Genomic DNA, 72,089 nt, shown 5'->3' with positions numbered 1-72,089 from the left:
TCGGACACTTTCCTATAGAAAGACTGATGTAATTTCATGAGTCATAAAGAGCAAGATGACCTCAGATGATAGACATACACATTTTACAGCGAATTCAGGAGCACATATATTAGTTGTTTGCATGCTTGTGTATGCCTACGTGTGGCACATATGTACATGCATACGGTTTATTGAAAATCTGTGGCAACATATATAATTAATCAAATGTATTTAAAAATAATACTGTTAGATTACAAAGGGAGAAATCAGATTATTATAGACTTATATCCAGGATAAATATTTGCTATAAAGTATTAAGACAAAAGAGATAAGACTGGGAAAAGTAAAAGAAGGGGAAAATGTTACAAATGAAATTTCCTACTTGCACTGAGCAGAAATATGTCGTGAGAATGGTTATAGAACAGGGATATTAGAAAATAAAGGAAAAAAAGTACATATCAATTGAATGGTAAGGCCTCTATTGCAAATTTGAGTGTGAAATTTATCCGTCAAGCTAATAATTCTTGTCTGTGATGTATGTAACACATTACAATGTAAGGAAGGGCTTTGTTACTAATTAATTTCTAAAGCAAACATATAATTTATATTTATATTTTGAAAAATATAAATTAGATAGAATAAGTTTTAATTTAGCTTGTTGGTAAGTCTTCACTTGCGTAATGATATGTAGTAGTAAAAAAATCAGTTGATCATACATGTCCTGCATGAATTATATGTAGCACTCATATAATTTTAACTATAGGATCATAGGCATATTTTATTTATATAAACTATTTGTCATAATTATTTCCAGATAAAAATTAAAACAATGTTGAACTGTTTTAGGCAAAGGAGAGTCATCAGAGGTATTTGTACAGGGTGTGGAAACTATAAATTAATATTTTTATGAGTGTCAATCTTGCAACAGTATGCAGAATGTAAGGAGGAGAGTAAAAAAAAGAGAAAATATGATTCGATATTTAATATTTCAGGTTGTCCTGATTACTTTATTTCAACTCTTATCAAAAATAAAGTGTGGCCAGGTGCGGTGGCTCATGCCTGTAATCCTAGCACTCTGGGAGGCCAAGATGGGCGAATCGCTCGAGGTCAGGAGTTCGAGACCAACCTGAGCAAGAACAAGACCTCGTCTCTACTAAAAATAGAAAGAAATTATCTGGCCAACTAAAAATATACACAGAAAAAATTAGCCGGGCATGGTGGCGCATGCCTGTAGTCCCAGCTACTGGGGAGGCTGAGGCAGGAGGATCGCTTGAGCCCAGGAGTTTGAAGTTGCTGTGAGCTAGGCTGACTGCCATGGCACTCACTCTAGCCTGGGTAACAGAGCGAGACTCTGTCTCAAAAAACAAAAAAAAAAAATAAAGGGCTATGATGAATTCTGTCTTATAATTCTCTCTTAATATAATACAAATATAGGTATTATGTATTACACACATATGTATACATATATTTTTGTGTGCTTATATGCATGAACACATATATTCATATATTCACATTTGTGTTCTGAGTGATTGTGTGAACAAGCACTTTCTTTTAAATTAGGAATTTGCATTGTTCAAAGTTCAAAACATAATTTTAGGAATGCAAACAAGTAGGATGATATTTTTAAAAATTCAGAGTACATGAAAAACATATTGAGAAATTATATAGCACTCTTCATCGTATAGACTCATTAGCATGAGTGAAAGATATATCAAATGCCATGCACAACCCCACTCCAAGTTATATCTAAGCACTGTTTCCTATGGTCTGGCCTCAATTTACCCCTCCAGATTAGTTTGTGTGTTTGTTAGAAGAAAAGATGAAAATTGCTATGGTGAAAAATACAGAAGGCAAACTTCAAACAGTGTTTAATACTTCGGGATTCAAGCCAAAGAAGAAGTTATGTTGAATTGTCTGGGAAGAGAATAGTATGAAGGATTTAAACTTTAAAGTTTAAAAGACTGGGGAAGATAAGCAGAAGCCCTTAGCTGAGTGGTGACGGATTCCAGGAGACTGAGATGTCAGAAGCTGCGAGCTTATCAGCGTATGCAGAAGGTGGACATGTCCAGTGGGTGTTCTCATCAGTGGCTTTGGGGATGCTGGTGAGGGCAGCCCACTAGGAGCCACAGCAGTTGGGAGCCCAGTGAACATCTCCCACACGGGAAGAAGAAGAAGTGAAGGTACAACCTACCGGAGTCTTTCAATGGTCCATTCAGGTTTGGGAAATTTTCCAACATGTTGTTTCTATTACAAAGAAGGAAAGATAGACTTGAAAAATCACAGAATCAAGATCAACCACAAGTGTTATTATAGAGGAGACCAAGTTAAATTTAAAATAAGAAAATATGATATCACTTGTGCTCTAAGTATATTTAGCAATTAATAATTTTGTGCAGTCAAAAAGCTTACAGAATTAACAGATTCATGATTTTGAAATAAAAGAGCAAGTGTGAAATTGAAAGACTTAGAAAGAACATTTTATTTAACATAATTATTTTCTAAATTGGAAAATAAAAGAGGAAAAAAGTTAAAATTATGCAGTCTTAGATTTCATGAATTATATTTCACATGTTTTAACTACAATTACATAATGAACAGTGCTTTTATATCAATAAAAATACCTTAAATTCTATATATTTTTTATGTCTACTCTGAAGTCAAAAACAGAGAGCAGTTGGCAAATTGAAGAGGCAAGACTATTTTTCTCCAAAACTAAAACATAATAAAAAAGGAATATCAATAGCACAGTCCATTTGCTACTTACTAAAAAATGATTTTACTTGTATTTCAAAATAATTTATCAAAATGAAAAATAGCAATAAAAAGTGGCTTTCAAAAAACTATGGAAAAATTATTTTAAGGATATTATAAAATAAACATAGAGAGGAGCTATTTTATCCCTCCCTGTCAGCTTTTATTACTAGCTCACCCTTTGATCTCTAAAGTGACCCCTTGTGATTATGAATATAGCCACAAGACAGTCAAAAGAAGATGATATTTTGATGAATTCTGCATTCCCAATTTAAACAAAATGCATAAAAATAATTCAGTCTGATGAAATTAGTGAGATTAGTGCTACTGTGGTTTGTAAATATTGTAATTGTGTTCTGCATGTGGGACAGAGCCTGCTGAAGTCAGTTCAGGGACAGATGCTGAAAATAGAATTCCTCCCTCTCTTGACAATGTTTACAGAGAAAATAAATGGCAAGGGAGGCATAATTTCAATTTAATTTGCTCCCTTAAATTAAAACTTTTAAACCTAAATTATGCTGATAAGTAAAACTACACCTGTATGAAGGATGCACACTAATTATTTTAAGATAGTTCTTTAAAAAAAAGCAAATTTAGAGATGTGACGGAAGGTAGTAAATAAAAAGCTAAAAAGTAGTTTGAGATGGTTTGGTTAGCAGGAACTATGCAATGACATATTTTAGGAAAAGAGAATTTTAATCTTCATTGTTATTAATATTTAGCACACATAAGGCTAACTCTATATACTTTGGTGAAAAACATACCCAAGGAAAAAATCATGGGAATGGGCAGAATTTCTGTCTTAGTTGAGGATTACACTATAGTTACAGACATATAGTGACAAAAAAACTATTTATTTTGCCAAATGAGCCAGTTAAAGTAGGGTTTTTTTTATATTCTTTTTTTTATCATATACCTTCTATACATTGAAATATAAACCCATTTTTCTGAAAGATAGTATGGTAATTTGATTAAGATTCATAGAAAAGAGAAAAGTTTTGTTTTCTTTTGTTCTATGTGAAACATTCTTTTTATGTTTTTTTTTATGGATATGTAATAGTTGTACATATTTATGAAGTACATGTGGTATTTTGATACAAGCATACAATGTGGTGATTGGGATATAAATCACCTTAAATATTTATTATTTCTTTGGGTTAGGAACATTCCAACTCTACTCTTTTAGATTTTATACAATAAATTATTGTTAAGTATAGTCACTCTATTGTGCTACTTAACACTAGATCTTGTGCCTTCTGTCTAACTGTATTTGAATTAATCATATCAAGTCTATTTTAACTAATATGCCCTCTTGAGTGTTTTCTGATGTTTCTTTCACACATAAGACCTTTTTATTGTTTGAAAAGATAATGCCCCATAATTTCATACTGAGATAATTTACTTAAAAATTCAGAATATGATAAGTGGAATCATTTACAAAATGCCTAGAGAAGATCAAATGAAGGGTCACTACACAGCCTATTACACAATACAGTCATAACCTTAAAAATAAAAACAAAGAAAGACAATATAACAATTAAATATTATAGGCAAATTTCACTTATAATCATGTAGTGACCTAAATAAAAGATTTACAAAAGGTGTCCAGTAATGCATACAATTGTATGTATTATTAGTAGGACTCATCTTGGAAATGTGTGAACGTTATAATAATCTATCTATTAATAAAACCCAACACATCACAGATTTAAAGAGAAAAATTATATAGTTGTCTTAAAAGCATCAATAGAAAACCGTTAAAGAGACCATGTCTCTATGGTGATTAGCAGAATATCCTCTAAGAATTGATTTCATTTACCCTTAGATATGCCAGTCATGAAAAAGAAGGATTATTCATTCTTTATAAAATATAGGACTTTTTTGATCTCTCTTTATAGCAAGTGCCATAAAGCCTTTCATTTAAAAAAGTAATAAGATAAACTTTAAGTGTCATATTATAATCTTTTCTCCTGATTCCTTCATTAATAACGAGTAGCCAGAAATTATGCAAAGAAAGTACACAGTCACTATTTTCTTAGTATTCACCTGACCTAATAGTTCCTTTTTAATTTACATTTTTAAATTGACAAATAAAAATTTTATATATTTATCTACATGACGTGGTGTTTTGAAATATGTATATATTCTGGAAAGGATAAATTGACCAAATTAACATATACATTACTTCACATACCATTTTTGGTGGTGAGATCACTTAAAATCTATTCTCTTGGCAATTTTCATGAATATAGTGCATTGCTATTAATACAGTTATCTCATTATACAATGTATCATTAAAATGTATTCCTATCATCTAATGGAAATTTTATATTCTTTAATAAACATCTCCCCAACACTCCCTTCGCCCCACATGTGCGAGTCACTGGTTAACTACAATTCTACTTTCTGCTTCTATGAGTTCAGCTTTTTTAGATATTACATGGGAATGAGATCATGCAGTATTTATCTGTACCTGGCTTATTTCACATAACATACTGTTATCCAGGTTCATCCATGTTGATGCAAATGACAGGATTTTTTAAGGTTAAATGGCATTCCCTTGTGTATGTATACCACATTTTTTAAATCATTCATTTGCTGATGGTGACACTTAGGTTTATTCTATGTGTTAGCTATTGTGAATAATGCTGCAGTGAAGATGGGAGTGCAGATATCTCTTTGATGGAATTAATTTCGCTTCCTTTTTAGATTGTTTTTATTTCAAAAATCCTAAAGGGGTACAGATGTTTTTGTTACATGGATACCTTGTATAAAGCTTAAGTCAGGGCTTTTAGTGTGCCCATCACCTGAATAGTGTTCATTGTACCTGGTAAATAAGTTTTTAGCTCTCACCCCCTCTCAACCTTCCCCTTCTTGGATCCCAATGACCTTTACATCTCTTGGTGTGAGTGTATGTGCCCAGCGATTAGCTCCCAATTATTAGAGAGCACATGTGGTGTTTGTTTTTTCATTCCTGAGATATTTCCCTTAGGATAATGGTCTCCTTTTCCATCCAAGTTGCTCAAAAGACATTATTTCATTCTGTTTAACTGCTGAGTAGGACTCTATGGTACATATACGTATACCACATTTTCTTAACCCACTCATGAATTGATGGACACTTAGGTTGATTCCACATCTTTGCCATTGTAAATTGTGCTGCAATAAACATTCAAGTACAGATGTCTTTTTGACAAAATGACTTCTTTTCCTTTGGGTAGATAACCACTAGTGGGATAACTGGATCAATGATAAGTTTACATTTATTTCTCTGAGGACTCTCCATACTGTTTTTCATAGAGATTGTACTAATTTGCAGTTCCACCAACAGTGTATAAGCATCCCTTTCTCTTTGCATCTACTCCAGCATCTATTGTTTGTTGACTTTTTAATAATGACCATTCTGACAGGGATAGGTGGTATGTCATTGTGGTTTTAATTTGCATTTCCCTGATGATTAGTAATGTTGAGCATTTTTTCATATGTTTGTTGGCCACTTGTCTATCTTCTTTTGAAACATTTCTGTTCATGTCTTTTGCCTACTTTTTAATGGGGTTGTTCCTTTGAGTATACATCCAGAGGTGGAATTGCTGGATCATATGGCAGCTCTATTTTTAATTTTTTGGGAAACCACCATACTGTTCTTTTTCTTCACATCTTCATCAACATTTGTTATTATATTTTTATGAGTCGTTCTAAGAAGCACACAGGAAAAAAAAATAAAATAAAAAAGCCACTTTGGTTTTATTCCTAAAGGTGTTAAACAGTACAATTGATGCCAAGAACTCTAAAGCAAAAAATCTTTAAAATGCATCCAGGGCGTGCTAAGAGATGGTGAAACTGTTTTTACCAGTGTTAGTGAGCTTTCATTTTCAAAGCTAAAGTTGGTGAGACTGCACGGGCCCGTAAGGGGCATTTCTTTTCATAGAATTATTGGAATTCAGTGGCCATCATTCTTCTCTATCTTATTGAAAAATATCATTATTCCCCAGAATATTGCATTATCTACTTATTTCTCTCTCTTCATATTTGTTTTTTGGAAATAAGAAACACCTTCTATTAACCCATTTTCCCATTGTGGTTCTTTCAACTTAGTAGGCAATTATCTTGAACATATTGTAGGTGCAAAAAAAAGTGTTACTTACCAAATGAAAGGATTGAGAGCAGACATTAAAAAATGCTAGACTTATGTTTGAAATAGAGATGAACATCTGGTAAATAAAATCACAGAGTCCAAATAGGCTAGTGTATCATTGGCTTAACTTTCATTTCATAGATATGAAAAAGCACAAAATAAATGATTTACTCAAACTTATTTAATTAAAAAAGAATAGATGAGACTTACAGTTACTTCATAGTGAAGAGTAGACTAGTCAGTTTATTAACAGTGAATAGTAAGTAAATGATTAGCTAATTAGCAGTTTATGAATAATAAAGTATAGATATCTTCTATAGCAATAATGTTTCTCCAACATAATGCTATATGCTATCTAGCCATTATAGCCTAAGAAGCAATCTGATGTTTATCTTAATTGAAATATATGTTCAATCTCTATTTTCTGCCACCAGAAATGCATTCAGCAATGACATGAGCTCAGAAATATAACAAGTAAACCTTGTGGGCCAGTACCTTTGAAGATCTTAATCTGGTAAGTACAAAAAATGCTTTTAGTTTGTATACTACTATTGAGATTTAATTCTTTATCATTGGGGTTTAATATTTCAGTGATTGATTATCCAGAACATATAATCATTTAGCAGTGCATATAATGGCAAGGTTACTTATGTTTAAAATGTATATGTTCTCGTGTGTGACTAAATTAGAAGCAGTATATAATGCTGAACTATACATGTCTGCAAAACCTGTTGGTGGGTCCTTGCTCTGTTCTAACTGTCTAGACAAATAATCAAGAACAAATTGAGATTCTGGTATTTACCTTCTTACACAGGTTTAACATTATATATTCTGTGGCTAGAAATATGGGAACAGTAAAATGTTAATAATTGATTTAATATATTTTTAAAATGTACTATGTGGTAGAACACAAAATGTGAGAAGATCAAGTGAGTTTATTGTACAAAAAACCAATTAATGTGGAAGTAGAAGGTGGGAAATGTGAAAAGGTCAGTTAGAATTATTTTATAATAATCTATACGATAAGAAAAGGGAAGACTGTCATGTACTTCCTCCTTTTGGGGATTTTTTTGTTTTTGTTTTTGGTAACATGCTTCTCATGTGCTTCTACTATTTCTTGAATCGAGTGTACTCAAACTTTTATCACAATTAACTCTTTTAAAAAAGAAACTTTATCATGCCAATCTGCATTAGGAAACAAATGTTGCATGTCAAACATGAAGCCAGTTTATCTCTACGGTTTTTTTCTTCTACACTTACCCTTATTCATCTTCTTTATTTATTATTTCTCTATAATTCCTGTACATACTCAGACTTTAACAACTCTACAACCTGGTAGATGCTTTCCTTCTGTCTATTGCGATTGTCTGCTTTTCTGCTTAGGAAAATAATTTACACTTCCACATGCAGCTCAAATGCCACCTTTGTGAACCATTTCTAATATCTCTTAATCCCCCTTGCCTTCACTTCAGCCCTTTATTTATTCTCTGTTTATTCTTTCATCAGATTCACTAGACACTCAATTCTTTGAAGATAAGAGCCATTGCTTAAAAATCTTTATATCTTTAGCATCAAATACTGTGCTGGAGTCATTGATAAACATTCTCTCCTTGATCAAACTTTAATCAGGTTCCTCTGAACTCTCTTCTTAAATAAACCTTAACTTTTGGGCTTCCATGTCCATCTCTGCTTTGTCCAATTTTGGCAAGAATCTTGCTAAGTCGGTTTAGCCAGTATCTATCACACTAGATCTCTGATCACCCTCCATATCTATCTGCTCAGGTTCCTCATCCTCCACCAACCCCTAGAGGGTGTCCAATTACCCTGGCCTGGCTTTAGGAAGAATCCTGTTAGCTTGGTTTGGCCAGAATCCCCCTTCCCTTGTTGTGTTCAAAATTGTGCTCAGTTCTATTGGGGGGATCTCTTTTCCCCTATTACAATAGTTCCTGAATAAAATATATTTTTATTAGTACTACTTTAACTACTGTTCAGCTCTACTTCTTTGACAAGATATATTATTCAATTGATTTTGAACTGAATTAAGTTGAAAAAGATTTTGTAGAATTAATTGTTACATCAATTGATTATGTACGGGAACAGGAAAAATGTAAAGTGAATTAAAAAAAAAAAAACTAAGAGAGTAAGCAGTCCTAAGATGCCCAGTATCTAGCAAATGATTTGGAGATGGAAAGGAATATAATTCAAGTGAGAAAATTGTGGGTTATTAAGTGAGAGAAAGCATGCATTTGTATCATATCCTGACTACTTACTTTAGCTCATTTAAAGTCAGTGCAAGTGAAATGTGCAATAAATAATCAAAGGAAAGCATTGAGACATATAACTTTGATTTAGATTAAATATCCTTTTTAATCATAGCATTTTAGAAATATAAAGCTGTTAAATAATTATCTGGTCCTTCCAAAAAACAAGCATTTGAATAATCTTAAAGAGAAGTAGAACATTTCCCCCATTATCTTTCCAATAATTAATGAAAGCATTCATTTCCATACGTTTATTGAGCTAAAGGAACGAACTGCTCCTATTTTTCTCCTCCTCAGCGTCTGCTCAACAGTAAGCTCATAGTAATCATGACAATATTATTCTCCATCATTTTACTAACATCTCTGCACTATATTCATGTTGACTTATATAAAATTAAATCACAAATGACGTGCATGACCAATCATGTACAGGTGATAATTGTTCATATTAATTAACATTAATATATTATTTTACTTTTATCAGGTGAGTATCCCGTACCAACTGAGTTCCAAATGATGTGGTATATGATACTAGTGAATTTACTATAAAAAGTGACAAAGCTCAAAATTAGTAATTACTATATCTAAGAAATTATACCTTTGCTTTCTGTGTATTTGAAATGTTTTGTTCTTTTTAGAGGAAAATGTAATAAAAATTTTAATTACAAATTATTTTTAAGATTATTGCAGTTAAACTGCACAGATGATTTTCAAGTTAATGAATACATGATTAATGTCTAACTTTCATTATACTTCAGTGACATCACCCTTTATAGAAGAAACCATAAGAAATAATTTTCTTGCCTGAGACCTTCCAAGCTGAGCCCTCAAGTAACACAGTCTCATACTCAGTCTAGCGGTGAAGGTACAAAATGAAGTGGGGATAAGAAAAGGTGCACATTGACCTTTCTGCAGAAAAATTGGACTTTGAAGTTAATGAGTGCTTAACGAAGAAATGGCAGAGTTAATTATAATGTGTATAAGAGCAAAGCTTTCTATTCGAAATGTATTCACCTGAAGTGATTTTCTTATACCTGCCATCAGAAGCCAAATGATCAAGCACAATTTCTTCTTTTATTCTTTGTTAATTCTGTTATTTTGAAAAAATTATTCACCTATTATAAATTTGAGATTCTTTATCTGCAAGTTAAATACAATGATTATATGTTCATAATGAGTTATATATAACAAAAACACTATAAATTAGGAACAATTATGTTTAAGGTATTGTGGTAAGAATGTGAAAAAAATAAAATTACTCATGTGTGAGAACACATGAATGGCCTAGGCATCATTAGCTAATTTTGTGGAAAGGTGTCAATATATTTTCTTCTTTGATATTTTGCGAATATAGGAAACTATTATAAGTTAGATTGTATTGTTTTTAATCCTCCATTATTCTTTTTTTTAACACTTTAACTCCATTTATTTATTTATTTTTATTTTTTATTTCAGTATATTACAGGGGTACAAATGTTTAGGTTACATATATGGCCCTTGCCCCACCCAAGTCAGAGCTTCAAGCACGTCCATCCCTCAGATGGTGTGCGTTGCACCCATTATGTGTGTATATACCCACCTCCTCCTTCCCCCTCGCGTCTGCCGGACATGCAATGAATGTTACTACTATATGTGCACTTACGTGTTGATCAGTTAATACCAATTTGATGGTGAGTACTTGTGGTGCTTGTTTTCCATTCTTGGGATACTTCACTTAGTAGAATGGGCTCCAGCTCTATCCAGGATAATACAAGAGGTGCTAAGATCACCACTGTTTTTTGTGGCTGAGTAGAACTCCATGGCATACATGTACCACATTTTATTAATCCACTCATGTACAACCCAAGTGTCCATTACTCTTTTCTGTGTAAACTTGACAGGTGACTGTACTTTGTGCCAGGCAATCAGGTAATTATTAAATGTCTAGTGATTCTTGCTCTCGTCAGGTGTACAATTAATAGTGAAGGGCACACCTATAAGTCTGACTCAAACTGTACAAAAGCAAATTATGTAACTAAAATGTGTGTACCCCAATAATATTCTGAAATTAAAAAAAGAAAAGAGACATTAGATGATTAAAATATTAAATATATAATTTCTAGCAACTATTACAAAGAAAAAAGCACAACTTTGTAAGAGATAATATGAAGTAGGTATATTTGAAATAGTTATGGAAGGTCACTCCAAGAGGGTGACAAGATGTCATCTGAATTAACAAAAGGTGATCTTGAAGGAAGAGTTAAAGGAAAAACTTATTTAGGTGATATATGAGTGTGCGTGCTGCTTGCTTTCATGACAGAAATAGTAGTGTGTGCAAAGGCCCTGAGGCAGGAAAGAACTAAGTACCTTTAAAAGACTAAAAGAAAGCTTCAAGTCTGTAAAAATAAAGGCACTAGATGAAGTGAGAGAGATAGACAGGGGCTAAGCCCTAGGGCTTCTGAAAACATGTGAAGAAAATTAGACATATGAAGACAATTGAAGTCTTTGATGTATTTTGAGTAGGGGGTATTTTCAAAATACCATCTGGTTGTTCTGTAGGGAATTGATTGAAGAGGTACAAGTAGGGAGAGTAGCTGGCAGGAGAAAGGGAGAAATGGCTGTACTACAGATTATTTTTCCTCAGTAAAAACAAATTAAGTTACAGATGAGTAGATGGTGGGAGTGAGTGAGCAATAAGTATCAATGATAATTCTTAATATCTTGACTTTGATAGAATTGACAATTACTGGTATGATGGAGCTGAAATAGAAGCAAGTTTTGAGAGAAAAATGTTAAATTTTAGAAGTGATAAATGAAAATGCAGGTGAGAAAGTACCAAATAAGAGGTTGATATTAATTATTGAATTCAGTATATAGTTCTGTGCAATCTGTAGAAATTTGGGAATAATCAGCCTATAGCTAGCAGAAAACCAAGAAATGATATGATCATCTAAAGAAAGGATCTGAAGGAGAGAGAAGAAAACCTGTACTCAAGTTTTAGAGTTCCAGCATTTAAATGCAAGATGAAAGAGGTGTGATCAACAAAGTTTCCTGTGAAGAAACAGCCACAAATGTTCTAGAAAGTCAAGAGATAGCACTGTTGCAAAAAGCAAGAGAAAAACATTTTATGAGGGAACAAAAGCATAATGGTCATGTCTCTAGAATTTTTACGTATGAGAGCCTTAATAAAGACATCATGAACTTGGAGGCCAAGAGGGTGGAGGTAGGGGACTTGCTTTACTTATTTTATGTTGATTTGCCGTGGCTTTACAGGGATGTCATGGAGAAAATGGCAGGGGTAAAATTGCCGCAAGCTCTCCCTCGGTAAAGGCAGCTTTCCTGAAGTTCTGCTTAGGGTTTCTGATAAATGAGGACATGTTTATTTTTAGCAACAGGAAAGTTTGAGTGCATTGTCTTGACTAGTGTCAGTGTAATGTTAGGAGTACTAGCCAGATTGCAGTGGGCTGAAAAGTGACACAGTGAGAAGTGAAGAAAAAACTGTCCATTGACCTCATTTAAGACAACAGAGATAAAATTTTATTAAAAATTGATACTGATGTGAAAAAAACAAGTATAAGTAATTGCTAATAAAAGTTTATCTCTGTGGCCTCATATGGGGCCAATGGAGAGTTTTTTGTTTCTTTGTTTCTGTCTTTATTAGGTGCCTTGCCTCTTTCTCTACTTATTCGTATCCAAGCCCTCATTTCTTTCTGTTTTTTTATATTGCAGAATATTACGGGGGTACAAATGTTTAGGTTACCTGAGTCAGAGGTACAAGCATATCCATCCCCCAAACAGTGTGAACTGCACCCATTAGGTGAGTATATATCCTTCCCCTCCTCTCCCCTCCCACCTGCCCGACACCCGATGAATGTTACCTCCATATGCACATAAGTGTTGATCAGTTAATACCAATTGGATGGTGAGTACATGTGGTGCTTGTTTTTCCATTCTTGTGATACTTCACTTAGTAGAATGGGCTCCAGCTCTATCCAGGATAATACAAGAGGCGTTAGATCATCATTATTTTTTATGGCTGAGTAGTATTCCATGGTATACAAATACCAGATTTTATTAATCCACTGATGTACTGATGGGCACTTGGGCCTGGCCTAGACTCATAAAAAAGTCTCTTACCTTTGAATGTTCATGGTGCTTATTTCACTATTGCTTGTCACAATGACTCCACAACTTACTCCCTCACTCTGCCATATGCAAATAATCCTTTAATATACAGTTATTCATATTATACACACTCTCAAAAAGCATGGGGAAATAAATAATAACAGCACATTATTGGGAGCATTTGTCATTCCCAAACTGTCCAATATGTAAATCCCATTAGTATATTTCCAACACTTCCAAGTAAGTACATCTTTTTGCAAGAAGAGCTCACATCCCACTGTAGTAGAGAAGAGTTTTTCTAGCCATTCTGACTCCCAAGGTGTAGACTTGATGTCTAGAGTTGTCCTTGAATCAATAATTTGAATATGAAGCTAAGAAATCTAAGCAGCCGCAGCAATGACAATCCAGTTTCAAAAGGCAGCAGTGTGAGCTTCCAAAGTTGAGCGTCAGTGTGGTGCTGGTGGAGGCAGGTGGCAGCATTCCATAGAGCTGCAGCTGTGTCCCCCACTTAGCTGTGATGTGGCCTGATTTTAGCTCTGGTCTGGTTTTCTAGAGTTTCTTATGTCTTCTTCTATCTCTGAGCATGCTTTTTGGAAACTTTCTGGCAATTTCTTGAGCTACCCATTATCCTTTTAATGAATTTTCTCTCTGCCAATATTATCCGGAGTTATTTTTCAATCTTGCAAATAAGAATCCAACAAATACACTTTCCTATTGTAAGATAAACAGTTTTGAATATCAAGGTTATGTATTGAATTGTGTTTCCCTCCCTCTCCAATTCATGTTGGAGACCTAACCCCTGGCATCTCAGAATGTGACCTTTTTTAGAAGAATATGTAATTTCATCACAGATATAATTAGTTAAGATGAGGTCACACTGGAGTAGGGTAAGTCTTAAATTCAACATGATCAGTGTCATAAGAAGGAGAGATCTGGAGGCAGACACACACAAGGAGAATGCCAAATAAAGATGAAGGCAGAGATCAGGGAGATGATTCTACATGTTAAAGAATACCAAAGATTGCCAGAAAACTGCCAGAAGCTGGAAGACAGGCATGGGACAGACACTTCCTCACAGCCCTCAGAAGGAATCGGTCCTACTGCCATTTTGATCTCACAGTTCTAGCTTCAGGAACTGCAAGAGAATACATTTCTGTAAGCTACTGAATTTGTGGTACTTAACTGTGGCACTCCTAGCAAACTAATGCAATAGTAAATCAGACATTGTCTTCCCTAAATGAAGAAAATTCTCTAGTCTATCTGGCATGTGTTACCACACCCATTAACATCATAGAATAGGATAATGCTTTTAAATAGTGTATTTACTGGCCATTAAACAAGCAACACTTCCACTCGGTAAGGGGTGAACATTTTGTCACAAGGGGATTATCTGATACTCCAGATGATAAAGTCTAATAGAAACTCAGAAAGGGTAATTGTAGAGGGAGACAAGAAGCTGCCCCGGAGGAAAGTTCTTTTGAATGGTGAAGGCCCAAACACTCTCTGAGCTCCTGAGAAGTATGTCGTACCTATGTATTGCTCTGCTCTCAGCCCCACAGTTAGCGTTGATCTGGGTAGTGGGAGAAAAGAGAAATGGAAGAAAAAAGTGCAAGTGATAGGATTTGTTTTCAGATTGGGGGCATAGATCAATCAAGAAGAAAAACAATTCTAAATATAAGAGATGGGGCAAGTCTGAAGGGGAATTTTGCTGAGGCATGACTAGATGAAAAGCAAAAGCCAGAAAAGTATGGTAAATGCAAATTACCTGGGCAAGTCGGTGGTTCGTTTCAAGGAATGACGGTGTGCTCCCTGCAGTGCGATGATTTGAGCCATGAAACTGTCTTTGGTTCCAGCACATTAGCATCTTGCCATACTCAGTGATTACATGACTTTAAGCAAATCTATTGTTTTCGGTTGGTTTACCTAAATGAAAAGCTGTTGTATGTTTAGCCAAATAAGCAGCAAACAAGGGTAATTTTGACGCCGTGAAATTTTTTTTACCTTATTTTGTAACCATTTATTTGACGCTAGTGTTAATGTTTAGTGTTTTGGAAAGACACTCACGTGGCTCTAAGGTGGGTCTTCAGGTTAGAGCAAGAGGGCTGTGATTTCTTTGGCTACCTGAGGAGGGAAGCTCCCAAGGGAACTTGGGGGATGATTTTCCATCTAAAAATATTTAAAAGTTTCCAGCATTACCAAAGTCACTCTCAAACAGTCTGTTATAAAATATATTTAATAAAACTTTCTAATATTTCTTACCTCTATAGTTTTGTGTGAGAACAAATAAAAACAGAAGTAATAGGAAAATGTAAATATGATTACTGAACAGTGAGTTTTGAAACAGAAAACTTACATATTTCCCTTCTCAACTTTTAAAAACAAAAATTACAAGAACCCGGAGTTTTTATGTGTTCCCATGGATGGGAAGGCAGGTAATCATGTGTATAAGGTATCTCAGAAGAGACAGCTCAGGAAGTGACATTTCAGTTTGGATAAAACTCTTATATTTTATTGTTCACATGGTACTTTGATACGTAGTGGTTGCTTTGATCCTGAGAGTAATCTCATAACTCACACAAAGCAAAGATCATTGTCTGTGTTCTACAAACACGGAGAGAAGGACTCAGAAAAGCAACCTGGCTTACTGAGGTGTAAAGCACAGTCAGTGTCAAAGGAAAGCAGAGCTGAGGATTTGAGCTCTCCTGCAGTTCACTACGTGACAGGAAATGCGCAGTTTGAAAGGTCTGCCACTCAGGCATGACCTTGACTAAAATATCTGTCATTTGGAAGGAGCATATTTATCTTATAATGTAAAACTAAACAAAACCAAAATGTAGTTGCAATAAGTTCCATATGGTGCTCATCACAGCTATACAAGTAATTAAACACATTTTACTGCTTTTGGGGGACAATGATATATTACAAAACTCTGCGTGTCACTTCTACTAACGTTGGAAAAATTCAGGAAAATATATCAGAATATGTGAACGCTAGGGTGTAAATGTTTGTGTCTCTTGAAAATTCACAGGTGGAAATCCTAACCCTCAAAAAGATGGTATTAGGAGGTGGGGCCTTTGGGATGTGATTAGATCATGGAGGTAGAGCCTTCATGACTGAAATTCGTGCTCTTGTAAAAGAGGCCTCTGAGAGCTGCCTTACCTCTTATGCTACACGAGAACACAGGGAGAAGGTGCCATCTGCGAATCAGAAAGCAACCCTCACTAGACACTGAATCTGCCAGCACCTTGATCTTGGACTTTTCAACCTCTGGGACTGTGAGAAGAAATAAATGTTATTGTTTATAAGCTACTCAATATTTGGCATTTTGTTATAGCAGCTGGAACAGACTAAGACAGACATATGTGTGATGGCAGAGGGATGAGGTAAGGACAGAAGAAGGGAATAGAAAAAGTTGAAAGTTGTGTTTATTTCTTTGGAAAACCCAATACAATGTAATATAAAGTGTGCTATACAGGTAATAGTTTTTGTTTACTGTTTTGTTCATTCATGATATATATTCAATAAATTATGGGCAGGCCATATTCAAGAAACTATATTTTTTTTGGTAGAAAAATGATGCAGTAGAGAAGGGCACCTAATTTCTAACACTTTAAATGAATTTAACTAGATATTATGACACTAGCTTTTAAGAAATCTTATCAGAATACCTTATTTCCGTATTTTATTTTACATACAAGGAAACTGAATCACAGAGATGTCTAGGTTAAAAAAATTACAGAACCAAGATTAAGGTCCAAAGTTTCTGGATTTTTGCAATTTCAACTACATCTTACTCTCATGTTTAGTAGTTTCCCAGCATTGAAAAAAATACTTAAAACATAGTAATGTTGCAACTTTGTTGTTTAAAAACATTTTCTCATTTGTATTTATTCTGCAAAGTGATCATTTTCAGGAAAAATATATAATAAAAGAAAACCCAAAATAACAATAAAAACTTTGGGCCAATATTTCTGATGACCAAAGCTGAAATGAAAAATAAACAACCCAGTGGCTCAGGCAAGAACAGTGGGGATAATCTAAAATATAACGAAGATTCATAACTCAAATGAGATCTTTTAACTCAAAGCTGAAAATATATGCATGATATAAATCTTAAGTTACAAAAAGTCCTTGGTATTATACATGAATTAATATATTCAGCCCCTGAATAAGCTAATACTACATACAAATTTAAGAGGTGAATAACATACTTTGTCTTGTAAGAAAAAAGTTGTGTAAATTTTTAAATACCTGAATAAAATGAATAGAATTCATTAGAATAAGTGGGTCTGGATCCAAAATGCTTGGTTTCCTGCTGTTTATAATATATGGAATAGGAAGTATAATATAAATTAAATTGCTTTCTGATATTAAGAAACACACAAAGAAAAATATTCAGGCAGGGAAGAGTTCTTCATTATGAGAAAGGGAAAAGAAAAGTTAAAGAACTACTCTAACCTCAAGGGATAGACTTCAAAAAGATATCTCTTTGGGTCTGAAAAGATAAATGAAGAATTAAACTGCTGCTTCTCTGAGTCAGAGAAAATAAATTAAAATGTTTTCAATCTTAAAGATTAGTAATTAAAAAAATGCTTTCTTATGTCAAGATCAATTCTATAGCCTCAAGCAGCATAATGTTGCTAAGCTTCAAGCAAAGACAGTCTAATTTTGCATTCAGTTTATAACAAGATTCTCTCTCATTTAAAAAACTTTTCTTAAATTCATTTCCACAATAACACCATGTGATATTTTATAATCTTATAAAATGCCATGTTTTAAAAAATGAATTTCATTTGACACTTGAAATATTTCATTTTCATTATATTGTGTTGTCTAGTCTAGTGTTCATTGTCCTTTCTATAATTCTCCATGGGTTGCTTGAAGGTCTTTTAAGAAAACATTTATAGTCAAGTTAAAAAATCAACAGTGCTTACATAGAATTTGTTGCTAAATTTTATTTTTCCTTATTCACATTTATTCTTTCCTGCAGGGGTGATCACAGTTAATAAGCTTCCAAACATTTTAAACCATTCTTATAAGATAGAAACTGTTTTGAGTAATCCACAGCCAGTGGAGAAGAGCCATTTATTTATACATAGAAAATGCAATATGAGAGGACCTTAGACTTGGCTAACCTCTTTCAATCCTTGCAATATCCCTGGAGGTAGGAACTGTGATTCCTGCTTCATAAAGGAAGAAATTCAAGTCTCTGAAAGGTTTATGACTTGCCCAGGGTCACACTAACTGTTAAGAGGCAGGGCAAGAAAATGCCTTCTGATTTTCTGGTTCTTAGTTTATGTTTCTACAAGCAAAGCAATTACAAAAACTTTTACCTTAGTATTGTCAATAATTGCTTTGTGTTCACACCAGCTTCTCTTTTTAGTTTTCACTTTTCCCTTGTTAAATTAAGAAAAAAAAAAAAAACCTCTGAATTTAGGTAAGGAGAAATTTTATTGCCAGAGGGAAGAAAGAGACTATTGCAATAGTGGGAAGAAGAGGGAGAGAATGACTTTTGAAATAGGTAGAATCTTCAAGCTCCTCAAATGTTAGGTAAAAAAGGGCTTTCCTTTTATAAGCAAGAGCAACCAAGGCCTGACAGGAGCCGCTGTGGGGAAGTAGGATGATTGTACAGCAGATCAGGAAATGTTTTACCCTGAGGTCAGTCTATTCTGGACAGGGGGCTTTAAGGAAGGGTTCTTCGCTGGCTCAGACTGAGGATGAATCAGATTTCAAGGGTTTGGGAAGGAGAATATCTTAATTAGACTTTTATTAAAAAGGGTTTTGTTCCAATTTATCTGTGGGGACAAAACAATTCATCTAATCATTTATGAGGTAAAAAATGGAAATTTGAAGGGCTTGGTCTGCGTCAGGCTTTGTCATAAGTGGCCAAGGGAGCATCTGTGAGTCTAATTTAAGTCCCATCAGGAAGGAAGGTTTTTGTGGTAACCTATTCCAGAACACAAAAAGGTGAGGGATTTCTTAACCACTGCTGTTTTCCAGAGTCATAGAGCTTGGTAAACTTCAACGATTCCATTCTTCTATTGTCATAAACATTTTTCTTGAGAAGAAAATGCGGTGAAGCCCTGAGAGCTATGGCAGTCTTCCCATGACCTCTGGCATCCGTGAGAGCTTCCTATTTTAAATACATCACACAAAGTGGTATCTCCACTCATGATGTCTTTTAATGTATATCAAGGGGGGTGAGCATTTATTAGAAAAAATAAAGTCTGAGAAAGTTGAACAAATCACAGATGTGAAGTTATTAAACAAAACCAATTTAAAGCTCACCTCACTTTCTTTTCAAATTTCTAATTATAAATATTAGTTTGCTTTTCATGTTTTTATTTTCCCTTGGGCAAAAGCAAATGGCTCTCAATCTATGGATGTTTAATATATGCAGTATGTTTGTTAAAGCACTTAAATATGTAAAATATTATGCAAATATAAAATATGTTTAGTATCTATACTAGTAACATTGACTAAAAAGCATTAACTTGATACATGAAATCAAGTGCTTTGTCAGTCTGAAATATTTTAAGCTATTTCTGCAACATTTTAAATAAGTTATAAGAATATGAAAGAAATAAAAATTTTCTGCAATATTTCAAGCTATGTACATGTTATTAGAGCTACTGTATGCCATAATAAGGATAATGTTGGTTCTTCAAAACTTAGCTTGTTATGTCACCATGTGCCAAAACCTTTACTGTGCTACAATGTAGCCAATACATCTTTTCTTCTATGTGGCCCCTTTTCACAAACATATTATTTTACTCATCACAAGGTTTTGATATTTATTCACAATTCTGACTTGATGAAGATGTGAGGAAAACAAGTCAGGAAATAATACTTGGCACATAAAATTTAATTTATAAAGGTCATTTTATATATGCTTTCATTATCCATTTTCATTTCAGCAATTGGTACATAGCAAATACTGCATGTATCTCAGCTTAGTGTCTATTCCTCTATATGTCTCAAGGCATAAGCAATAATGTTCAATAATAAAGAGAAAGGGAAGAGATAAAATAAAAAGTACTGAGCATCATACAATTTGCCTTATTTAATTATTACTAAAATCCTCATAGGTAAGTAATATTATTTATAATCAATGTAGGGGTTATGAAACATAGGCTTAGATCAAAGTCACTAGGCTAGCCATATGACTCAATAATTCATGCAGTTAGCACATTACATATAAGTTATATGACTACAAGTGACGACTCCATTCATTTAGCCCAGAAAAAGGAGACACAGAGTCACTTTTTGACATTTTTCTGGAATTTTCCTGTACCTTAGCTTACTGGAAGGACAAAATTATGCACATAAGGTTTACTTTTTATTTTCTCACTTATTTTACTTTTGGCCTTATTTCCAGTTTACTGATTTTATATTCAGTAGGTGATTTATAATAAAAATAAGGGTAATAGAAGGAACTAACATTTGTGCAGCACTTACTGTGTGCCAGGTACTGCTCTAAGTACTTTACATATATTAACTCATAACTCTGTCAACTCAAGCCATCTGGTTCCTCATCCATATTCTTAAACATAGCACAATACAGCCTCTTTTAATAAATGGTGCACAACTTCTTTTGCAATGAGGGATATATAAATAAAATCATCTGCCACAAAACATTTTTTAATAAAATGGTGCATCTATTCTCCCACTCTTAGTACGTGGTAGCCATTATGTATCTGTACTTATACTGGTAAATAGGAAAATGGAAAAATGTAAACACACAAATCATATACTTTAATATGACATTGACTAGAAAATCATGCATGCCTTAGTAAAACATGTTTACGTTTCTTATTTTATTTAGCAATTATTTATTAAATAGCTTTTATTAGTTAGCCAATGTCCTAGTTACTATGAATACAAAATGAACATGATAAATATGATTTTTGTTTTATTTGGGGAGGAAGACGAAAAATTAAACAAATCCATACTTCTTTTTAGCTTATGATTCCACAGTATAATATAATGGTCCCTGATTGAGATATGATTATATTATTATTTATGTGACTTTTTCAGCAAGGCGTAATTCTCCTGGAAGCCACAGACACCTGGGAAATAATTATTGGTTTAATTTTACATTATGTTCTTTCTTCACAAATAATAAAATGATTGTGGGGAAAAAAGGACACAGTTATTGCTCATAGACAGACAGTTGGAGAGATTGAATATGCATAAAATTAAGAACTGTTAAAAATTCAAAGTTTAAGCAATAAAAAAAAAAAATCCTGTGCAGATGTCAAAATGCTGAGGAGAAAGTTCAGAAAATCACAATGTGGTAAAGTTATCAAGAAAAATCTCCTAAAATGTGAGGCTGTTTTATGATGAAATCAAATGACATCACATTACAGAGGAGATAGAAAAGTCTACAAGAAAATGAAAACAGCATAGACAAGAAAAGAAGCCTGAGGCAGAAATTTGGGATATTTGTTATTCAGTAATAAGAATCTCTGCACTCTGTTGGGAATAAGAAACTGATGTCTTCACAGCTAGAATATAAAAGATAAAAATATTTTATCAAATAATTACATGTATAGTAGGTTTATAGAGTAAGAGATTATCACTTTACAGCTTTATTGCTTTCTCACTTCTACATTCAATAATGATTTACTGGATCTTTTCCTTCTGGACTTGGCAATGTCTCAGGTAAACTTCTGTTCATCCATTACTGATTCATTGCTATGGTATTCTTGAAATATCTGAAGATTTTATCTGCTCTCAGTTTCTTGATTGCTCCTCCTCCAATTACATGTTTTCCTTATGATTTCTTTTCTTTTTTTTTTTTGAGACAGAGTCTCACTTTGTTACCCGGGCTAGAGTGAGTGCCGTGGCGTCAGCCTAGCTCACAGCAACCTCAAACTCCTGGGCTCAAGTGATCCTCCTGCCTCAGCCTCCCCAGTAGCTGGGACTACAGGCATGCGCCACCATGCCCAGCCAATTTTTTCTATACATATTTTTAGCTGTCCAGATAATTTTTATTTCTATTTTTAGTAGAGACAGGGTCTCGCTCAGGCTGGTCTCGAACTCCTGACCTCCAGTGATCCACCCGCCTCGGCCTCCCAGAGGGCTAGGATTACAGGCGTGAGCCACCATGGCCGGCCTGATTTCTTCTTTTGAATCGTGTTCTCTGATCTTCATCTCCCATCACTCCAGATCACTCGCTTGTTCTTTGGTCTCATTGAAACTCCAACCCATTGATCAGCCATGTTTTTATCCCCTCTCATCTACTTACAACGTTCTTTTTCTCCTTTTCCAGATCCAAGGTCATTACCAATCATAACAATATGGACTAAAATATCATAAAGGACTAGATAAATGATAGATACAGTATCTTTTAGATAACTGTTAACCTTTCTTCCAGCTGAAACTTTCCATTATTTTAAGCTTTTATGACTCAATTTCAAAGAATGGGAAAAATGCAGATTCAGAGAGATGATTCACTGTAAAGAAATAGATCAAGGCACTGACCGAGACAGCAACTCACTTGCATTTATGACTTCAAGAGTCAGTATTTCTGTTACTTAGACAAAGATCAGTTTGTAAGATGATAGAGAGTGGTTACATTGCTTATATCCAGGGCACAATTATTATCTCTAATTGTGGTCTTGGACGAAATAAATTTGTCTTTTCAATGATATGCACTGTAAGAATTGTGGGCTTTTGTAAAATGAAATAATATATCCATTAATATTTATTGCTGCCTAATTTGTGCAGATTTTCATTGCACTAGAAAGATATATTGTTTTCAAATATCCAAAGCAGCTTCAACACAGTGTAACTTTCAAACAAACACTTGGAGCTCTTGAGTGAGAAGGCTAACAGAAAGTTGACTCTCTAATTATGAGACCCACACAGTGTAAAACACAGCTGTGACTCCTGCCTGTGCCATACCCACATCCCAAATCCTGGATACAAGTGGTCAGTTCTGGGAGGAGTGGGAGTTCATGAATTCCTTTCACATAATTTTTCCTTTGTCAGTGCTGCCAACTAAGGGACTTATTAATGCCAATCATCATGGAAAATGGTAAAAAATAGAGCCCTATCCAATCAGAACTGGCCACAGACCACCACCTCATTTCACCAATATGCAAAAGGTTTCAGTTTTTAAGGGGTAATGTGTTTTTTTACTAATGTCTACATAAATAGAAATAATAAGTAAAAATTAAATGAAGTTGTTTATTAGCATTTAAATGAGCACCATAATTCTTCAGCACTAGATTTGTAATTCTTATTGTTTGGGGCATTATTTAGTTTTAGTTTTTGTTTTTGTTTTTCTGGAAAAGGGGCTGCCATCCGTAAGTGTCATAAACATGCATCTGTCATCCATCCATAAAACCATCCATCCATCTGTCCTTGGATACTTGCCTACCATGTGCCAGGTACTTTTTTAAGTAAGGAAACAAAAGTGAATCCTGCCTCAAAAAGCTGTGGGTTAGGGATAGGTGGAAGCTTACATAAATGACTTGGAAAAATACAAAGCTACAATTTAAAGAAATACCTTAAAGTCGAAGTACTCAAGTCCATGAGGGCAAATAGTAGGGGAACCAGCTCTGGTCAACAAGGTCTGGGATGAATGGGCTCCTTAGGGAAGTATTACTCGAGCTAATAGCTATAAAAATAGCTCACATTAGTTGAACATTTACTAAGTGCCAGGCACTTCGCTAAATGCTTTATATGTGTTATCAATATCCTCATAATAGCCTTAAATGCTGTTATAATTATTTTGTTAAAGGAATTTTCTTGTGTATATTTAAGGTATATCACATGTTGTTATGAGATACATAGAGATGGTAAAACGGTTACTAAAGAAAGGTAAATTAACATATCCATCATCTCACATACTAACCATTATTTTTGGTTTTTGTAGCAAGAAACATTTTGAGTTTATATATATATATATATATATATATATATATATATGTCATACACCTCAGGATTTCTGAGGCTACAATACATCATAAAATCAATTGGTAATACTATCTATTTAGAGATGAGAAAATCATCCAATTATACTCTAAGGGTATAATCACGGATTTTAGTTTATCAAAGTAATATGAGTTGAACATGTGAATATTTTCCAAATATAAAAAAGGTCATATGTAAAAGTAAACTAATGCACTTGGGACACAAATCTGGAATCTGGATGATCTTGTTACACCAACACAAAAAGGAAGAGAGCTTCCACTGAGATCTGTATGATGAAAAACCACGTTTCATCTGGAAAGTTCGGCCTGTTAACATCTGAGTTACCTAACAGGGGTGAAGGAGCCTTTAATCAATAATTGACAATAATTTTCTATTTACGTTTTGGAATTGGACTAAAATGATCTTTGATGAGTTACAAAATATAGCAAAATCTAAAATAATAAGACAATATAGGAAGCATAGGAATTTATAGGTTCCAACTTAAACCATAGTCCCATATTGGCATGTATAGAAAAAATAGAATCGGTGGAATGGTGTATCTGAACATTTATTAAATAGGTTTTCTCTTATAGATACTCTAATTTACATACACCTCTAGATATAATCAATAAAGTAGTATAACCAATGAAGTATGTAGACTTTTTAGAAGGAAGTATAAAATTAAATATACACACTGAGAAAAACTTGCCATATGAAAACATTATAAATAAAAACATTTAAAAACAATTTCATTGGCATTAGTCCTTGCAAAAATTCTATAATATATGCAGTCATTATTTTCCCATGTATTATGGATCTCAGTTGCACTATGACCTATCAAACATAAGACTCAGAAATCTAAGAATATAAATGGACTTACATCGTTTTGGTATTAATTAAAATAGTTAATGAACAATGAGACAAATAATTATTCTAATGAGGAAAAAGACCGTTGTACAATATACTAAACAGTAAAATACCACTGTACAATATACTACACAGTAATACTCAGGCATATTAAAATACAAATTGAGAAATAAATTTTTAAAAACTTTACATAAAAATATACAGCTGTATTTTATATAATTTATATATGAGTTATAAAATATAGAATATATAAATATATAAAAGTATATTTTGTACATATAATATGTAATTATATTTTTATTAATTGCATTAAAATTTTCTCAATATCACGCCAATATTGTAGAGCATTTTAATAAAAAACTTCTTGCCTAATTAATATTGATACTTCATTCTTGTTTAACTTTTAATTTAATTTAATTTTAATTTCTTTGGTTTGTGTGTGAAGGTGTGTGTGAAGCAGGTGCACTAGTTAACAGCTTGTCTCATTGTGCTGAGACAGAACGTCTCCCACACAGGAAGTCACGTGAAGTGGCTTCATTACTGACAGGCAGCGAGGGACGGCACAGGCCTGGGGTCCCCTGTGGGCTGGTCCCCCAGGCGCGGGCGAGCAGCCCGGGCAGGCAGAGCCGTGTGCGCGCGGCTTCCTTGGCTGCAGCCGCGGGACCCGGCGAGCGGCCCGGCCTGGGTTTTGCGTCTCAGGATGAAACGACGCGCTGGGCTACGGCGACGAAGGGCATCCTCTGCCAGCGCATCGTACATAGTTAGTCTTGGAAGCAACAAGGTGAGAAAGTGGGGAGAGCTGGTTTGCTCCGTGATCACTTGACTGTCCTGCAGTGTCTTCAAGCCTTTTGTCACTGAGTATTTTTTGTTGCCTTTGCAGACGACTGACAATTTGACTATGGATAGGATTCTTCCCTTGCAGCTCCATCCCACACAGCTTTGTGTAAATTTATTTTTATGGTTTGCTATTCTGAGGAGATTCAGTGTGTAGATACTTTTCGTAATTTTTGCTTTATTCATTTTATTCTTTGTTTTTCTGCTTAGGTGTAGTAGTAGGCCATCATCTTTGACATTTAAAAATAAAATACCCTCTCCCCCATTTCTAGCTGTTGATACGTGTGCGATGAATTTTTGCTAAAAGTCGGTGAGTACCGACCGGGACTGCAGGGTGCGGACGGGGAAGGGAGGGCCCGGGGAAGACGGGGACGGGCGGCAGGAGCAGAGACGCATCGCCGCTGGCTGGAGGCGCTGGAACCAGGCCACCTCAGCGCGGAGGGACCAGGTGGCCCCTGGACACCAGAGGGGCAAGGACACGGATTCGCACCTAGAGCCACCGTAAAGGAATATAGCTGAGCCGACACCTTGATTTTAGCCAGGCCAGACTTCTCGTCTCCAGAGCTGTAAGATAATAAATTTGTGTTGTTTTAACTGCTACATGTGTGTTAATTTGCTACAGGAGGACCAGAAAACTGATACAGTCTAGGAAGGTGTTTTCCGGGTGTTACTGGGCGCCACGGCCAGTGGGGGGCGCTGCCCGCAGGGGCGAAGCCGCAGGTGTTCATCCCACCGGCTCCCGCCCCAGGTGGCTGGGTTGGGAAGTGGCTGCGTTTGTTTTGTTTGTTTGTTTGTTCTTTTTTTTCCATCTTAGGTGAGAGCTTTCATTAGATAGTCATTTCTTATAGCTCTACTGGCTTCAGAAATTGCTTTCTCCCTCTCCCCCTCAGGCTGGAGTGGTTGAAGACTTTCCAGTGGTTCTTGGATCATCCATTACTCCCCATTTTGCTTTCCTTACCACGCCTGCCTACGCCTTTGTAACTACTGCCTTGATTAAAGGCTCTCCGGTTACCCCTCTGTATTTGCCACCTGGTTGCTGCCAGGACTATTAACAATGAAAGAAGTAATAGAATCTCCCCTATCTCAAAATAGTCTTCATATCTCAAAATAGTAAAGGTGGCCTGTGCTCAGCCTTTTTCAGGAACTCGGGTAACACCATCTACCATATTGAAACACTGGCCTGAGTATTATTTTTAGTTTATTTCTGGTGTTGACCAATTCTTTACATTCATGGTCTATTTCCTGCTTTTTCAGAGAATAAATAGCTTATTTTAAATTACCTGCTTGAAGAAAATGGAGGCATACATCTTATTAATTTATAGATGTGTATATAATAAATATTGCAAATCAATACCCATATATATCTATAGTAAGATATATAACTGCATTTGATGAAAAAACAAACTTAATAGAAAAATAGAATCCTACCTCTAATCACACATTTATATATTTACCTCTATAAAGATATATATCTATTTAAAGCACAATTTCTTTAATGTTATTCCTAAGTAATATATTTTACTATGACTCTTAATAAGATTACTTATATCATTATGACTTTGCTTATTGCTGGAACTTAAGAATACTATGTTTTTATTTTTTTACTTAAAAAATACAGGGTATATACTTTATATTAGCTGAAGTATTTTTCAGTTGATTTTCTATTTTGTTCTTTTTTATATTTACTTTATTGGTATTTTATTCTAGTTATTTTAGATAGTTTATTTATTTTAACCCATCAATAAAAATAAATTTCAGGTAATTAATTTTTGAGATTTGTCACCTCACTCATGTTCATTATTTTCTAGATTATACATGTGTTTTTTAAAACATATCCTTATTGAATTTTTAAAAATGTAATAGATGATTATAAAATTTCTTGATTTTAAAAGATGCATACTATTTCATTGCATATATTTTACATATTATGTATCTATTCTCATACTTTTCACTTCATTTTTTTTCAGATCTATGAAAGTATCTTTAAGTTTGTTATCTTTTACATTAATATTCAACTCTGCTGTCTAGATATTTTATTTTAAATTTGTTAATAAAGTTTTTTATATATTATATATAGGGTTCATAATATATGTAAGAAAAACAACTTTCAAAAAATGGAACATCAATGGACAAAAATAGCCAAGGGAGCGTGTCTTCTCATCCCTCCCCACAAAAAAAGAAATCTTGCAATTAAAAAAATTGTTAGGGTGAGAAAAATGGAAACCCTTATACAACATAGGGTTAAAACAGCAATAGCTCAATAAAAGACAAGTTGTTAAGTATTTTTATTTTGTAATTATACTAGAAAGTAGTTTGGTAATATATATCTAACATCCTAAAAAATTTTATACTGTCAGAATCACTGTTTTCTGTTTTTAGAATTTAAATATAGACTATAATGATGCGATTATTGGATATGAATAGGTGCAATTATTGGATAGGAAAAAGTACTCATTGTATCCTTGTAGTTGGTACAAATATTGTTAAAATACATTACTCTAAAAGTTTTGTTAAATAAGTTATACTATGTCCATACTAGTGAATATTATTAATTTTTTTCAAACTGTTTCCTGAATACCTAGGGCTTAAAATCATGAGACTCAGGTTCCCACATGTGCTTTTAAAGAGGTCTGTTTCACAGTGCGCTTAGGATTTAATAGGAAATTTCATCTGAACAAAAAAGATCCAGCTATAAAACATTTTGTTTTATGGATATATATCTGTATAAAATTATATACTTATAAATAAATTTATACAGTAAGTTTATACAGAATGGTTATTTCTGAGTGTTGTGACATTTGATTTCAAATTTAGTTCAGAATTTATCTAGAAACAAATTGAAACTTTCAAATAGCAAATAAAATGTAAGCTATATTTTATAAAATAAAATCTTAAAAATAATACAAAATGAATCATGTTGAATATTTTGCACTTTTTCTACCAAGTTATATCATAGTATTAATATAATTTAAATTCTTTTAATTTATGTTTGGCTTTTACAGGATGTTCATACGTTTTCATTTTTGCCAAATTTCTAAATCCTTTACTCATTTTTTCTGTGGCTTCATTCACTATTGATATCCAAATCGTTTTCCTTTGAAGTATCAATCATGTCACCATGTTTATAAATGCCATAACTTCATTGTAATTAGCTTTTTAGTTCTTCAATATTGCTTCCATTAGTTTAATAAAATCCTGTATGTATTATAAAATATTTTGCTTTTGCTTTGCAGACGAATTGCTCTGTATTTGCGGATGTTATAAAATGTATCCATAATCCCCAAATCAGCTATGTTAGCCCGGAAAGACACAGCCTATGTAATCTCACAAATGTGAAACTTAGATTACAGGTAATTGAAAAAATATTTTTACTAATATTTCATTTGATACTTGTGTTTCTGAAATCACTGTTTTCAGTTTTATATTACAATTTATGTAATATAAATCATCAAGTTATGTAATAGCCTATTCTTTCTTTAGTGGCAGAACTTGGGCCAAGAGTTTGTAAATATAAATAGACAAATATTAAAAAAAACCCTCTAGGTAGAAATTGCTAAACATATGAGCTATGTACAGACTGCGTTCTTCACTGTTGGAGCCAATGAAAGAACCACAGTGATGGAGACTAAAAGAGACTCTAAGGCAACTGGGAAGCACCCAAAGGCTGCATGCTTGACAAGTTTGTTGACTGGGCTAGATGGTCTTAATGGCTTTAAAATGAAGAAGAGCCTAAAATCGGAGCTGTTTATTTATCAGTTCTGTCCCAATCTGCTAATCCAGCCTATACAAAAACATCATTAACTTCAATTTATTTTTAAGAAAGTATCTTCATTTCTAGCTCTTACTTTCTGGTATTATTCCAGTAAATGTGCACGGCAGTAACAAGTTTCTTATTCCATTTTTCCTTCGCTATCATCGTTTGCCTTGCAAATAGGAGAGATCTGAAAGGAAGCAAGCCATTTTACTCTTTCTAAGATTCTTTGATTCTAAGTTGCAGATTAGAATCCCATAGCAGGAAGTTGGTTTACTAAGCTCTATTTTAACACCGAGTAAATGGTGTGCCCAGAACTACAATTCTGTCTTGTTTGATTAGCTGACTAAGGATTTACTACTGGTCCTGAAAGAGATGACTTGGATAACTAGATTAATTCTGTAAATAACTTTTATTTTCTCTCTTCTAAGCTAAAGGTTTAATTAACCTCTGTCCTTTCTGTTTGCTGATGAATGGCTGGCCTGAACTGAAAGCCAGCATCTTCAGTAAGTGGCACCATCATTGCTACTTCAAACTGGCCCCTATTAGACTCTAATAGGTTAAATATTCAGAATCATTGAAACCCATTTTCAAAATAAGTAAAAAATTTAATCTAATTATACAATAATTAACCAGAATTCAACAAATTTTAGGGCATTATTAATATTTGATGAACTGTTTTCAATATAATTTTCTTTCAATTTACAGTCTGATTTGGCACACAGAAAGCTGTAGATATAAAAAAGTCTAAATTACACTGAATTTTATGGACAAGGACATGGTTTATTCTAGAGTATAGGTCATAATTTTGTTCTATTGCCATGCAATTTGCTATATAATACTATAATTTGCAAACTGAGGTTGATGTGCTTCTAATTTCAAGAACGTTAAATCCACTTACAGACAAAGGAAGTATTAATAGCCAAGACTTTGGTGTTTATTACAATGAAATTTTGTCAATAATTATGACGGCTAATTTTAGCTGGTTGAATTTATCAGTTAAATAACCTTTCAATTTTATCTTTCTGAAGTCATCAAGTTTTTCTTTCATCTATAAAAAATGGACTTGAACTTTCTGCTCTCATTTGGAGATAGCAATATAAGTATAAAGACAATTAGTTTCCTTGTGATAAGAATTATTTTTCTACTCTGGTTAAAATGAGGCAATTTTTTTTTTTTTTTTGTCTCAAAACAGAACCATTTTTCAGCTTACAAAGAGAGCTTTACAGCCTACCTAGTCACAATGCAAAGCTTTCCATCACACATGTTTGCCTCCATTTTATCCAGTGACCCAGAATAATGGTTATTCTTGATCAACAGAGGAATCACACATAAAGGCCACTTTTCTTTTACATTCATGTTTGAATTCATATAGGTGATAAGGGAGGGAGACTGGGAGGAGTTCAGGGTGGGGGGAGGTTAGAGATGGGGTCTGATTTCTGAAAAGGCCAAACTGTGAGTGTATTTAGCTGGGTCTGTAAAATGTAGACTCCTTTATTAACTCAAAGAAGTTCATATCAATAATTCCTGTAAAATTCCTAAATAAATAGATAAATAAATAAAACTTGAGTATCAGAGCCTAAACAATGAGGTTTACCTAAGAGATCCACAGGAGTCCAAGATAGTATGTGTCTAGGGGTGAAGGGCGAGGAGGGGAGGTGGGACACAGGGGAGGAAGAGCGGAGGGCAGGGTATACAAAGTCGATCCAACATTACTCTCGGTATTTTAAGGGTATTATGGACTCTATTAGTGATCCAGAAATACTCATTGATACTTCTTAATTACTATTCTTAAAGTAAAATATATTTCCATTTTAAAGCATTATTTCATGTTATTCTTAAAAAATTCTGTTGAAAAGATAGAACATACACAATCTATGGCACATAGAGTTTAAATATTTTACCTAAAAGTCCATCTTTCTTACCAATTATTTTTCCTGATTTGTTCCAGTGATAGGATTAAGGTATGGTACCGTCTCTGTCATTTTACTATCTCATAATAAAAATTCTGTTTTCTGAGGCTTTCAGGAAAGTCAAGTTCACATAAATTTTTTTATTTTTTACTGCATGGATTGTTTTAATATTCTGCCCCATGCCATGTTCCACCTCAGTGAGTTATAAACAGTTTTCTTTTGTTGTTGTTTTAATGTGTTTATTTTATATGAACAGATAGAGTATGGGTTGTGTACTATTCCAGCTCTGCATAGTTGTGATAACAAGTATAGTTCAAAAATGTGTTGTATAACTGTCACAGCTCTGTATTTCCCATGTCAATAATACTGGATTGTAAGGAGAAGAAACTTCTATTGCGTCTGGGCTTAATATACTGAAATGTCTGATGAGCTTTCTCTGTGCTCCAAGTCTGGATGAAGTCACAGGACGGCAGAGCCGGGAGATCCGAATGGCTGGGGTGCTGTGAAAGGGAGGTTCCATCTTCAGGAACCATGAAGAGGTCTAGCAACAAAATCCTATTGATAAAAAGTCTTTTGTTTGTACATATTTCAGTCACCTTTTACCCAAGAAAACAGAAATTAAGTGGATATTAAGCAAAAAACTTAACACAACAATTAAACTGGAGACCTCAAAACACTACTCGGCTACCAGGGGCCCTGACCTGACCAGTCAAGTGTTGTAGGAATCCTGCCACAGGAGGGGGACCTAACAGCCTGCTTTTTGTTCCAATCTTACTTTTTTCAAAGTTCCTGGTAGTATGATAAACCATCAGATAAACCATTAAATATTTATTTATTTAGGCTTAAGCATTTTCAAAAAAATTTAATTGACACATAATAATTGTACATCTTTATGAGTACATAGTGATGCTCTGATACACATAATGTACAATTATCAGGTGAGTGTATTCAGCATATCCATTGTTGTTAAGTGGAGATAAGGAGGGAGGAAGAGGAAGAGATGGCACTAGGAGATGCTTTGTCTATCAAGAGGAACAAATTGACAAGAGGGGGATTCCAAAAAGGAACATCTGCCTTGTCAAGGGGGTTTGCAAGGACTGAACAGATGTTTGGTCTACAATAGGGGTCTCCAAAGACTGACCAACCAGAAAGAGGTAGAAAAACCAAAAGTGGAGATATCAAGGCCACAAAAGGGGGTCTTTGGAGCATGTGTACAAGCAAGGTGACAGTGTCCTCAGGTGACCTACCCTCAGAAGTTAGCATAGTAATGCTAATACTAATGTATTAGTAATGCTAATACACAGACCTGCCTACACCGTGACAGTTTACAAATGCCATGGCAACCCCCAGAAGTTGCCTTACAAGGTTAAAAATGGGGAGAACTTGCTGTTCTTGGAACTCTCCACCCGTTTCCCAGAAAATTCATGAATATTCCACCCCCAGCTTAACATATTAGGGATTAGCATAAAGGACAGATCCTAAGCCTGGGGTGATGCTGTTCTTATTGGAGCAGTCCGCCCTCTACCAACTTTGAGAGTGTACTATACTTTCTAAACTCTGTCTTTAAACTTAGGGTAGTCTCCACTCACAAAGATAGACGCATTCCTTCTCTGGAACATACTTTTGCTTTGCAATAAATGCTGCTTGTGTAAATTGCTTTGTGCTTGTGATTGTTCCATTGTATTGGCCGGGCTTGCGATTCTTCCAAGCAAGGAGTCAAAGAACCAGGGAATACGAACATGACATTTTGACATTGAACCTGGCATTATCTCAAACATTTATAATTTGTATTAGGAACATTCAATATCCGTCTGATAAATATTTGAAACTACATAGTATATTATTGTTAACTATATCTTCACCTCAGCTCCCTCTCCATTTTCAACAGAAACCTGAGTTGTGCTCTTTAATGTTTTGCCCACTGGGAGACTTTCCTGTCTTTCTGAGCAACCCTGGATGGAAGCAATACACCTCTGGCCTGTGGTAGCATGTCATGTGGAACCAGGTATAAAGCAATACTTTTTGTATCATTGTATCTAGAGAAAAGACTCTCTGAGAATTCCTAAGTATGGATTAGGGAGAGGCAAAAATATAAACACAGTATATCCTGGGTGGAAGCCATTTTCCCATGAAAGTACTTGTGTTTTCCAAACCGACTCAAGCCTGATGTCATATATACCACTTCCACTTAACAATGGAGTATGACTTAGCACCTCTAATTGAGTGTTTTGTCACAGATAATATGCATTTCAAATCTCATGCTCATGTAGTCTCCTATGGGTGGGGACTTAATTTCTATCATCTCCAGTGTCAGCCAAAAGCTGTTTTTTGAAAACAAAATAGCAATTTGTGTAAAAGTCCCCTTTGTGTGTGATTATGGGCTCATGAAACTGAATGGTTAACTCTTATACTGACCTAAATTTTTGAAGGCCTGTATTTTCAAAGACAATATTAGCCTAAACATTTGTGTTTTCTATTAATAGAGAAAAGTTTTGCATTTAATTTTACAGTAATGATAGAAATTTCCTTCTGAAAATAATTTACATAAGAAAAAAATGTGAGTTGATTTAAAAATAAAGATGATACTAATACGAATGATACTCAGATATGACAAAATTCTTAACAAAAGTTTGCAAATATCTGAATTTAGGCAAAATTGTTTTGAGATTGATATTTGATTGCAGGCAACAAACCTGAGGCTTTTTAAAACAAATCTTTTATTTATTTTATCTATCTATTTCCAAACAAAGATTATTTCACAAACACACAAGTGAAGCTCAGAGACTTCCTTGACTTAGCATCCTTAAAACCCTCTTCTCTCTTCACATGAGCACATCTCTGCTTCAGCCCTACTCCAACAAGGTGGGTTTTTAGAGTTAATATTATAATAGAGGGTAGTGAGAAAGTATTTAGTCCACGAGGAACATGCAGCTTATTTCAAGAAGCATGCAAGTGGACTTCTAATGTAGCTATTCTAATCCCGTTTTTGGCAGGAAAAACTTCCCAAACCACTGATATTCTTATCCAATAATTATTCTTCCAGACTCAGCAGCTGAAAGTCACTGGGATAAGCTGAGAGTCAAGTTTTTGAAAAAAGAGCCAAAGATAATTTTAACAATTGTTATTTCTAAAGGGAAGTTTACTTAGTGCTAAGCTCTGCTATAGACTGTAGGCATTCAGATCTTGCGGCAGAAGATGAAGTGTTGGACAGAATAAGTACCCTAAGTAACAGAATAAGGATCCTACCTCTACTTTAGTGAAACAAAATATGCTGAACCTTGTGATCCTGCCTTTCAACAAGAATAAGTTGAACTCAGAGATGTATTTAGCCAGATATTTTTTTTCTTTAATTCATAGCATTTTCCTGAGACATAGTACATGCTGATATATTCTTCATCTCCACATCACTTTTTCTTTATTCATACCCTAAATAAATCTACAGCCAACTCTGACATTCTGATTTCATGAAATTTTGATGATGGCCAATAGGTGCATAAAATAGAAATTTTAGAAACTGTCAAAATAAGACCAACCACCTAAAGAATCCTCAGGTATTCTGATAGAATAATATAAATGCTAGACTTACTATATGTATTTAATTTGAGAGCTAAATAAAATTTTACAGAAAAAAATTGTATATGCATTGGTGAGCCCCCAAATCATGTGTAAGACATTATTTATGATTAACATGTGTTTTTCTACTAAGATATCTTTGACGTGAGGCCTTAGAGAAAAGAAGGCCAAAAATTTTGCATATTACGTTAAGATAGATGTTTTTTTAATATATAATAAAGGTCACTTGGTTAGAATTTCTAAATTTATTATGTTCCATGATTTTCCAAAGCCTGAGATTCTTATTTCAGAGGCAGATTCTCTCAGTTAACTGATTTCTAAAAGTGTAAAAAAAATGGAATGATAATATACTTCATTGGATTAAGGAGGATATTAATTAAAGGCAGGCATATTTTGTAATGCTGGGAACAGAAGAGGAAAAATGAAGTTGTGGGCCTCACAATAAGAAGTGGGTCAATCTGAACTTCATGACCAGAGGACATATCAGGAACTTGACTGACATCTCAAAATCAGTCCATAATTTAGGACTATTTCAAGTGAACAACATACTAATAAATAGAAGTTGGGGTTATATAATAGAAATCCTGCATATTCTCCACTTATTTAAGGGATAGGCACAAGAAATTAAGTGCAAGTGAATTCCATATTTAATTTTTACTCAGGTACCCTGTTTTATCTAAATAGTGACCTGTGTTAGTGTCCTGGGGAATCTTGCACATTTTTGTTACAGGTGTGCAGTGTTTGCAGTAATAAAAAGTACACAATATATTTACAATTTTAAAACTGAAGATGAGAAGAAAATAAAGGTAGTATGTGTAGGTTCCACATAATATGTAGCTCAAATAATACCGACGCAATATCACTCAGTGTAAATCAATCATGGATAACCTGCAGCGTCCTAAAATGGCCACACATTTTTCTAGTTGGAAGGTAATACTTTTCCAGGTGATTCTCTGAATGTTATCACCCAGGCTTCAGGTTATGCCAGGTTCCTTGATCATGAAGGAAGGGAGATTCCCACCATGCTTTATCTTTTGAGGGTTGATTGTTTTAGGGTAAAGCATGACTTCTAATACCTACAAAACTACTTACCAGAAGGACCTGAGACAATCTTAAACTTGTTAATATTGAGGTTATCCTAGCAAGACATCAATTTTGGTGCATTTGTTCAAACACTCTGGGAATAGGAAGGATGATTAAAGATTGTATAGTCTAGTTCTAGATACTCATACCACTTCTCCAACACCGCTTATTCACTGATGCATGAACATCTTTCCTAACCACATATTGATACATTCAACAATGAATGCAGTAAATACATGTTGAAATAATACTCAGTGCCAGGCATTGTCCTATGTGCTGGAGATAAAATGGATAAGACACATAGCCTTCAAACTTGAGTGATTTAATTTTCAGTGTATGTTAGATTTTTTTATAAACTAGTATAATATGGCAAATAATTAAGAAGCAAAACTAAAACCAAAACAAACAAACAAAAAATACTTACAGAACTAACTAATGCTTTGAGATTCTGCATGTTTTAGACTTAGGAGGAAAGAATCCAACATATCCTTTTCTCATGCATACTCTCAAATGAGAAGTTTATGTTGTTCCAGGATGCTGGTGCTTTCATTAGGGGGAAATACATTTTGTGTATGTGTGTGTACGTCTGTGTGTGTTTCTGATTCATTCAGGGGAGTGATTATACTTGATCATACATCCTCCTTCTCTGTTCTTCTTTTGCTGATTGTCAGAATTCGTAGTTTATTCTTTATTATTCATCGGATGCAATGAAGGATAAAATAAACAACCGAATATATTCCAGTGGTATACTTGTGTTTCAGGGAGACTTGAACCAACCTGTCAGATGTTACTAAAATTCTGTCTATATCTCTCTTTTTGTCTTCTCTTTGCTCATAGGTATTATTCCTTCTCAGTGAAGTTTGGCTACCTAAATCGGTCAAAAAAATGGCCACTCATAGTAACTTTCCTTTAAATCTTTCTATTTCAGATGTAAAAATGCTACCTATAAAAAAGAATTTCTACAATATTCTAGAATCTTAGACAACATATGAGCCTTTAGTAGCCAAAGCATTCAAATATAAATAATTTAAAGTGGTCAATTTTACTTTGCCCCTTTACTCTCTCATTAAATAAGCAGAGTGGTCACATGTGTATGGGAGGAATATGGAGTGGTTTGTTTTCTGTTAGATTTCACTATCTATCGAGGGTTGGTACTTTGTAGAGTTACCCTTCATGGTATGAAATTGCATGCCAAATAGAGACCAAGCTTACAGACATAGTGTAGATATGCATATAAGTTATTGCTAATCCTTAGAGCAACCTGCCGGGTAAGCATCATTATGTTTATATTGCATCTAAAGGAACTGAGGTTCAAATGTTTTGGATGGTGTTTCCAAGTCCACACAACTTGTAGAGTAGTGCTTGTGCAACATTTTCTCTTTTGTCATCTCTTTCTCACTATTGTTCAAAGAAACAACACTTGTAAAAATTTGCAAAGTCAGTGCTGCCTATAAGGTAAAGCAAATAAAACTGATGTATTCCATATTCTATAATTATAAATTATCATGAACTGTTATTCCCTTTTAGTTTAATTTATATTGTTATCCCATGTACATTTCCTTCAGCATTCATTTCAACTAATTTAAAATCCACTTAAACATTTGATCCTAAGCATACCATGCGTTTCAGAGGTCACTGCCAAACATATCAACTGGGTTATCTAATGAATTAATCCACCCTGCAATAGCGTTGATTTCCAACCATAGATTTTTTTTTGCCGCATTAAAGGAGATTAGTTTAATCTTTTATTATTAATATTATTGCTTATATTATTAGCATGTAACTCATTAACTGTAAAAATTTCAAAAGATTATGTCTACAAAAAATATTTTGAAAAGGAGTCAGCAATCACGCACATGAAAAGACCATAAAGGGAAGCTTTACTATTAAGTAGAAAATTATCTTAAGTCTAATGAGAATTATGATTCCAGCAGCGTTTTATAAAAGGCAATCAAAAGATAAAGATAATATAGAATTGATTTAAAGGAGAGTAATGAAATCCTTCTTGTCAGAAGAATTCATTTCACCATTATTTCCCTTATTAAGAATGATTGCAAATTTTCTTAATAAATGATCAATTGACAAAAATATCTACATTTGCTTCCTGAGTATGAAATATGACTCACTTCAGGAGGAGAAAAAAAAACAAATCTTTTTTAAAGATAATATATTCAAAAGAAAATATATTAATTCAATAACAAATAACTAATACTAATATATAACATTTATTGGTCACTGTCATATAGGAATCCTCTGAACTGGAGGTCCTGGTTCAGAGTAATCTCAGCTGCCAGAAAATGAAAGGAGTTATACTGGAAATTATGATTCAAGAATAAGAAGCTTAAAATTCCATATATAATCTCTGATCAAATCCTTCGCTGACCTCTGAAATGTGCATGCATATCCAAGGAGCCCAACTAAAGCTAAAATACTGAACTCAGCTTTCAGATGTTAATGACCATGTAGAAGTCAAAGTATGCAGTGCTCAGCCAAGTTGAGTGCCTATGAAGAAAAATAAAAATCAATATTCTTCATAGATACACAGAGTAGTCCAGAGTATCTACAACATATAACTTACAATGTGCAGAATAAAATATTTTTTAGAATTTAGCAAAATTAGAAAATGTTACCCCTTTTTATAATGAAAGGAGAATAAAGAAAGACTCATTCAGATAGCCCATATGATGAAATTGTCTTTAAAGCTGCTATCATTATGCTCAAGAATGTAAAGGAAAAGATACTATGAAGGAATGAAAAGATAGGAAATCCCAGAAGAGACATAGAAACCAAAAAAATTAAGTGGAATTTGTAGAACTAAAAATATAACAGTGGAAGAAAAAACAACTGGATGGAATTAACAACAGAAAAGAAATGAAGGAAAAATCAGTGGACTTGGTGATAAATCATTAGAAATTGATCAATACAATATACAGAAAAAAAGCTGAAAATGAAGAGTACTATAGCAGGGAGTTATGATAAACATATACATGCACAAATGCATATATATTCTAATATATACTGTGTATATTTTAACACAATGCAATTGGAATTGAGAAACAATAGAACATAAAATATTTTCAGAAAATATTTTAAGAAATAGTGGCTGAAATTTTTCCAAATCTATTGAAAGGCAGAAATCCAGACACTTAAAAAGCTCAATGAGTACCACGCTTGAAAAATATTAATAGAAATAAAATCACACCAAAGCACATCTTAGTTAATTAAAGATATGAGAAAAATAAGAGAAACTTTTGAAACAGAAACAAATGACATTTTACGTTGAGGGAGACAATGATTTGACTTATCAGAAATAATAAATAACAGAAAAGAGCAGATTATATATTTATACATATATGTATATGAAAAATTAATCTAGAAAAAACATATTTCAAGGATAAAATATGCTAAATATACTTTTAATACTTTCTAGAACAGTACCATAAAAATAAATATTTTCAGGCTCAAGGGATAATGATACTAGATAGAAACTATAATCTTTAAGAAGATAAGAACAACATCAATAACAGTAAAAACTGTTCTGCTGTTAATTTCTTTAAAATATGATTTACTATTTAATGTAGTTTATAATGTATATATGTATGATACATATGACAACTAAAGCATAAAAGTTGGGAAGTAAGATACGTGACCTATTTTATTTCAACAATTGTATATTTTCTATATTTTATTCAAAGTGGTAAATTAATAACTCTAGATAAATTGTATAGAGTTGAAAATGTGTATTGTGATCATTGTATTAATCACTTAAAAATTTATGAAAGATAAATGATGCAATTATATCTTAAAAGCCAAGAGATGAATTAAAATTGTATTCAAAATTTTTTTATTATAAAAGGAGGCAGAGATGTTGCAACACAGTAAAAAAAGATAAAAACATAAAACAAATAGTAAAATTCTATATACATAGAAATTTTTTAAATTGTATATATTCTCCATATATTGAGATTTTTATAATAAAATACTAAAAGAAACTCATAAAACGTGACTGTCTTTGCTCTATCTAGAATAGATTATATGTTGTCAAGTAAAGAAAGACAGACAACATAGAAAGAGATTACACTATTTTAGGTAAGAAAGTTCACTTAGCCTGTTTCATTTTCTTTACTATGTAATAACCCACTGTAAGCTCGCACAATTTTATTATGCTCATTTACTATGTGGATCAAGAAAGCACACAGTGGTGCTGGTTTTTCTCTGTTCCACAGTGAAGCTTAAGCATAATTTGAAGGCTGGAGATGACTAGATGACTGAGAATGGAGAGGACTCCATGATTGAGAGTCGGAATCCTCTACAGATTTCTGCATTTGTATGGATACAGTTGACTAGAATCTTAGCTGCGACTTTTGGTTAGAATTCAACAACATTGACTCTGCATATGGATGCTTGGACTTCCTCAGAGAATAATGACTGTACTACAAGAGCAAACATCTTAAAATAATAAGGGAATGCATGGCATTTTTATGATCTAGCCTTAAAAGTCACCCAGGGTTACATGTGCCATGCTGCATTGGTGCAGGCAGCCACAAAATTATATACAATTTCATTGGAAGGGAACATAGATACTATTGCTCAATGGGAGCAGTGTCAAGATCATGTTTTAAGCAGAGCATGTAAGATGACAGATATTTTTATGGCCATATTCAGAAAATGCAATTTACCATATTGGTGTAAATATCTTGAAAATGATGAAAGTGAATGTATTCTCAAAAATTTTAAAATAAGATCAATACTTCTTTATGATGGTTTAGATATGGGGTACTAGTAAAAGTGAAGAAATTATGGCTCCAGTATTTTTGGATGAGAAAATCTGTAGATGTTGACCTTTTTTTAATGAGAGGGAGTAACAGAGAATCAGGTTTGATGGTGAAAATCAAGAGTTTAATGTATACCTAAGTCTGTGATGCCTATATATGTAGCCAAATGGTAATGACAAAACTATGTATTAGCCTTAAGTTCAAAGAGAAGTCAGAATTTTATATATATATATATGTATATATTATAAAAATATTGGAGGCCATACCACAAGATATTTTACCGAAAGCATAGTTACAGTCTAAGGGATGAACCATCGGTGAGACACTTCAAAATTTAAGGGAGCTTAGAATAAGCCAGCAAAAAGGCTGACAAGGGGGACCAAAGAGCAAGTCAGAAAAGTGTGATATCCTAGAAATCAAAAGAAGATAATATTTCATGAAAAACTGAGTTTTCAACTTTGCAGGATGTCCCTGTGAAATCAAATGGGAAAAGGCCGGGCACGGTGGTTCATGCCTGTAATCCTAGCATGCTGGGAGGAAGAGGTGGGTGGATCATTTGAGCTCTGGAGTTTGAGACCAGCCTGAGCAAGAGCAAGACCCTGTCTCTACCAGAAATCAAAAGAAATTAGCTAGACAACTAAAAATATATAGAAAAATAATCAGCCAGGCATGGTGGCAGATAGCTGTTAGTCCCAGCTACTCAGGAGGCTGAGGCAGGAAGATTGCTTGAGCAGGAGTTTGAGGTTGCTGTGAGCTAGGCTGATGCCACGGCACTCTAGCCCGGGTGACAGAGCGAGACTCTGTGTAAAAAAAAAAAAAAAAAAAAAGAAAGAAAGAAAGAAAGAAAGAAGGAAGGAAGGAAGGAAGGAAGGAAGGAAGGAAGGAAGGAAGGAAGAAATCAAGTGGGAAAAGAATGATGAAGACATGAAGATATGGCCACTGGAATTGGCAATGTGTGAGGTCATTTCTCACTTTCACAAAAGCAGTGTTAGTAGTGTATGGTGGGAATGGATGTGAAAAACGTGATGAGGAAATAGAGACTTCAGACAAGTATTTGAAAAAGTTTTACAATGAAGGGAGCAGAGAGACTGTAAATTTAGTGGAATATTTAAGAGAGCTCAATTGAAAATTATGACTCCAAAATTGAATACTGAGAATACAATGAGACAAATAAATGCTATTTTAAATTTAATGTTAATAATTATGAACATTGATTTTCTATTTAGCATATATTTTACATATATTACCTCATTTGATTTTCACAAAAACAGTGAGTAGGCCTATTACTGTCCAACCAATAGGTGAAGAAATTGAGACCCAGAAATATTAAATTATTTGTCCAATGCCAGAGTTCATAAGTTGCAGAGCTCACATTGGAATCAGAGAGTGCGGCTCCAGAAGTTCAGTTCTCTTTCACGGCACTGTGCCCGGCACTACTTACAGTCATCTTTTGATGGCTTCTTACTTTAGAGATTATGTTCATAATGTATATAATGGATATAATGGGCATAATGATTTAGCCATGTGGACAACGTGAAATCATAGAGTCTGGACAGTAAATTGGATCTAATCAATATTCCCATCTACCTCTAATAATTCAGGAATTACATCTATATGATTTATAATTGGTGGCTACCTTACCACTTATGTTTATATATTTCTAATAATGAAGGAAGACAGCAACTAATCTCATTCATGACGACAGCAGTAAAGAATTCTTGTTCACAGTGGGCTAAAATCTGTTGCTCTGCACCTTTCTTTCATTAATCCCATAAGATATCTTCTTATAGGATTCTATATATGTGTGTGTGTCTCTCTCTCTCTGTGTGTATACATATACACACATCTTCTATAGGAGTAACCTCAATTCTATTAATACTTTAAACATTTGAAGACTTGTCCTCCTAAGTCCAAAACATTCCGTTCAGAAATATATGTATACTGGTTTTTCTCTTCTGTACAGGCTATTTTTCAACTAAATTTCATTTAACCAATATATTTAGTGTTTTCTCTGAGACAATGATTCTGCTAGATGCTGGGAATGCACACTACTTTCTACAAACCAGACCAGTCATTTTAATGATCTTAATTCAATGCATCTATGGGTCTTTAAATGAAGGCTTAAGCTTCTCTGCATCATTAGTTCTAACTACATGAGAAAAATCTCTTTTGGAAGTGAACAAAAAGTACAAAATAGGCTATTCTGACAGTGTCAGAAAAAGAAGAGCTGTCTCCAGAATCCTAAGTATTTCGTTTCTCTATTTCTAACTTCACAACGGGCTACAATGCTGCACCTACAATAATTTTTGATGTACAAAGGTAATGTGAGCTGGAAAGTTATTTGAAATTGCACAGCAAAACGTGCATGAATAACAAGTGCACCATGAGCAAGTGCTATGCAATTATTGGCAGGTGGATATGCAGTGTGCTTTATCTTCTCTATACATGATTATTCTGCATGACCGGCCAAGTTTTCTTTAACACTTTGTAATTTCAACAGATGTGGCTTTTGGGCGTTGGTTTTTATAGACATTGCTTCCTCAGCTGATTTGGAAGACAAGTAAAAACAAATATGCCATAATTACAGAAGCTGGTATCAATATACTTACTAAATAAGAATTATATTACAATTCTAATTTTAAGGTGAGATAGAAAGATATCTCTGAAAAAGTGATTAATGTCAATTTTAACATTACAAAACCAACACTGACTACTTTGCTGAAAGATATAAATGATTATTAATAGATTAATTTCATAAATTAAAAAACTAAAGGGGCATAACAATGAAATGTTTATGGTACTAATGTACTGGCCATTAAACTTAAAAAATAGGATACAATTTATCAATTGTAAAATAAAAGAAAAATATTAGCTCTGAGTTATGACTCTATCTAAATCTTTTACCACATCATTCATGATGATAATCTCATAGTCAGCAGTGAAAATATGTGTTCATGGGAGGCTTTTCCATTACAGAAAATGATTTTTTGGAGTGAAAGAGGATCAAATAATTGGAACAGTATTACCTAATTTTCACCAGAAAGGCTGAACTGAATTGAGTATGCAGTATTGATTTCTTATTCAGTGAATAAAACACATTAGTCAGCACATATGTAAGTAGATGACATGACTTTGTGTCATCTCTGACTAATAAAAATAAGTTATATTTGCTTAAAATTCTAAGACATATTCATCCTGGTAAATTACAAGAGAGGCAAACATATCATGAATGGCTTTAAAAGCTGCCTGAGTAAATTATTCATAAAAATGACTAAATTCTCTTTGGATGAATTAATCTACTTCTGAATGAGGTTAATGCCACATCCTATTAAAGCCATAAATATAGGAGTATCCTTATTTTTAATATCCATGCATTATTCTGTCTTTTTTTTTTAATCGTCTAGAGAGGGAGTTTGTACCAGGTGGTAGCACAATTTCTGAGATAGGCTTAGCCACAGAAATTTCATTTGTTATATATAAATAATTTAAAATATGATAAATATGATCTGTCTTTGCATACTTTCAGTTTGACTTGCCATTTTGATTAAGTTTAAAATCTTTTTAGTATCTAAAAAGTTAATATTAAGAAGAAGGTTATATGTGGACTTGAATTCTGTGACATTTTGATACCTATCAAGAAATATCTACTTCATTTTGGTGTGTGTATCAACAGAAGACTAGACTTTTCTGGAAAACCAAGTCCACAAAGCTAGAAGTTACAATGATTCAGTTCCCAAGATGCATATAGTTCCTATCAAAATTATATATGAAAACTGAATATATATTATATATGTACACACATCTATATGTATATTTATATTATATATGCTGTGAACCAATTGAGAAAGAATAAACATGATAGGTGTGGAAGAAAACATCACTGTTATTTCTGATAAAAGCTGGATTGAGTGCATTAAATATATGTGCTGCCACAATAATCTTTCTCAAAATGAATTTGATAAATATACACATTCATTCACGTGCAACATTATACAATTGCAATTCTCCTGCCTGAAGGTACTCACAAGTTTATATAGGCCCCTTTCATGCTGTAACTGAGGTATTTGGAATGACCAATAGCAAACAAAAAAATTATAGTTATGTCCCTTCCAATATTAGCTCATAAAAGACAATGCACTAATGCCTTAGACACTTTCTCTCTCTCTTGGATCACTTGCCCTGGGGAAAGTCAGTGACCATGTCTTAATAACATGCTACAACAATTCCCATGTGATAAGGAACTGAGGATTCTTGCCAATAGCCATGTAAGTGAGCCATATTATAAGTGGATCCTTCAAGAAGAAAATCTAGGGAAAACTCATCTGAACATTGATTGAGGCAAAGAATTCATGATTAAGATCTCAAAAGCACAGGAAACAAATGAACAAAAATGACAAATAGGACTTAATTAAACTACAAGGCTTCTGCACAGCAAAAGAAATAACCAATAGAATGAGCAATTTGCAAAAAGGGAGAAAATATTTGCAAACTCTTCATTCAACAAAGGACTAATATCCAGAATTGACAAGAAACTCAAACAACTAAACAACAACAAAAAACAAATAACCCCATTAAAAAGTGGTCAAATTACATTTTTCAAAAGAAGACATACAAATGACCAAAAAGCCTATAAAAAATGCTGAATATCACTAATCATCAGAGAAATGCAAACTAAGACCATATTGAGTTATCATGTTAGACCAGTTAGAATGGCTATTATAAAAAAGACAAAAAATAACAGATGTTTATGAAGATGCAGAGAAAAGAGAATGCTTATACACTGTTGGTGAGAATATCTATTAGTACATCTGCTATGTACAATAGTATGGGGATTTCTCAAAGAACTAAAAGTAGAACTACTATTTAATCCAGCAATCTGTCTATAGGGTATCTACTCCACCCCACCCTGCCCCCCAAACCAGAAGTCATTATATCCAAAAGATATCTGCACTCATATATTTACCACAGCATTATTCACTCTAGCAAAGATACAGAATCAACATAAGTGTCCATCAATGGATAACTGGATAAAGAAAATTGGCATATAGACATGCTGTAACATTATTTAGCCATAAAAGAGAATGAAATCAAGTCTTTTGCAGCAACATGGATGAAACTGTAGGCCATTATCTTAAGTGAAACAACTCAGACACAGAAGACAAAATGAGTAATAATGTCCTCACTTTGAAGTACGAGTTAAATAATGTGTACACATGAACATAGAGTCTGGAATGATAGACAATGGGGATTCAGAAGCGGGGAAAGGGGTGGGAGTGGGGTGGATGATGAGAAATTACTTAATGGGTACTATATACATTATTCAGGTGATGGCTACACTAAAAGCCCTGACTTCACACCATGCAACATATCCATGTAACAAAATTACACTTGTACCTAATAAATTTATACAAATAATTTTTTAAACAAATAAGTGGATCCTTCAGTTGCCATCACAACTTAAGAAGACTGAAGCCCTTGACAGTATCTTGACTGCAATCTGACAAGAGATCCTGACCAAAGAATCACCCAGATAAACCACACTTGAATTCCTGACTAACACAAATAGTAACAAAAATAAACATATATTGTTTTACCTTACTAAATATTGAGGGTAATTCTTTATATAGAAATAGAAAACTAGTATAGATTATGGTACCTGGAAGTGGAGTTCTGTCAATACAAAAACCTATAAAATGTGGGAGAGGCTTTGTCACTGAGCAGTGGGTGGAGGCTGGAAGGACTTTGAAAATCATATTTAAGAAAGAGTATTTTGCTTTGAAAGGACTATTTCTTATTAGAAATATGAACTTTGATGTGGCTGCCAGTGAGGACTTAAAGGAAAGTGAGGAATATGTTATTGGAAACTGGAAGAAGGGGGATCCTTGTTATGTGGTGGTAGAAAGTTTACAATGTATTCATCTGCAATAATATAGGAAGTACAAAATATATCTAACGAACTTGGATATTTTGCTAAGGGAATTTCTAGCCAGAATGTTGAAGATGCCATATGATTTTCTCTCTTTACTTAAAAATTTGAGAGGAGAGTGTTACACTAGAGGAAAGAATTTTAAACATGGAAGAATCAGAGCTTGATGATTTTGAGAATCCTTATCTTCGACAGATATCAAATGATGTTAAAATTAAGAAACAGGTTCTGAGCCAAGATCAAATTTAGGGCACTGCCAGTAAAACATGGCTCAAAGATAAAGCCAAGAGTGTGCTTTTTAATATCCTTTGTTGAGTTCTCAGAAATGGTGAGGAATCAATGTTTGTTGCCTTACATCTCTAAATAGTGAGGATGTCTAAAAGTACATTCAGCCTCACACGCGCACACACACACACACACACACACACACCCCAAAGGCTCTCTAAAGTGTTTATGGATCCTCTAAATTAAATAATAGATCTTCAAAGAAACTCCAGGGCATTGTCCTTCAGCCATCTCAGCAAAGCCTAATCAGTAGAAAGGCTTATTTCAGAGAGATTTGTGGATGTGACTTTTGTCTAATGGAATAAACCACAATAAGACTCACAGGAGACCCAGAATGATTTCTGAATAATTTATATGCAGAAAGTTTGCTAACTTTGTCTGAAAGGGAAAAGGAGTACACAGTGAAAAGAGACCTTTAGACTCCTAAAATTCTACTGGCAAGAAGCGGGCTAATAAGGCTTTTATTCTGCAAACTTGTGCTACCTTTCATGAAAAAGAAAAGATGACTCAAAGTGTAGAACTAAGAGCATGAAGGGTCACATCAAAAGCCCAGGGGAGTCATTTTAGGGTAAAATGAGTAAAATTGTAAAATAGTAAAGTTGAGTAATAAATAAGGTACTTCTAACATGTGCTCAACTGGATTTTAGAATTGCTTAGGACCAGTGACACCTGTGTCCCTCCAATTTTGCTTTGATTTTGAGTAGGGCAATTTACAGTAATTACCTTATATCTCCACCACCACTGTATGCTAGGAGCATGAGGGGAATATAACTTGTCTATTTCAAAGGTGCATAAATTGAGAGAAACTCTACTCAAGGAACTTAATACGCTAAACCTGAGCATCCTAATCCATACCTAGATCCAATTTAGATGATGCCACCCTTAACTATGAGCTGATATGGTAAGGAGATGAGACTTTTCAGAGCATCAGTATGAGATGAGTGAGATTTTCATGTGGAAAATACATGAATCATTGTGAGACACTGGTCAGACTCTGGTAGCCATTCTCTAGGATAACCTCCATGGATTCCTACCTACTGGTATTCACATCTTTGTGTAGTTCCCTTCCATGTTGTATCAGAATTCATCTCTGTCACCAACAGATTATGGCAGATGTGATGTTATATCACTTCTAGTATTAGGTTATAAAAGACTTTGGGCCACTGTCTCTCTACTTCTCTTAGATCACTCTCATCGTACAATACCAGTTCCGGTGTCTTGATGACACCCTGTAGAGAGGCTCCCATGGTGAAGAGAAGACTCTTGCTGGCAACCATGTGAGTGAGGCATCTTGGAAGTGGTTCCTCAAGCATTCAGATGACTGAAGCCCTGGCCAATGCCTTGACTGAAACCACAGAAGACCTTGAGCCAGAACCCCTCAGATAAGATACTGCTAAATTCTTTATTCACAGACAATGTGATATGTTTTTGTTTATTTTAAGGGATTAAGCTTTGAGACTAATTTGGTATTCAGTAACAGACAACTAATAAACTTTAGCAATGAGTATGGGAATATAATAGTTTTAGTATTGATTGATGGATTGATGGATTGCTTCAGCATTTCTATACAGCAGGAGAATGAAATATGTCCAGCAAATGAGAGTAAGAAATATTTCCTAATGTGAATGTTTAAGAATCCATTCAAAATGGTGTCCTAGAGACTAAGTACAGAAATTATTGTTGAAAGGAAAGGATAAAACTTGGGATGATGGCTTAGTGGTAGAAGTATAGTTATTGGATCTTCTTTATTCTCCACATTCCACCAGACAGCTACATAGAAAAAAAAAAGCAAAATTCATTGTAATAAACAGACAACTACTATAATAAAACTTGGTGACAATTTCTTCCTTGAAATTTCAAAATACAAGTGGGTGAGAATGAACCATTAATAGCCACAAGACAAACAAGATATCAGTGTCTATGTGAGAAAGACAAAATCATGAAAGCAAATGAATGACCTGTGGGAATCTCCAAACAGCCAAGTAACAGTCACTTGTAACTGTGGCAGGCAAATGCAAGAAGAGTATGTGAAACTGGCAGCAATTTTGTCCACACCAGTATTGAGTAAGTACCAGATTTTTTTTCAGCGAGTCCTAAAGAATTAGGAAGATCCCAGAAACTGATTTGCTAGAACTCTCTTTCAAGACAGGGTCCCATGCTAGAAAAGGTCTTCAAGTAAAGCAATCACAATAAAGTAAGATAGTTACAGACAAAGGGAAGAAAACTTCTGACAAAAGTGGGTAGAACAGGGAGTAGAAATCTTGGAGAATAAGGCACCATAGTTTAAATACCAACAGAAGAAGGACTTGGTGAAATTAGAAAAGCCATCTAAATCAAGCCTTTTAAAGATTATTTACTAATCTTAAAGAAAAACAACCCAATATGAAACTATTGACATCTAATCCTAAGGAACAAAATAATATTCCTACCAAAGGTGAAAGAACATCAGAAAGACATTCCTATTATATATAGTTTAGAACTGTAATCTATTAGTTCAAGTAAGCTGAAAGACATTGAGAAAATGAACAACACATGAAATGATACTATTATTTTAGCATGGGGTAACATAATAAAATAATAGACAAAAAAAATATAGAGTAGGGAGCTTAAACGGACGGGGGAGCTTAAATAACAGAAATTTGTTTTCTCACAGTTCAGGAGGCTGGAAGTCTGAGATCAAGGTGCCAGCATGGTCAGGTTCTGGTGAACCTGGCTTGCAAGATGGTAGCGTTTTTGCTGTGTCCTCACATGGCAGAGAGATAGAGAGCTCTACCCTCTCTTTGTCTTCTTATCTAATTACCTCCCAAACACTGCACCTCCAACCAACTCACTCACTTTGGGGATCAGGCCTTCAACATATGAATTTAGAGGGGACATAAACATTCAGTTCACAACAATGATAAATCCAAATTAGAAAAAAAAATGAGAAATAAAGCCATGAAAGTCAGGAAAGAATTAGAAACTAGAAAAACATCATTTTACTAATAAAGTCTAACATAGAGTATGCACAAGAGTCAATAAACACAACAAAAATTCTCTAAGACAAGTAGAACATGAAAAAGAGGACAATTTTATTTTTTAATGAAGAAAAATAAAAAAGAAAATCCCGGAGAAATTACTAATATTGACTGTTGGCAAAGAAGATCCAACAATTTGGTAACATGAGTCCCTGAAGAAATCGAATAAACAAATTCCAAACATTATCATTCAAGAGAATTTCCTGAAATAAGAAGAAAAGGAAAACAAAATACAAATTGAAAGGACACAGAATGTACCTGAAAATGTTGAATCCATATTGAAAATACTGATCCAGAGCAACTAACACCAAGACATAAAGTAAGTTAACTAGAATTTAAAAAAAAGAAAAAGAAATAAAAATATTTGGGGAATTTAGGCAAAAAGAACAAATAACTTAGAAAGAAATTTAGATTATTATTGAACATTTTTATGGTAAACCATTTGTATAAAAGGAAATGGGATGCATTAGTCAGTGTTCTCCATAAAAAAAAAAATAGCTGATAGTTGATAGATAGGTAGATAGATTGATAAATAGTTAGATAAGACAACATTTATTATGGGAATTGGCTCACATGATTATAGGGGCCCAGAAGTCCCACAATCTGCCATCTGCAAGCTGGAGAACCAGGGAAGCCTGTAATATCATTTAGTCTTAGGCTGAAGGCCTGAGAATCAGGGATGCGAGAGCTGCTGGCATTTTAAGTCTCAGAGTTTAGATCCCAAGAACCAGGAACTCTAATGTCCGAGGGTAGGAGGAGATGTACGTCCCTGCTCAAGAAGAGAGAAATTGCCCTTCCTTTGCCTTTTTGTTCTATTCAGGCCCTCAACAAACTGGATAATGCCTCCTCACATTGGTGAGGGCAGATCTTTTTTATTCAGTCTACTGATTCAAATGCTATTCTTTCCCACAAACACTCTCACAGACACACCGAGAATTAATGTTTTACCAGGTATCTGGGCATTTCTTCGCTCAGTCAACTTGACATATATAATTAACCACCACATGGAGTAAATCCCTTTATTGAATCAAAACTCACTTAAATTATTAAAGGCAAACTATTATTAATTGGCAAGAACTCAAGCAATACTATTTTCTTGAGTTCTCAAGGAGTCTATTTGAGAAAATCTTCAGATGAATAAGATATCTAGAGAGGCATTGCCATAGCACTGTTGATAAGCATTAAATGTATACTTATTTATAGATTTAAAATTCAATGAAGATTAAGAAAGAAGGAATATACAGATGTCCCTCAGTATCTATTGGGGATTGATTCCAGGATCCCCCACAGATACCAAAATCCAAGGATGCTTGGCTCTGTGGAACCTGCAGTTATGAAAGTTTGGCCCTCTGTATCCAAGGGTGTGAATCCATGAATACCGTATTTTTGATCAGTGGTTGGCTAAATCTGTAGATGCAGAAACTGTGATTATGGAGGGCTGATCGTAGTAGGTATTGACAATATTCTTTGATTACAAAAAGGTGGAGGGAATAGATATATACGAAAATATTTATCTCTTTTAATTGTAAATAATTAGAAATAGTAGTGTTAATATTGTTACAAATTGTTCTGTATATACGTTGGGACAAATTAAATAAATAATTACAGAGTATTTTGTGATTACCTAAATTCTTGAGAACCAGGGTTCTTCATGTGAAAGAAATGAAGACGATATGGATATAAAAGACGTTAAGTAAAAAACATATCCTACACTTAAATTTGAGATATCACCATGAACTCATGATTATGGCTTTGAAATTTCCTTTCCCACTAAAAGTAATCAGAGCTTCCACCTAAAATTTTGCTCAAGGGATTAAACTTGTGTCATATTAAGACCCTAACTTTAGTTACCAAATTGCTGGAAATTCAGAACACAGAGGAAAACATTGAAGTGCACAGAATTCAGGCATGCAAAGATCTACAGGCTAACAACCTACTTACTTTATCAGGTAAATTGGAAAGAAAAGAAAGGTAAGAAGGGGGAAACTGTATAATAAAAGAGACCCGAAAGATATTCTGGAAAAAAAATAAAACTAAATAATAGTTCGATGTATGTGGACATGAATGATGAAAGCCTAAAGGGATGTAAATAAATCATAACTAGAAAAGTCAGAACAGTGGAGGGAAGCTGGGGACTGTGAATGGGATAAACCAAAGGAAAGGGCCTCAGAGTGGCTGGAAGTTTTATTGTTGACCTAGGTAATAGTTACAGGACTATCTTTTAATATGTAATGATGTTAATAATTCACAAAGCTGTATGTTTTGTGTGTTGTTTTATATGTTTGTCTTATGTCTGCATCTGTGTTCTATTTTTACAATACAAAGTTTTAAAGAGAATGAGTGATCAGCTGTGTCAAATGTTGCTCGAATGTCCAATTAAACTAGAACTGAGAATTCAATTAGACCTGGTGAAGTGCAAGTCATCTCCAATGGACATTTTAAATTATTTTCTAGAAACGAATTTTTCAAAATAAACTTTCATATTAAAATACTACTGATGTGTTTATATACCATATTGTAGTTAGAATAATCCCAAATTTTCAGAAGCTCATATTTTAAATAATGCAATCTAGTATAAAACATATTTTTAATAAAATTCCATATATCTGATCTTACCAAGCTTCATAACATTTATCTATGTTCTCAAAATGCATTTACAGTAAAAGTCAAGATATGATATTTACTTTTTTTTTTTTATTTCAGCTCATCATGGGGGTACATAAGTTCAGGTCATATACATTGTCCATGTCCCGCCCATCCCCCGAGTCAGAGTCCCAAGCGCGTCCGTTCTCGTTCTCCAGACGGTGCGCCTGGCACTCATCATGTACTCATACCTCCATCCCCTCCCTCCCCACCTCCCCGGGTCTGCACCTTCAAGCATGATATTTACTTTTTAATTTAAATAATTATGTCAATCAATACTATTATTTAATTAAATTTACTTAATAAATTTACTTACAGAAATCTGTTATATTAATTTTATAGCATTTATACCAAGTTAGACATTGCTTATAAAATTATGCTGGTGAGAACATTTATTTGATAATTACTATCTAACTTTAAGAAATAAAAATATATTAAAAAATGTTTACTTGCAATTAGATGCAAATGCCAGTTACAAAGGCAGAAAGGATAATACTATATGTAGAAACTATAATTAGAGTAGCAGAATGAGTAGATAAAAGAAAGTTGAACCAAAAAACTAATACAACTACCAATTTTAAATTCTATAATGCTATTAATAATAAGTCCCTAAACTACATCATTACTAGAACAAAACAATTTTAAAATTTAAAAAAGTACATTCTTAAGAAATCTTGGTATAAAACAAAAGGTCATATATCACTGTCTTTGATAATTATTGCAGCATAAAATATGCTTTGTCTTTAATTTCTCTATAGCTTCTGAATATATGATGAAAAATTACCATAATTTTCATAGCACAAGAGTCTGGGCATTAATCATCTTCTCAGTAATGGCCAAGTGCATATTTCTGAAGAAAATATTAAAAGGTATCTCCTATGTATTGAATTGAATTACTCTCTGTTGATTACAGAATATCCAAATTTGCTTTAAAATTGATAAAAATATCACTGAACATTAAAAAGATATTGCTAATAAAGCCCAAACTAAAATGGCTCACCTATTCTAGATTTTGAATTTGTTCAGTAAAGGCTAAAATGTGAACGCATTTGCTGGAATCAGGTTACATACAACTTGCCCATCCTTGGTGGAGGCTGACTCATTTATTCATTATGTGGTCTTTGAAGAGTCATTTTGTTTTGCTGATTTTCAATTTCCTCATCTGTAACTAGAGATTTAAAAAAAAAAAGCATGTTTCTGTGGAATTAAATGATTATATGTACATATTTTTAAATTTTTTTATTTGTACCGATGTAGGGGATTACAAGCGTAGTTTGGTTACATGGATATATTACCTAGTGGTGAAGTCTGGACTTTTTAGCATAGCCATCCACCCAAATAATGTACATTGTACCAGTTAAGTAATTTCTCATCCCTCAAGCCCATCTCACCCTCCCAATCTTCTACCCTCCAATGTTAATCACTCCATGCTGTACACACTATTTTGTAGTTTTCCTTGTAGAGATCTTTCACTTTCTTGGTTAAATATGTTCCTACTTATTTTATTTTTTGTAGCTATTGTAAATGGGATTGACTTCTTGATTTCATCTCAGTTTGATCATTATTGGTATAAAGTAATTCTATTGATTTTTATATCCTGAACTAAAGTCATTTCTTAAATGACTTTTTGCATGAGTCTTTAGGATTTTCTAAGTAAAAGATTATATCATCAATAAAAAGACATAGTTGACTTTCTGTTTTCCAATTTGGATGCTTTTTATTTCTTTATCTTGCCTGATTGCTAAGACTGCTAGTACTATGTTGAATAGAAGTGGTGAAAGTGTGCATGCTTGTTTTGTTCCAGTTCTTAGGAGGAATGCTTTCAAATTTTCCCCATTCAATATGATATTGGCTGTGTGTTTGTCACATAAGGCCTTTATTATTTTGAAGTATGTTCCTTCTATGCCAAGTTTGTTGAGACTCTTTGTCATGAAGTTTTGCTTGATATATTTTTTTTTTATTTCAGCATATTACAGGGGTACAAATGTTCAGGTTACATATATTGCCTTTGCCCCACCCAAGTTAGAGCTTCAAAGGCAATCACAGCAGCAACAAAAATAAATAAATGGGACCTGATCAAATTAAAAAGCTTCTGCACAGCCAAGGAAACTATCAGGAGAGCAAACAGACAACCAACAGAATGGGAGAAAATATTCACATGCTACACATCCAATAAAGGGCTGATAACTAGAATCTATATAGAACTCAGGAAAATCAGCAAGAAAAAAATCAAACAACCCCATCAAAAAGTGGGCAAGGTCATGAACAGAAATTTTTCATAAGAAGATAGACTAATGGCCAAGAAACATATGAAAAAATGCTCAACATCTCTAAGTATCAGGGAATTGCAAATCAAAACCACAATGAGATATCACTTATCACCAATGAGAATGCCTTTTATCAAAAAGTCCCAAAACAATAAATGTTGGCGTGGATGCAGAGAGATAGAAACACTCATACACTGCTGGTGGGACTGCAAACTAGTGCAACCTCTGTGGAAAGCAATATGGAGATACCTCAAAGAGGCACAAGTAGAACTACAATTTGAGCCAGCAATCCCATTACTGGGCATCTACTCAAAGACAAAAAGACATTCTATATAAAAGACATCTGTACTCGAATGTTTATAGCAGCACAATTCATAATTGCAAAGATCTGGAAACAACCCAAGTGCCCATCAATACATGAGTAGATTAATAAAAGGTGTTATAGGTATACCATGGGATGCTGGGTTTTATCAAATTCTTTTTCTGCATCTATTGAGATGATCATATGGTTTTTGTTCTTAATTATGTTTATATGATGAATCATATTTATTGTTTACATATGTTAAATCATCCTTCCATCCCAGGAGTAAAACCCACTTGATCAGGGTGAATTATCTTCTTGATGTGATGTTAGATTCAGTTTGCTAATATTTTGTTGAGGATTTGTGCATCTATGTTGATCAGGGATATTGTTCTATAGTTTTCTTTTTTTGTTATGTCCTTGTTTGGCTTTGGTATCAGGGTGACACTGGCTTCATAGAATGAGTTAGGAAGAATTCCCTCATCCTCAATATTTTAGGAATAGATTCATGAGCATTAGTATCAGTTCTTTTTTTTGTGATAAAAACATGACATTCTTTATTTTCTATAAAATTGTTTAATTGTTTGCCTCCAGGTTGATGGTCAGTTCTTCTTTGTACACTTGGTAGAATTCATCTGTGAATGCATTTGTCCTAGGTTGTTTATTTTTTTTAATTAGGAGATCTTTTTCTGATTTAATCTCACTACTTATTGTTGGTCTGTTTAGGATTTCTATTTATTCCTGGTTCAGTCTTGAGACATTGTATGTTTCCAGGAATTTATCAATTTCCTCTAGGTTTTCTAGTAGTGGGGGTATAGTTATTCATAGTAGTCTCTGAGGGTCTTTTGTATTTCTGTCATATCTGTTGTAATGTCTTCTTTTTTTGTTGTTTCTGATTATGTTGATTTGGATTTCTCTGTTCTTTTCTTGATTAGTCTAGCTAGTTGCCTATCATTTTTGTTTATTTTTTCAAAGAACCAACATTTTGTTTCATTAATATTTTGTATTTTTCTTTGTTCATAATTTTATTTAGGTTCTTCTCTGATCTTTATTATTTCTTTTCTTCTGCTATTAATAGCTTTGGGTTTGGTTTATTCTTGTTTTTCCAGATACTTGAGGTGAGACATGCAGTTGTTAATTTGTGATCTTTCTGTTCTTTTGATGTAGACATTTAATGCTATAAACTTCCCTCTTTGCTTTGCTGTTTTTGGTATCCCAGAGGTTTTGGAATATTGTGTTTTTATTTTCATTCATTTCAAAAATTTTAAAATTTCTGGCTGGGCACAGTGGCTCATGCCTGTAATCCTAGCACTCTGAGAGGCCGAGACGGGTGGATAGTTTGAGCTCAGGAGTTCTAGACCAGCCTGAGCAAGAGCTAGACCCCATCTTTACTAAAAAAAATAAAAAGAAATTAGGTGGACAATTAGAAACATATAGAAAAAAATTAGCCAGGCATGGTGGCTCATGCCTGTAGTCCCAGCTACTTGGGAGGCTGAGGCAGGAGGATTGCTTGATCCCAGGAGTTTGAGGTTGCTGTGAGCTAGGCTGATGCCATGGCACCCTAGCCCAGACAATGGAGCAAGACTTTGTCTCAAGAAAAAAAAAAAATTAAAATATCTGTCTGAATTTCATCATTGACCCTAAGATCATTCAGGAGTATGTTGTTTAATTTCCGTGTATTTGTATAATTTCAAGAGTTCTTTTTGGAATTGATTTCCAGTTTTATTCTGCTATGGTCTTAGAAGATATGTGCTATAATTTTGATTTTTTTAAAATCTATTGAGATTTGTCTTTTGGCCCATCATATAGTGTATCTTGGGGAACAGTCCATGCACTGATGAGAAGAATGCATTTTCTAAGGTTGTTGGGTAGAATGTTCTATAAATGTCCATAAGGTCCACTTGGTCTGAAGCCCAATGTAAATATGATGTTTCTTTGTTGATTTTATGTCTCAGTGATCTGTCTAGTTCTCTGAGTGGGGTATGAAATGCCTCATTATTGTTGTATTGCTATCTACCTTTTTTTAGGTCTAGTAGTATTTGTTTTATGAATCTAGGTGCTCCAGTGTTGGGTGCATGTGTATTTAGGATTGTTATATCTTCTTGCTGAATTAATCTGTTTATCATTATAAATGATCCTTTTTGTCTTTTTTTAGTGTTTTCAGTTTAATGTCTGTTTTATCTGAAATAAATATGACTACTGCTCACTTTTGGTTTCTGTTTGCATGTAGTATCTTATCTCAGATTTTTACATTTAATCTATAAGTGGTTTACTAGTATAGTGAGTTCTTGTTAGCAACATATAGTGGATTGATTTTTTTTAACCATTCTACCAATCTATATCTTTTAAGTGGAACATGTAATCCATTTACATTCAAGGTTAATATTCATATGCGAGGTTTTGTTCTTTTCATAATGTTAATTGTGATCTTTTTGCTTTGTAGATTCTTTGTTTTATTTCTCTGTTCGTCTTTGTGGTTTGGTGGAGTTCTGTCCTCTTACCGTTTGATTTCCTTCTCTTCCTCATTTGTGTAATTGTTGTATAAGACCTCTGAGTTTTATACTTTTCTGTGTTTTTATGATGATGAATATAAACCTTTAGTTTCCATGTTTAGAACTCCTGTGAAAACTTCTCGTAGGTCTTGTCTAGTGGTGACGAATTCTCTCAGCATTTGCTTGTCTGGGAAAGATGTTATTTCTTCTTCATTTATGAAGCTTATTCTAGTATAGTAGAATACAAAATTTGTGGTTGAAAGATCTTTTTCTTAAGCATTTTAAAAGTGGAATACCAATCTCTTCAGGCTTGTAAGGCTTCTGCTGAGAAGTCTGCTGTTAGTCTGAGGAGGTTGCCTTTATAGGTGACCGTATACTTTTTTCTTATTGACTTTACAATGTTTTTCCTTCATGTTGACATTAGACAGTCTGATAACTACCTGTCATAGTGAGGTCCTTCTTACAATGTATTTTCCTAGGGTTCATTGAACCTCTTGTGTCTGGATGTCTAAATCCCTTGCTAGATTAGGGGAATTTTCCTCAATTATTTCCTTAAATAGGTTTTCCACACTGATTTGGGAAAAACTCTCAAACCTTGCTTTTCCTTTTGTCTCACACCACAACAATCATCAACATAGATGAAAACTTCTGCAACAAAATGTGGGGATTTTTCCCCATATCTCAAGCAGTGGACACCAGCTGGGCATCCTTTAATTCAGTGTCACTACCAAGAGAGAGTGTCAGATCCCCAGTGATGTGGGCTCAGTCCCCATGACTGCTTCCCTTTCAGATACCTGGCTTCTAGAACTTCTGTCTGACTGGCTATAAATCAGGGTTTCTATAACTCTGTCTTTGGGTTTGATTAATTTGTTGGAGTAGCATACAGAACTTAAGGAAACACTTATGTTCTCTGGTTTATTATAGAGGATATTACAAAGGGTACAGATGAAGAGATGCACAGGGCAAGGTCTAGAGGAAGGAGTACAGACCTTCCCTGCTCTCCCTGGGTGTGCCACCCTCTAGGAACTGCCACATGCTCAGCTCTCTAGAAGCTCTCTGAACCCTGTCTTTTGGGTTTCTATAGAGGCTCCATTACATGGGCATGATTTTAACCACATAGAAATGTGATTTGACAAAAAGCACATGACTAGAATCTAGCAAGGCCTATTTGTTCAGACTTTTCTTGGCCTCTCTGGGTGGCATTCCTTCATCCAGGTTATGGGGCAGGCTCCTTTTTGGAATGAGAATATTTAGATCCACAATCACATTACAGTCCTGCCTTGGGCAGGTGAATGAAAGAAAGAAGGTGGTCAGAGAGAGATATTATGTTTTCTGAGGTCTCTCCTGAGGCCTAAAGTGCCCCAATATTATAAAAAATATAAAACTCTTACAAGGACTATAGGAGTTATGAGCCAGGAACCATGGACAAAAAAATTATACATATATATATTTTTTGTCTGACTGGATTAATCCAAAACACCTGCCTTCAAGTTCTGAGATTCTTTTGCTTTTTCTAGTCTATTGCTGAAGATTTCAACTGTGTTTTGTAATTCCTTCAATGAATTTTTCATTTCCAGATATTCTTTCTTATAAAATATGTATATATTTTGTGAATTTCTCATTCATATCTTGAATTGATTTTCGGATTTTTTTATTGGCTTTCAGATTACTCTTGGATCTCATTGAGTTTCTTTAAAATCAATATTTTGAATTCTTTATTCAGCATTTCAAAAATTTTATTTTGGTTAGGCACCATTGCTAGAGAGTTATTGTGATCTTTGGTGGTGTTATAACACCGTCTTTCATCCTTCCAGAATTGTTATGCTGATTTCTTCTTATCTGAAGAAATTGTTATTTCTTATTTTTGAAATTACTGTTATTTGGTTGAAACGTTTTTTTTCTTGAGGATGTGACTATAATGTATTTTGAGTAGCATTGTTTGGCTTCTGGGTGCTTTAGGTGCAGAGTAGCTGTATGCATTCCTTAGTTATGCATAACCTTAGTGTGGTGGCTTTCTCAGATACCAATTATAGCTGTGTACTAAGCACATGAGCAAGCTCACAGCCTCCTACGAGGCTAGGGTTGTGGAGATCTCCTAAAGATTATTTTTTTTCCAAGCACTGTGACCTTGTGTCAGCAGATTTTGTATTGGGTTGTGCAGGTGGACCTCTGGGCTATTAGGTGGCACTTGCTGGTAAGAGCTGGCTGTGATAGTAGCAGTAGGGTTTATATTTGATCTCTGTTTACTGGGAGAAGCTCTCCTGTGCATCAGGCAATGGGCTGGGCTGTGGAATGCACAGAAGTCAAAACTGTGCTCAACAGCAAGCCGAGTGGTAAAGCTGGGTGGAACTGGAGGGGGCAACCCCATACTCAGCTCCCCCCCCACCCCACCCCCGCCGTGATGGCTCAAGCACCAGCTCCTTTGGGAGTTTGAGAGTAAGCTGTCAAATGCTCAGATACATATGTCTGGGCAAGCAGTGGAGAAATTGCCACTGCAACAAGTTCCCCGTAAGGGAAGGGAGGAGTGGCCCACGCTGTCTATCCAGGGGAGTGGGTGTGGGATCCACCTCCCTCCCACTCCTTGGAACTGATGGGACTCACTCTCCCAAAGGAGTAAGTTAGAATACTCAGCAGTGTCACATGCAGAATGGCCCAGGTCATAAAGCTATCCCTGTCACCATACCTCATCAGCTGGGCAAGCAGGGCTATGGCAAATCTCCCCTCACTCCAGTCCCACAAAGGAAGAGAGCCCAATGCCTCTGCCTACAGAGGGATCGCCCCTTGTATTCACCTCTCAGTTGTGGCTGTGGGGGCTCGTATCCCACCCCAGACCAAGTGCTGCAATCTCAGGCTCAGACTCTAATGCCCATGGTGGCTGCCATTGCCAGGTCACTGAACACTGGCTGGCTTGTCATGAGCCCACGTTAAGCATGCTGTCTCCTATCGGTCTCGTGGGTGGGAAAATGTCTGAAGCCTTTCCTGGTACCTTTCCCTCTCACAGTCTCCTGTCCTCTACTGAAGTTAGGTCCAGGGCTTCAGAGGGACAAGGAGGTGCCCTTCTGTGGCCTGGATTGTATGGTTCACCAGTGGAAAAGTGGATCACAGAGCGACAGTCTCTGCTTCTCTCCCGTACTGGGGCTTCACTCACAGCTCTCAACCAGACACTGCCACATGGCTGCTGGCCCACCTTCTGTTCCCCAGGATCTGAAGTGTCCTTTGCTTTTCCAGTGAATTTCCATGCTCCTTTTTGAATAGAAGATCACAGTGTAAATCTCTACACACTATTTTTCTATTTCCAAGTGGATGAGGTGCACTAACAAAGCCTTTAATCTGCCATCTTGGAAAACTGTGAGTAATAATACTTAATACAGTCACTACAAAGCCTAGGAAATAAGATAAGCAGTCAGTTGTTTTCCCCCAAACCCCTGCTTCTTCACCTGCTCATACTTAAAATTTTAATGTTTCCATGGGATGGAGTGTTTTTCCCCACTTGCATTTTATTTCATGTGACTGGAGTTCCACTTGTGTAGCCCTCTTGGCATTTCCATTCAGAGAACCTGGTATTTCTTAAGTAATTGGTCAACTTGAGAAGAATGGACAGGGCATGCTCTTCCCAGCTCCTCCTCTTTTTCTGGCTTAATTTAAGCCTGGGCAGTTGCAAATGTCCTCTGTCCACTGCTGTAGGCCTACCTTCTGGCGATGCTTGCCCTGGAGCAGCATTGCTTTATTTGTGTGGGTGCTTCTGTCTAAATCTGGGGTTCAGTATTAGGAAGTTTACTACTGGCATGTAAACCCCATCTCCCCCAACCTAGACTTTATCCATTCTAAAAATATAACTTTTTTTTTTTTTACTTTTTATCTACTTTAATACTTGTTATTTTGCACTTTATATAGAACTCAGATGGGAAAGAGGGTTGCTAGTTAGTGGGCTTCCTCACAGACCTCAGCATTCTTCAGCTGTCATTGCCATTGGCTACTATTTGGGCTTTGACATATCATAAATGTTGATATAATAATCCAACTCAACTCATGTGTCATTGCTTCAAAAATCCAAGCGACAAGGTTTGTGAGGTTTGTTTGCCTTTTTTTCCCTAATTAAAGCAACAAAGGAGCTATCAGAAGGCAAATGTCTAAGGCCTGAATATTGTCACTTTTGAATTTCCTGTCAATCTGAGAGCCATTACCTCATCAGCAATGGCCCCTCAGAAAGGTGGCCTTGCCTACTTTCCCAGTGTCTCATTCCTCAGCACTCCTTTCCCCAAATAGGGAGAGTATTGGACTCAGAAAAAGGCAATGATTTTAGTACAACATGGGTTTACATTGGTTGCCCTAATAGGAAACAAATCCTTTAAATTATTTTGACATCAAAGGCAATTTAAAAAGCAATAAAGAAAGTCCACAATTATTACTGTGTCACTGAGCTTCAAATGTGGCAGTGAAGTCTAAAAATTCTTAGCCCTATCACATGGGTAGGGGTAATTGTGTACATTCTATTTTGCTAACCAGTACTAGATACAGAAGTAAATTGAGGTTTCAGGTGGAGAAATTAGTGGATCAAATTTCTGGGAAAGATAGAGCAGGGAAAAACACATGTAGACAACTAACACTACTCCCTTATTCCAATCAATAGTATAATATTTTTGTTCCCTAAATATACTCATAATTCTATACATACATGCATATGTTCTTGCATTCTTTCCTATCTCCTAAGCTTTCCCTACTAATGTCAATTGAGAGATTCCTATTCCTTTCTAATTCTACTTCCTCCAAAAATATTTTAGTGGTGCTTATGATGCAATGTGACTACTTCTTCATATATATTTCCTTTTATGATATATTGCATATTCAAATAATTTGTGTATTTCTATGAAGCAGCAACTAAAGTAAAAACATAGTAACTATTGCATAGTAGATGCCCTAAGCATATGTTGTGAATATTGTTAAAGAAAGTGTATTTGCAGAATAAATATGTCATTATTTTACTTCTTTTAATAAATATTACATCTTTCCTACCACAAAATAAGATGTCATTACAAAATATTTTAATAATTGCTTCTCAGAAATCAATCTTCATATGTCTTAAGTAAAATTCCAATTTTCTAAAGTATGAGACATTACTAAGCTTATAAAATAGAGTAGCAAGGCTCTAATTTTCAAGTTTTAAAATAAATAGTGTAGGTAAATAAATATTAGGCAATTTTGATTGTAAATGTTACATAAAACGATAATGGCATTTGCTAAAAGATTTTTCTGATACCCAAGGAAACATTTTGTTCCTTGGATTTCATGCCCTGTAGTAAATCGTTAAATGTTGATGAAAAATTTATAAATTTTAACTGTCATTTATTATTTCTTCCATGCATTAGAAACAAAAAATAAATCTAATACTTCTTCTCTTTCTTAGTACAAAACAGAAACTTTCCTTATGAAAAATCAATAGATTGTGAACTATTGGATGCATATATTGCAAATATGGACTATATATGCAAAATATATAGTGTTGATTTAGAAGTGCTTTTATAAATCTGTTTATAGGCAAACTTCTATTTTTTCAAATTAGAAATATGATCATTTACTACCTGCATATTTATTTGCTGTTTTTAGATACTCATCCTGGGCTTGATTTTACACACTGGCATTTTTTTATAATAATAAAATTAATAGTTTTAAGTACAATTTAAAATTTACATACAATTTAAAAATGAGTAGAATTCAACTTTTGTGAACTTAAAACTGTTCTAAAACCAAATGACATTATTAAAAAGAATGAGCATAAAATGAGACTATGTAAGTAAAACACCTCAGTAAACTGTTCTTTCTCATTTTTGAATATCAATTCAACCCTTGATTGCACTGAGTATAACTTCTTCAATATTAATTGTTTTGTCTGATCCTTGGGGAATGTTCTTTTAGAGATTAATTACAACATAATAGATTTTTATAATAATAATAATAGAAAATTAAAAAGTCAATTTTACTGAAGGAAATATTTTGCATGTCCTAATACAGAAAGTATTTGGTTTGACAACTTGAGAAATATGTGATGTGTTTTTTTAAATTAAATTTTGATAAAGAAAATGTTTACTGATATTTTAGCATGTCAATAAATCAAAAATAACAAATATAAAACCTCCCATTATTAGCTGTTAAATAACTGATTTCTTTTTGGAATGACATATTTTACATTGAAAATTTGGATTAATACTATTACCATTAACTTGTGACATGTAGCACAAACACAAGTAAACTTTTTTTACCTTTGAAATCATTCAATTCATATTTGGTTATGTAGAAAAGTTTAATAAATGTACTAGAATAAATACAGCAGTGTATGGGGAAGGGGAGGTAACTGCTTAATTTGTATTTGGGTCAAGGGGACTAGATTTGCACACACTTTAGCTGCATATTTAGACAAACAAAATAATTTTACCAGATCTAGGAAGAATGTATAAAGAAATGGTTATTGATACTGAGTTGAGAATCTGGCTTTACTAACTGACCTGATAAAAATCCCTTTTTCATCCCTATTTCTCCAAACAAGTGAAGAATTTTGACATTTTTTTATGGGAATGTTCCATTTGTTTTCTTCTTGAAGTGTTTTGATAATGCAATAGCCATAATATCTTGAAAATAAAACATGATTAAAATGGTGTGAGTTTTTAGTATATGTATTTGATATAACTCTTTGAGTTTCTCTATCAACTTAGCTGGTAGCTACTGTCCTCAGCAGCCACTAGAGGCCCCGACAAAAGAGCTGCAGCAGGGGATCCACATGCATGGGTCCCTTTAGGCAGCCTCTCTGTCAGGGGTTAGATCGCAGGCACAGCTTCAATGCCACAACCACAGTGGGGAAGTGTGAGAGTTTTTAGTAACTATAGACCCTGGGGTGTGCACAGCACACTTGGAGGCTACATGCAGAGAGGTCAGGGAGCAAAAGGCACGGAGAGAGAAGAGAGCTTGGCAACTGGCAGTGTATATAAGGGAATAGAGCATGGGTCACTTTAAGTTCCCAGGCAAATACTTAAATGGTCCATTTGAAGAAAGCAGTGGGAAAGCAGGGAGCCCACTCTGCTAGGTGGGAGAGATGTTTCTAACTTCTCTGGCTACAGGCTTGAGCCATTCAGCTGTGGTGTAGAACTGGCAACTAGTCAGGGTGACTGAGCGCTGCCTCTGGCAATAAAAAGCTAAATCTGCATTCAAAAAGGATAGTGAGACAACATATTATAAGAATGCACTACAATATGTGTTTCTTTATCTCTTTTAAGCAAAACACTTTATGAATTAGCTGACTGTATTTCCTATATTTCAGTGTGCATATATGAAAACTTTAATTAATGGCCTGGTTTAACTGTTTACAATTCAAGTCTTAGGTTTTGTGCCAGTCATTTTTCCCTCTCCGCCAAATGCATTGAACTTTTGAAACTTTTTAAACATTTTTTCAACCGTTTGGGAAATTGATTTCTGGACTAAAGTAGTATATTAAAAACAATTCTTATTTTCTCATTTCTTTCAGCATAAATTTCATTATTCTTGCTGAAAATTTTATTTAAAAATCTGAGACATTAACTGTTCTAGTTGTTCAAAACTTGAATCTCTAAGGAAGTGCAATTAACACTAAATTTAGAAGATTAAATTTAGTAAAGACTCTGCCTTTGTATCATGATAATTTTGAAGCGAACAGAAGGGTCAACATGCAGCTAAGCCCAGAATATTTTACCCAAATCCTAGAACATAGATATATTTTTAGGTTTGCTTTCTCTATTACCTCCCTTTGTTCTTTAACCATTCTTACATATGTGTGTGTTTAATATTAGTTATCCCTTATGAAACATTTTCTATATGTCAGGAATGGTTGTAAGAGCGTCACATGTATCAACTAATTTAATCTTCTCAATATCTTAGGAAGTATTTTCCTCTATTTTATAGAAGAATAAACTGATGCTTGAAACATTAATTGACTTACCCAAGACTATACAATGTTGTCTGTCCATTCACTATCTACTACCTACAAGTGTTTACTCCATTTTAATGAGCTGCTATTCTTTCAGCATTTATAATGGAAAGTATTTACTCAAGTGCTTATAGGGTATCCAATCCTTTAAGAAAAGAATGTAGAATCGCTATTTGGCTAGATCAGAAATCAAGTCCTGAGGAGGAATAAAACAAATGGACAAAAGTGCCTAGTGCAGTCTGAGGACACCTGGCTGCAAGTATTGCCCAGTTTTGAGAAAGTCAACTTTCTATGAGAGGGAAATAAGGCTTAGAGGGAAATGATAAAAAAAATACACAAAGCAACTGATTCAATGGGAGCTCCTGGTAGAGAAATGCCAGTTCCTTTACCCTTAGGAAATATACACTGCTAATATACTACTGGTATATTGTAGTCTATGCTGAGAGCGTATAATTCAGTCATAAGAAATGTCAATGTAGCCAAACTTTTTTTAGTTATATGATTTAGCTTTTCATTAGTATTTGCATTACTAGTGTAGTATTGTCACTGTGTAAAGGTTCTTGCTAACATCACAGAAAAGAATTTTAGGACGCTCATACAACCAAGTGATAGTGCAAACTTATTGAGCGAATGTGGACAGACTTTGACAAGGCTGTGCAGAAGCAAAAGTACGCTCTCAAGAAAGGGAGTGGTGTGGATTGGAAGAATCAACATTGTTAAAATGTCTATACTACCCAAAGTGATCTACAGATTCAATGCAATCCATATTACATTACCAACATCATTTTTCACAGATATAGAAAAAATAATTCTATGCTTTGTATGGAACCAGAGAAGACCCTGTTTAGCAAAAGCAATTTTAGGCAATAAGAACAAAATGGGAGGTATTAAATTACCAGACTTCAAACTATGCTACAAAGCTGTGGTTATTAAAACAGCATAGTACTGGCACAAGAACAGGGACACAGACCAGTGGAACAGAACTGAGAATCCATATATAAAACCATCCTCATATAGCCATCTAATCTTTGACAAAGCAGACAAAAACATACACTGGGGAAAAGAGTCCTTATTCAATAAATGGTGCTGGGAAAACTGGATAGTCACATGTAGAAGACTGACACAGGACCCACACCTTTCACCTCTCACAAAAATCAAATCATGGTGGATAACAGACTTAAACCTAAGGTGTGAAACTATTAGAATTCTAGAAGAAAATGTGGGAAAAACCCTTATGGACATTGGCCTAGGCAAAGAATTTATGAAGAACACCCCAAAGGCAATCACAGCAACAACAAAAACAAATGATTGGGACCTGATTAAATTAAAAAGCTTCTGCACAGCCAAAGAAGCAGTCATGAGAATAAACAGACAACCTACAGAATGGGAAAAAAATTTTTGCATGCTACACATCTGATAAAGGACTGATAACTAGAATCTATTTAGAACTCAGGAAAATCAGCAAGAAAAAATCAAACAACCCTATCAAAAAGTGGGCAAAGTATATGAACAGAAATTTTTCAAAAGAAAACAGAAGAATGGACAACAAACATATGAAAAAATGCTCAACATCTCTAATCATCAGGGAAATGCAAGTCAAAACCACAATGAGAGATCACTTATCTCCAGTGAGAATGGCCTTTCTCAAAAAGTCCCATAACAACAAATGTTGGCGTGGATGTGGAGAGACAGGAACACTCATACACTGCTGGTGGGACTGCAAACTAGTGCAACCTCTGTGGAAAGCAATATGGAGATACCTTAAACAGATACAAGTAGACCTACCATTTGATCCAGCAATCCTATTATTGGGCATCTACCCAAAAGAACAAAAGACATTCTGTAACAAAGACATCTGCACCTGAATGTTTATAACGACACAATTCACAATTGCAAAGATGTGGAAACAACCCAAGTGCCCATCAATACATGAGTGGATTAATAAAAAGTGGTATATGTATACCATGGAGTACTACTCAGGTATAAGAAATAATAGTGATATAGCACCTCTTGTATTTTCCTGGATAGAGGTGGAAGCCATTCTACTAAGTGAAGCATCCCAAGAATGGAAAAATAAGCACCACATGTACTCACCATCAAATTGGTTTCACTGATCATCACCTAAGAGCACATTTAGGAATAACATTAATCAAGTGTTGGGCAGATGTAACAGGGGGAGGGGATGGGTGTATACATACATAATGAGTGCAATGTGCACCATCTAGGGGATGGACACGCTTGAAGCTCTGACTCTGGGGGAGGAGGGGGAGGGCAAGGGCAATATACATAACCTAAACTTTTGTACCCCAATAATATGCTGAAATAAAAAAGAAAGACAGAAAGAAAAGGAGCGGGCAGGTTCGAAAAGAGCAACTGCACCAAACCCCAAGTGGTTGCAGTTTTTACTTGTTGCAATCAATGAAGGCTGGACAGTCAGCGTTTATTCTGTCCTGCCTCAGGACAACTTATAGTTACCCTGTTTTGCCCACAAGGGGGGTCAAAACCACAATGTTAATTTATTGTAATTGTGGTATAATGATGGAAAGATCACTTTGTATCTGTGCAAGCTGGTAAATTAATGGCTCCTTTCTTCTCCTCAGGTTAAGCCACAGATCCAGGTGTTTGTTCAAGGGCTGTTTGTTCAAACCGGCTGATTAACTTTTCTGTTCCCTCCTCCTTTGCTCATACCTACCTAACTATCTACTCTAACAGTATGTTGCCAAATCTTAAATCTGATTGTATCTTAAGGCTTGGTCTATTTACCTAGTGCCTTATACATGGTACCAGATACATAGCAGGCTGCCAGTAAGTATCTATTGAACAAACGAATAAGAAATAAATCAATCAATAAGCCAGGTGTAAACCGTATCACTTTATTATTCCAAATTAGAAAGAGAGAATTAAGATAATTATTCTATTGGTCCCTTTACGGATATTATTTGCCATTTCTGTATAATGATCTAATAATATTGGGTTATTTTCATCAAAAACAATTCAGCACTCATACATCAAACCAAAACCATGTTATGTATTGAGAGTAAAAAGTTCAATAAACTTCTATCTGGTCTTGGAATATTTTGAAATATAAAGGTGGAGACAAATATGTAGATCGGGAATTCAACTCATATGATTGGTGTCATAACATGGTAAGCAGAGAGTAAAATGGCCACCAAAAGAATAGCATCTAAGGAACTCCTGAGTTTTTTGGTGAAAATAAATGTAGGAAAATACAGCTGGGTTGAACCATTTAGGATGAGTGAGAGGAATTAAGTGACAACAAAAGGGCAAGGCAGATAGAAAATCCTGTAACTGAATCTGTAAGAATTTCATCAAAACTGAAATGAGTAGGGCTTGAGTGCTTAAGAAATAGAGTAAGTTACAACAGAGGTAGAAAAGGAAGTGAAGATAGATCATGGGATGGATATCTTAGGTGCTAGCTTGTCTAAAGAGTTTGAACTTTATCCTGAAAGTCCTGTGGACAGCAATTGCATTGTTTGAAAATGAAATGTTATTATATGACTGATGACAGTGATAAAAAGCTATATACTTAAAATAATTATTTCATGAAGCAATGCAGATACTATAATAGTACCCATTAACTATCAATAGAAGCATGAATAATGTCACCAGAATTCCAGTCATTTTTTTTTAACGTTACCATTCTGTGGAAATCTTGCCAATCAAGCATGTAAATCCCTGTACAATACTAAAAGCACAGTGCACACATGAAATTGAGAAGCAGCCGGGTATTATTGCAGAACTCAACTTCAGATGAGAATATTTGTTTTCATGTAAGTCAGTAATTTGTCATGAAGATCAGAAAGGAGGAGGCTTATTCAGTAAGGAATCTCTGTTAATTTTAGGAGTTCAATTCTCTCTTTATATTCATTTTCTAGTTTCTTGCTTCAAAGTATATCTATTTTCTCATAAGCCTGTTTAAAGCATTAATATGCTTAAAACCTGTTCATAATAGAATATGTAGATGGCCTCTGAAGCAATCTACCACATTCAAACTCAATACTCATATTAATTTTTTCAAGACTCTTGAACACTTTATAGTGCTAATTATGTCTATTAATGTGTCATTTACTTTGAAATGGTATGTATGTTTTCTTCTAAAACAGAAATCCTTAGCTTTACTTAGCAGAGTTCTATTTCAGTAAGTCTTTCTGATCTAATGACTCTGATTTTTCCTAGAAATAATAGGTTTACTTGTACAATGAATAATAACACATATGTTTAAGGCCGATAACTGGCTGCTTATTAAATTGGTTCTAATTAGACATTCTTGCATTACGGGATTAATATAAGCACTGTGGGAACAAGGCAGACAAAGCATGTGAATTTTCCAAGTGAGAATACATTTGTAAAGGTGGCATTTTCCATTTCACACTAGCTTTGTAACATTTGCCAAATGCTAATGAGTATAGGTGCACAATTGGGTTTGAAAGTACCTGCCTGGCAAAAAAATACGGTGGGGTTTGGGTGGAAAATAACAGATATGGTGGGATTGGATTCAATATTTAAAAAATATTAAAATTTTTTTTAAATGACAGTATATTTCCACATAATTCTCCTTCTAAGTAGATGTATGAAGACATGGGACATTTCCCAAGTAATAGATTCCAGTGCTAACCTAATTGCATTGGTACAAAATGATGTCTTTTCAGCTTGCTACTGAGGATATAGTAGGAGAAACCTGGTTGATTCGTCTCTATGGTTCCATCATTCTTAGTCTCACTCATCTGGTTTTTCTAAAATGTTTGTGGAGATTAAACATTCCTGATTAACACATTAATGCCATGTAAGTTGTATTTAACTCATGCTAGTTTTGAGCCCGGGGCTTTGTGAAACATATGTTACTCACAGATCACTTCACCTCGGGAGACACAAGAACTATTTTTCAAGTTGCATATAACTCAAACATAGAAAACAAAAAGTAACAAATTTTTATTAAATTAGAAAGGATCTTTTTTTTTGAAGTTTTTATTTTATTTTCATAATAAAACACCATGGTTTCCAGGAAATTTTTTTTTTCTAGTGTTCCAGTTAATGTGTTAAAGGTCGGCTAGCATAAATACAAGGCTAAATCAGTTTCCAAAAAAATGATGGTTTATCTTAAAACAATTCACAATGAATAGCTCCCTTTACCATTATATAATGATCATCTTTGTCTTTCTTTACTATTGTTGATTTTAAGTCTGTGTTATCTGATATGAGAATGGCCATACCTGCTTTCTTTTTATTCCATTCGCATGGAATAGTTTTTTCCATCCGTTTACTTTGAGTCTGAATGAGTCCTTGTGGGCTAGATGTGTTTCCTGGAGACAGCAGATACTTGCTTGCATTTTTTTATCCATTCAGCTGGACTATGTCTCTTAAGTGGGGAGTTCAAGCTGTTCAGGTTTATTGAAAGAATTGATAACTGTGATGAATTTCTGTTCATCCTACTCTGTAGAACCTTACTGCTTTGTTCTACCTCTTGAGCCATTATTTTATATGGGCTCTAAGCTGTAGCTTTTAGGGGATTTTACACTCGTGGGTGTCTAATGTGCTGACTGATACATAATGCAGATCTGAGTACTTTCTGCAGGGCAAGTCTGGTCTTGACAAATTCCCTCAGTGTTTGCTTGCCTGGAAAAGTCTTTATTTCTCCATTATATAAGAAACTTAGTTTTTCAGGATACAGAATTCTAGGCTGGCCATTATTCTGTTTAAGAAGATTGAAGATGGGGTCCCAATCCCGTCTGGTTTGTAGTGTCTCAGTTGAGAAGTCTGCAGTTACCCTGATGGGTTTTACTTTGTGAGTTACTGATTCCTCAAAGAACTAAAAGTAGACCTGCAATTTGATCCAGCCATCCTACTATTGGGTATTTAACCAAAGGAAAAAGTCATTTTATCAAAAAGACACTGCACTAGAATGTTTATTGCAGCACATTCACAATCACAAAGATGCGGAATCATCCCAAGTGCCCAATACCTGAGTGGATTAATAAAATGTGGTATATGTATGCCAGGGAGTACTACTCAGCCAAAAAAGGATTAATACCTTTTGCAACAATCTGGATGGAACTGGAGACCATTCTCCTATGTGAAGTAACACAAGAATGGAAAAACAAACACCACGTGTACTCACTATTAAATTGGAACTAACCGATCAGCATCATGTGCACATATGAAAGTAAAAGTCAATGGAAATAATATGGGTAGGAGGGGGGAGAAGGGGATGGGTAAAATCATACCTAATGGGTGCAATGT

The 72,089-nt window shown here is 34.4% G+C and overlaps 1 long non-coding RNA gene across 2 annotated transcripts; it reads left to right on the top strand.

Annotated features, from left to right (window-relative positions):
• Positions 1-26,227: 26,227 nt before the first annotated feature.
• Positions 26,228-49,018, top strand: LOC123637354. Of its 2 annotated transcripts, XR_006734820.1 has the most exons (4): positions 26,228-26,420; positions 29,088-29,204; positions 33,407-33,523; positions 48,345-49,018. It is a non-coding gene; the product is annotated as an uncharacterized LOC123637354 (long non-coding RNA). The 2 variants fall into 2 exon arrangements; XR_006734819.1 differs by lacking the exon at positions 26,228-26,420 and having other exon boundaries at positions 28,998-29,204.
• The last annotated feature ends 23,071 nt before the right edge of the window (positions 49,019-72,089 follow it).

The sequence above is a fragment of the Lemur catta genome, chromosome 4 (genome assembly GCF_020740605.2).
Source record: "Lemur catta isolate mLemCat1 chromosome 4, mLemCat1.pri, whole genome shotgun sequence".
NCBI classification, from domain to species: Eukaryota; Metazoa; Chordata; class Mammalia; order Primates; family Lemuridae; genus Lemur; species Lemur catta.
Note: the sequence above shows the minus strand (reverse complement) of the source record. Positions and strands in the feature narration are given on the sequence as shown.